We start from the raw sequence: 72089 nt of genomic DNA on the forward strand, positions 1-72089 counted from the left end.
CGGCTATATTTATGTAACATATATATATATATATATATATATATATATATATATATATATATATATATATATATATATATATATATATATATTATATATACCAGTTTCAACATATGTCTGTATATGTACCTCATGATGAAGAATTGATACACGCATATTTCCTAATTTACACATTTTTTTATGTACTCTATAGTTTTTAACATTATTGCCGATTAACAATAGGCAAGATTTTATAATCATGAAAATCAAAATTGAAACGATTAATATTGTACATTTATTCTACATATTTTTGTAAAATATAACATATATGTATACATATACAAATATCGATTACAAATCACGATAGTTTTATGTAAATAAGCTTTTACTTATGTGTAGTAAAAACAAACGGTAATACTGGTTTTGCATTTGAAGATTATCGAAATGTAAACTTACTGAAAGGAAGACTCTAAAATTGTATAGTTACATATATTTAATACGTTTGTTATAATGTAATAATACGTAGTAGAAAATTACAAATATGAATATTTCATTATTGAAAAAATAATTTAAAATCAGTTAACATTATTGTAGAATGAATTGAATATTTGAATCTTGTTTTGATATTAGTAGTACTCTTAAATTTTTTTCATTTCAATGCATTTCATTCACAAACTATTACTGCAATTTTCAGTCTTTCTTCGTGTTTCAGACTTCAGACGGTTTCAACGTTAATGATATAGTATAATAACAAAAGGATTCGAATCCATTTACGAGAAGACTCATATTTATAAGTAGAAATAAAAATTAGATTTCAAAATATTGGACCCGAAATGTCTAAATAGAATCTTTCAATTTATGCCGCAAAGATTAGTAGAAATTAAATTAGAAATATTATATCGACATATTTAAAATGATTATGTTGTGTGCGCAGAAATATTAATAAATTTATTAAATTGGACGTCAACTTATTATTTCGTTAATAAGGCAATTCTTTTATTGTATATTTTTGAATCCATTTGAATATATTGCAATCTTTCCTATTATTTTCCATATCCTTGTACATAAAACCAGTAATTCTATTGAAATTATTCATGGTTTATTTTTTCGTTTTACTGTTTGTGGTTCTTTTGCAATATGTAAAAACAATATTAATGATAAGGTTTATACAAAATTTTTCTCGGTCCACGATTAAATGTAATTTAATAAAAACACGGATAAGATTAGGTAATTTATATGTGTCATCTAGGAAAAATTTATAAGAAATACTTCAGCATAGGAAAAAGGAGAATAAAAAGAAAATTGATATCGTTACTGAATACATACATACATGTTTATATATCACACTGATTAATCCGACAACATACAAACACACTAACTCACTCCCACACGATATTCCATCAGAGTCGCAAACTTCCTATTTACATCAATCATTCCTTATTAGTTTACAAGTTTACGTTATATCAGACGTCACACATGTCGTGAGGTATGCGTAAAGTTTCACTTTCAAAGAACACAAAAACGCCTGGTCGAACTTTTGCGATTCACTCGTTTCGTCCATCAAGCAATTAACCGTAATAAAATTATTAGTATTATATTTATGTTTTGGTTTGATTTAAAATTTTCTCCTTGATATTGAGCTCTTATGATATAATGCAAGAGTTCCTCTTGCCACCGGCGTGCCTCTCCCTGATCTGTTGCAGATGGGCCAGTTGAGCTGCTGATGGAACTGGAGACGGTGGCGGAGGAGCAGCTCCGGCGTGAGCTGGTGGCAAGGATTGTCGACGTCTCCTCCTCAATGCTGGACTCAAGTTGTACTTCACTTTGGCCTGAGTCAAAAGCTCTTTAAAAACTTGTGTCACGTTCAGATTGTCTTTGGCTGAAGCTTCCACAAAGCCGTTCTCCCAGTCGACTGTTACCACCGATTCGGTCGTATCATAATCCATCTAAAGTAAAGACAAACAAATTTAACTCCAAAATTGATTATAAAAATATGTATATACATATGTATGTATGTATATGATTATATGTATCGATAAATTTCAACAGTTTCTTTCCTTTTATTTATTTAAGTGTTTAATTTCAAATAGGAATTCTATATTTAAATTGAAAGGGTATTTTTATATTTCTCTTTGGCATGTTATAATATATGAATGATGTGTGTATAGAAATGTTATCAAAGTATACGGTCTAGCAAATATCGCAATAAAAATGTCTTTTGGATAGGGTTCTTAAAAAAAAATCTTCTTATTGTAGGTATAAACCTTTATGACCTTTATACATTTTTCTCGGAATACACACAAAATGAACATCTTTAGAAAATATTTAAAAAGGTCACAAAGGAGTGCCAGATGGTATTTATCTAATGCCATAATAATTACATGTAAATTATTGGCTTTGAACGTTAAGAGGGCTGGACAGCAGCGCCTTGTCCATACAAACGTACTATACTTCTCCCTTCCTCAATTATGGCACTAGAGAAATTATTTTTTAATATACTCTTGATATCCACCATTGGGGTGCATCTATTGTTTTATTTTTTTGATTAATTATTTTTTATAGGAGCTAGGAGCCGCCAAACATCTATAAAATAGCCTCTTTTTACACCCACGAAACGAGTCCAGCGTGCTTATTTAACGGTCGATTTAAAAAAAAACGCCAATAGATGCACAGAAAGTATCTTTCTCATACCGATGATGAAATTTTTTTTAAAATTGGTCCTGTTTTGGAGGAGAAAATAGGAGAATACGAAACCTCGATTTTGTCAATTTAAAATACGTTTTATCTGGTCGAAGCGCAACTGTCGCATTCACTCAATATATATATTGATATATATTGTCGCATTCACTCAATATATACATACATACACTCAATATATATATATATATATATATATATATATATATATATATATATATCGAAGAAAGGAACGGTAACAAAATTAAGGTTTCGGGTGTACAGCCCTCTTAATAATATTAAATCATAATAAAAAAACAAATTTTCCGTTTTCTATTATGTACATACATATGTACATATGTATGTATGTACCTATGCATACATATTTATACTGATTGGAAAACATATATGTATTTAGTTGTTATAAATAGTTATATTATTATAATATAACTATTTGTAATGTACTAAAGAATGAATATTACACATATTTACATATTTTATTGAATAAATAAACATTCATTCAAGCATTGATACAACCTTTTACATTTTGCGAATAAAAACGTTAAAAAAACCAAAAAATGCGTACGGGGACAATTTCAGAAGTCTTTCAGAGGCTCATTAAATGTCTCCGGATAAAATAAAAACAGGCAAAAAATATTGAAATTTGAAAGCGATGAGATTTTAATTTCAAAGGGAAGTCACGTTTCCTAAAAAATGAACAGAGCTAATAAATATTATATACATACATATACACGAATACGCACCTTTAAATACAGACTAAATTCTTTTTCTCGTTCTTCCTCCGAGATATTTTTATAAAATAAATAAATAAGAGAGAAAAGAGCTGGGATATTTTCCATATTGGAAATCGTTCGTAATATGGTAATATTAAAGGGATCGAAACTTTTTCGTTTCGATGAAAAAAGTTCGGTAGGGGCGAGAATGCGTATTAAAATTAAATTACTTTCTTAGACAGAAAGAGAATACGCGTGGTATGATTTCGTCGAGTAAAGATTCGATCCGAGTCGTATAAATCATACTTTATTTTTTAGATAGAAAAGGTGACCCGATCCATTCTTTTTGGAAATGTAAAATATCTCTCACAAAATCCATTACGAATGGAGTCAATTTAGAAAATTTTAGTTCTGTAAAATTAATGGAAATGTGACATTTCTTTGTCGTCGATTTACGATCTCAATTTTTTATATATACATACATATACACATATATGCAAGGTGGCTTTTATGTGAATATTTTTGTTTCATTTTGCTCAAATGTATCTTTTTACTGCTTCAAATATGCTGGGAATATTTTGTCCAAGTTAACACATTTTTCCTTTATGGTTTGATATAAAAAAAATTTAAAACGCTGTTAACGTTTTTGTGAAAATGCGATTATGTCGTTAACATTTCTTTGGTTTTAGGGTGAAAATGCTGCGTACGGCTTTTTTTGCAAAAATTGCAACCACTCGGTATGTACAAATTTTGTTCACTTTGATGAGAACAATTAAATACATATTATTATCTAATATTGAAAAGCAAACGCGAATGTTTCGATGAAATAATACTGCTCAAATTAAAATAAAGTTAATTAATATGATAAAATAGACAAAACGTTTAGTTTTCTTTTTATTTATAGTGTACTTTAATGCTATTAAATAAATCACAATAATCACAGTACTAAAACGTAAATCTTCTTAGTTGAATATATTACATTTTGCGTCGGCACAAAATCCACTTACAATTCATACTGTCTTAAATACGAGACGACTTTCATAATATTCTCGTACATTTTAACTAGGGATTCCAATCGAATATTCGAATTATCCGTCTGATTTTTCAGTCATCATTCGTTATTCGAATATTATTCGTGTATATATTTTGCAAAAAAGTTATATTTCGCGATCTTACAAAACATGTAAATTTATATCATATTCGTATACACAAGTGTGTACATCATGTGTGTGCAAATACATATGTACATATATTCGTCGATTGAATGCCTTGTACCGATTCTCAGAATTCTTCCCGAAAATAGAAAACAGAACGAATGAAAGACTTAATAAGACGGTAATAACAATACTAATTTACCTAAATAAATTATTCCAAAATCAGAGGATTTTTTTAAATATGCTTCAAAATCTGAAATTATATCATTTGCAATTGAACTGATGGAAAAAATTCTAGTTTCAGATAGCACTAACTCTACTGACTCTACTGACATAGAAGAAATTGAAATTAACACTTATAATTTAGAAACCATTATGATACAAAACAAGAATTGATAAAAACCATTTAAAAAATTACATAAAAAATAGCATAATAAATAAAAGAAGATTTCAAAAAATTCGACAAATTTGACAAAAAAAGCCTGGATATTCTGTACCGTGCCCTATTAACAATAAAGCCGACATCAATAACGTGTGAACGAGTATTTTTGACTGCAGGGTGGATGAAAACAAAAATTAGAAATAGACTCGACAATGAAACATTCAACGCATTATAATTTATTAGCAATATTTTCTGAAATTAAATTAAGATTTTTCCATATTATATTTTGTAAATTTATTTTTAATTGCAATTTTCTCAATTTTACAAACTTATATGTAGTCACCGGAGCCTGAGGGGGTCGTGTATTGTTCAAAAGTTGTAAATGCATTGTTAAAGGTTTGCCGAACAATGGATAGCACTGTGACTATCCTACCTCTACTTATATGTTATGTTTTATGTGTTTTTTTTTTTACTTTTCTGAATAAATTTTCTTAAAATTATTTTTTATTAATTTTAATATATTACATATATAAATATATAAGTAATCGATGCTTGGTACATATGTAAATACTTTTTTTATCTCTTGATTTACTATTCGATATTCGAATAGTTGAAGTCAACGAATACTTTCGATCCCTAATTTTAGCCCATAATACAATTAAATGACACCCACCTCTCTTGTAGAGTCAGCCAGATCGACTTTGTTCCCAACTACAACTATAGGTACAACCGTGCTGGCTTTGGTCTCGTGGATCTGATCCCTGATGGCCCTGATTTCTTCGAAGGTGGCTGCGTCATTCACATCATACACGAGGATGAACGCATCCGCCGAAGACATGGACAGAGCTCGCATGGCTGGAAACTCCAGTGAGCCGGAAGTATCCAGGATATCCAGCGTGAGATGAACGCCTTGCACTGAAAAGTCGCCGTGGTGCATCTCTTCGATTGTGCGCTTGTATTTCGGCGAGAAGGTGTTGTACAAGAACTGGCCGATCAGTGATGATTTGCCCACTCTTGCGGCACCCATTACCACTATTTTGTGGCGGACATTGTTGGAAAGATTGCCGCTGCTGGATACTGTGGCGTCGGATCTGTCTGATCTGTGAACAATATGAAGACATATAAAAAAAATTAAAACCACCCTTATAAATGAAAGTATTGCTAATTTCGATGTAGTTCACCAAAAAATTAATAATAAAATGGCGGCAAAGACGAAATTAATGAATATTTATAAATACAGCAACTCTGGTATTTTCATTTCTGTAAGAAACTTTGAACTATGTGGTACATATGTATGTATGTAGTTTGGAATCCCGACTATTGCGTGACAGTCAAAAGTGCCCCGACATTACCGCGTGGCAAAACTACGAGAGATATAACCGCGCACCGAAAAATTCGCCCCAGCAAAAAGCGCTCGGCGACAAAACCGTGCCAGAATATATGAAAAAATTAAAATATTAATTTTGACTTCGTTTTCTGTCAGACAACTCGTAGGATACAAGAGAATTCGTAAAGACGTCCCCGCATACGCCTCGATGCGTTACTTACGTTAACGTTGACAGTGGGAAATCGTGAATTGATTATCTTTCAGTTATATCAATCAAATCGAAGTTGAAATGAAAGTCGAAATTGAAGTCGTGATCGAATTTTGCACGGAGCAGGAGCGGAGCCGGAGCACGAACATTTGTAGATATTTTGCTTCGATATTTTGTTTTTATGTATTAGAATTTCTTTCAGAATTTAAAAATTAAATGAATGCTTTTTTAAAATTTGTTTTTCAATTTATGATTAATTCAATATTTGATGGATTATTATCCTGGAATCATTTGACATGTGGCACATCATGTAGTTTGGTTATATTATTTTATAAATATTTTGTTTTATATAATTTTTTCACTTATTGTTGTTTTGTACAAATGAATGTTTGCGCGCACTTTCTTTTTTACTTTTCTATCGTGATTAAATTATATTCTTGATTATTTTCTCTATTCTTTTCACTATGGTAGTTTGGGACAACCATGTGCACACCGTGTAGTATAGTTATATCTACATATGTATGTATTTTCATGATATATACATATTAAATATTTTAATAATAAATAAATTATCTATAAATAAAATTTTATAATTTTTATCATATGTATATGAATAAAATTAATTATTAACTATTAAAACTTTCCGAAAAGTTTTAATAGTTAATAATTAATTTGAGAGGAGAAAAATGGATTGCATGGAGAGGAGAAAAATGGATTGCTCCAGATCTCTGAAATTGATATTTTAATTTTTTCATTTATTCTGGCGCTGTTTTATCGCCAAGCTATTTTTTCTGGGGCGATTTTGTCGCCGCGCGGTTATGTTTCTTTACATCTATACATTTTATGAACATGTATGCACATATGTATATGCATGCACATATGTAAGTAGTAAATATCAGATTATCCGTGAGGTGATAATGATCATAATATAAATGTATTATATATGTAGTACATCTGCCTTTAAAATACACATGTATGTATGTACATACGTATTTACAGGTTTTATTACATTCATTTTCTCCAGAAGATATTAGAGAAATAACGTTACTTTATCACTTCATTGTGTGGTAAATTTAAGCAGTTACGCTCGAAATTGGGAAGGTTCAAGGGTATTTTCAGTATTTAACTTAGAGTTTCGTATGTTCAATTTCATAGTGACTAATATTAAACAGTACCTATACTTTTGTAGGGATCTTGGAGCTCATGTATGAAAGCTAAAATTTTGTTAAATATAGTAGATCGCTTGTGAAATGGAATCTTAAGAAATATATGTAATAAATAGCTTACATTGTTTGGATACTTCGAACTACACATGTACACAAAAAGATAAAGACGTTCCCAACTCGCAATATTATTATTAGACGTTAATAATTCCGTTAAATCTACGGATTTATTTAATTAATTTCAGTATGAATAAAAATAGACTGTGTTTAAATATTGATAATTGAATTACGTTCCCTCTTGATTATTTTTAGTGCTTTTCGTGATGGGTACTTTGAAAAGAGATACGAATCCTATGAACACGAAGAAGTAACTATGTTATTTCAAAAGCGAACACGCTATCTATTTAAAAGTATCGTATTGGTATTGAACATATTATATAACTAACGTAATTATAGGATTACATTTTGTGATTAACATTCTCACGAAACTGTCTGCATAGTTTACAAGTGCCGAGAAACATCTTTGACATTTATATACATGTATGTACCTACATACACATTTATCTTCAAAATATATAATTTCGAAAGAGACTTTGTATGATGTATGATGTATGTAACTATTGTTGGTTCGTATAAAAACAAATGAATATTCAAATAAATTTAAATAAAATAAAACTATTCAAATAAATGTTTACTACATATTAGATTGGCCATGTTCAAGCGGTTTATATAATATTACTAATACCGAGCGAAGCCGGGTAAAAACCCTAGTCTAATATACTATATGTAATTTTTATATAAGTGTGTATGTAAGTATTTTTGGTACGGAACAACGAAAACAAGTCAAAGTTTTTATGACGACGATTCGATTGGTTGAATATTATTTTTTTTCGATTAAAATAAATTTAATAAAAAAAAAATGAATATTTACTATTTCCCTTTATACCCACAAGCTATATGCATTTTAATTATAATTGATAGTACATAATTTCTAGTAACAACTCCTGTGAAATGTGCCAAATTTAAATTTGAGCAAATTCTATCTGTGACGGTGGGAAAAGTTGAAAAAATTTTTAATGTTAATTTATATCATGTAAAAATTATGTACTATCTATGAACACACAGTCAGTTCCATTGTATTTTTGTATAAAAGAAATATTAAAAGCCCAAAAAACTATTAATATTGACTTATTGTTTAAATTTAAGGTACATTTTTGCCCATTCTCAAAGACTTCAAAGAGTGTTTGTCTGTCCCCTGTCCAAACAATGTTTCTATTTTAGGTTAAACCAATGAGTGAGAGGTGACTACGAGATTGTTAAAATACAAATTATTATATGGCCCAGGTCACGTAGAGCTGTTTTGATCCTCCGGACAAATGCACTTCCGGACTCCGGAGAAACGTATGCAATTAGATAGAGTGATTTCTTAGTCGCTCACATTTTCATACATTTGGTCTGATCGGTGTAGCCTGGAGCTATGTCCTGGGACATGTGTAATGAAATTAAATATTTGTAATACAATACTAATTCTTCACAAGGTATAAAATTCCGACTGTTAAAATATTGATCAAAATGTAAAAAAATGGCATTAATTTATGTATAAGTCATATGAGATGATCGAAACATATGTATGTAGTTATATTATACATAATAATATGTAAATTAAACATCCTTATTCAGCTGTCACTTTGACACTTGGTTATGATATAACAAGCTGTCCAGTTCACGCATTCGGCAAAGAATTTACCGAATCCGTGAACTGGGCAACGTGCTTGCACTTTGCATGTAATAGACAATTTCATGGATTCGGTGTAACACATACATACACTGTTTACACTTTATATATATGTAGATAGTTTTACAACGTTATCAGATTACGGACTGAAATTGTTGCAGTGTCGGTTCTATAGTCTATTCGGTTGGGGCATAACAAAGTCGGCAAGCATTTGTGTCAGAAGGTAAAAACATTAAGTTCCAGAGTTTATATCTGTCGCTACGTGTATTGTCTGTATAATGCTGTACCATTTTACACGTATGTTGCGAAATTACTCCGGATATAGCCGGCTTGATTAGACCGTATCTAAAGAGGATCGCGTAAAAGAGAGTCTTTGGGCTAATCACTTACTTTTGAACGACGCGCCTGTCATCCTCCGGTTCCTCCTTGAGGAAGGACGGTTGCAAGCTGAACCGCCGCCGGAACTGGTGTCGCCCTTTCATACCGGAAGTGGAGATAGTCGTGTGCACCGGTGACATGCGATGGGAGTTTCCTCCCTACAACCTCCTCACTTTCAACCTCCCTTCCCCTTCACCGGCGCATTCCGCTCAGGTCGGAAAATTCAGAAAATATTACTCGAAACACTTTTTAAAGCCGTAAACAAGTCAAACTGCGAGATAAATTTCACTTTAGCACTTTATTTATGCGAGCTCGTTTTTCCGCGCTGCGTCACTGTGCACTCGACGAGTCATATTATAGTTGAAACGTTGTTGGTGTAAAATTCGTACAACTTGATATTATATTCTGGGGTGTGGAGTATCTGTAACAAAAGATTAAATCTTGGATTAGTTACATGTGTTTTCGTCTTAATAACTACACTTTAGATAAATAGAAAGTAGATAAATGCATGTAGATTCAGATACCTACATACATATGTACATATGTATTCGACGACAATTTTTATTATTTACTAGCTGAACTCTGCATGCGTTGCAATGCCACAATAACGCATGAAATTCCCGTTCCCGTTCTCATTCCCATTCCCTTTACCGTTCTCGTTCCCGTTCCCGTTCCCATTTTTCGAAACAACGCAGATAGCGAACACCCTGGTTGCGACGCGAAAATATTTGAAATTATAGCGAATGACACTCATTTCCGTTTTTCCCGTTTCCGTTCCCGTTTTTTCCCGTTTTTTTTCATAGTAATCTTCCCGGACATGCACACAACAAATCCTGAAAATTCCATCGTAATCGCTTCAGTGGCTTAGGAGCCTATTCGAGACACACACACACACACAGACATTCATTTTTATATATGTACATACATATATAGACTAGCTGAACCCTGGCATGCGTTGCCATAATAACGCATGCAATTCCCTTTCCCGTTCCCGTTCTCGTTCCCGTTCCCATTTGTTGGAAAAACACAGGTAGCGAACACATTTGAAATTATTGCGTTGCAATGACACTCATTCCCGTTTTTCCCGTTTCCGTTCCCGTTTTTTCCCGTTTTTTTTTCACAGTAATCTTTTCGGACATGCACACAACAAATCCTGAAAGTTTCATCGTAATCGGTTCAGTGGCTTAGCAGCCTATTCGAGACATACACACACACACATACACACACATTAGTTTTTATATATATAGATATAGACTAGCTGTTTTTTTTTTCGATTCAAATAAATTTAATAAAAAAAACAAATGAATATTTACTATTAGATTAGCCATGTTTAAGCTGTTTATATTACAAATACTGAGCGAAGCCGGGTAAAACAACTAGTGTACAATAAAATAAATGGGTGTATACTTAAATAAACGGGTGTATACCTGTATTAAAAAAAATGCTTGACAAAATACGCTCGGCTTTTTGTCGAGCGTGTAGATGGCTACTCCGAGACGAGAGTGCCAACGCGTGTCATCTATGTACATAGATGACTAATAATCCGAAAGACTTACGTACATACATATGTATGTACTATTTATGCGATGCATTACATCTTATTTTGCGATCCATTACATTACAAGCTATTTTTCTGATGAATAGTATTGCGTATTGCGTATTGCGTATTTTTCTACTTATTATCTGGTTAAGGGAAATGAAGTGTCATTTTATATGTACACAATTAGTGTATTTGAGAAGCATGTACATATTTGACAAAAATATGTAATAATTAATGCAGTTTTTCTCTTAATAAAAGGTTCTTATTTACCATTGTGTCATTACGGGTTTTGCCCCAAGGCGACACCTATTTTTTTGTTATTTCAATACCTTCATATACGTATATATACATATGTATGTACATACGTACTAATTTAATATGATATAAGATTTTTTTTATATTTTATTAAATCGAACAATTTATATACGTAGAATATTATATAATAAAGTGGATAATTTAAAGAGTTAAACGTGTTACTAAGTCGTGGAAACGTTTACCCTCGTTAAGAAAAAAATTTAATTTCAGCTTCACCGGTTCATAAATCTCATTTCATATAAACGAAGCGACTCGCTGTCGTCAATTAAGGAATTTTATTTTTATTTTAAACGTTAATCAATTTTAGGAAAATTATATGATACCTACATTATAAGAAAAACACTGATAATTCGGCATTCAATTTCATTATTTAAAAAAATATCCCGTTTTGATACGCAAGCGTATCTGTACCTTTTACGTTTTATTCACATAAATAGTTAATATAAACATTTAGATAAAAAATATGAATTTTTATGAACATGAAATGTACTGTTAAACTCTTTTTGAAAAAATGATAACTGATAAAAATCAAATAAACAAAAGGAATATTCGCCTATGGGAGAATTAATTAATTATTCATTTATGCATTAATTTACGTAAGGACTTTGAAAGCTTACGCCTCAAAAGGGTATTATTAAGTTTGCGTCGCGTAATTTTGAATATTCCAAAATTTATTAATGTAAATGTAAATTGTTCATGTCAAAATATATGAATGTGAGCTTTGGGGCATTAGATGAATACTTCTAGAGCCAATATTTAGAGAATATATTCCTAAGTTTACACATTGAATGAACTTCTCGGAGAAATGGATTTCGATGAAATGTTTCTCCAAAATAAACGCAGCTCGAATACAAAGTACAGTTTCATATTGCACTTGAAGATTTATTTACTCGTACTTACCCCAAGGTATGAACGTTGAGTGCTTCGAGCGCGCTTTGTCAATGAGATAATTTAATCGCAGATGAAAAATCTCAATAAATTTTTCTTTCTCGTAAAGTCGCTTCGTCAACATCATACGATGAGAGCTTTAATAAAGAAACTCCGTTTTGCGAGTAGAAAATGAGGTATAAGTCAATTTATTTCTAGTTTGCGATGGTAGACCAGGTCAGGCGCGGCTTGTTTTATTGCATTTCTCGTAAAATAAAATCATAAATGACTTCGATGCACAATTAGGTGCAACGACAGACTTAATACCACGAAACTAATCAAAATGATGAATAAAACGAAGACCTGATAAAGATTTTTAATATTGAAAACGTAATTTTTTATTGAAAATCGTGTTTCAAAGTTTACCGGATTGAAAATCAAATTCTCATAATAAAAAAAAACATTCTTAAATATATAAAAAAGGAAAAAGATTAAAAAGATTCAGTGATTATCAAATTTATCAAAATTTCAGAATTATCAAAATTTCTTTTCACACTAAAACTTTGTATTAGTTAATGAAATGGTAATCGTTATATTTTAACTTTTTTTTTCAATTAATTCACGTCTTCGAAGAATTTACCTTAAATTTATAAATATGTAATTCAATGTCAATTATTCTTAACAATAATCCAATGAATCTTTCATTTGGTAATTATATTTCATTACGTTTAATCAAGATCTTGAGTGCAAAAAGAAAACCTTTTCTTATTTTAATGCAAATAAAATATTTATAGATTGCAATATTGATGTAATTATGGCCGATTTTATAGATACGTTATTTATATATGTACTAACAATTAAATATATAAATAGCTATCGTATTGAAATCGCTTTGTTTTTTCGCATTACATACGTGCGATGAATTTCAGAATCAATTCCAGGAAAATTCCGAAAGTTTTCGTGAAAACTGCGTATTGTTTGGAAGTCGCATAATCACAAATAGAAGCGAACGAGGGCAAACATAAAAGAAAATCTTTGGGGGAACAATTTCCCGGTTTCCGGCACACTTCGGTAGATATTTTGCTATTTCTTTCTCTTGGCTGTCCGGATAAATATCTGCTCTATATTTCAGAAGTAGGTTACTCGCTGACAGTCTGTTTATTTATTACTCAATATGCCGGAAATGCATCTTATCTCACGTTGATTGATCACCATTTATTTGTTTTTCCTAAAGTCGGCTCTAAAGAATGAATATTAATTGTTATTCGTGTATTTTTATTGGACTAGAATTTCTCGTGTAATACAAATATAAAAATAAATTAGAAATATTGTCATAGAGAAGTCGAGAAGCTTAACTAATTTTTACTTTATCTATCTATGTACGTAGTAGCAATAGATGAAGTTTTGTGATCATGCGAAAATTCGAACTCGGGATTTTGACTGATTCGAACTCAGAATCGATCACTGATCACGTTTTCATGATTTAGAAAAAATGTATGTGTGTGTGTCTGTGTGTGTGTGTCTGTGTGTGTGTGTCCGTGTGTGTGTCTGTGTGTATGGCTGTGTGTTTCTGTGTGTGTCTGTTTGTGTCTGTGTGACTGTGTGTGTCTGTGTGTGTCTGTGTGAGTATTTTGTGGATTTTTTGAACACCGTTATTCCTATCAAACTGAAACTTAATTGAAATTCTTATCGACACGACGTAATTTTTTTTCAAATTTTTAAATTGACCGGAAATGGTACCTATATGTACATATGTAGGTGTCCTCTTTTTTAAGTTTTTGAACTAAATTATCTCGCTAACTGAATTGGACTGAATTTTTTTTATATGTAATAAAAATTATAAATGTTATACCCTAATATCTAGAGAATCTAGAGAACCTAATATCTGGAGCTTAAAATACATAAATTTAATTATAAAATTTTTGGGTGGAGATATATTATTGAAACCGAATGTAAAAACAAATTTAGACCGAAAAATTTGTTGTAGGTGTATTACGTAATGAATTTTGTAATATATTCAGATTACTTAGCCATTTTCCATTTACCATTTTATTATTATTATTATAAATCCATCAACTGATAATTTGATCAAAGTGGAACACTTAACTCATGATACATACATATTATATGTACCTACATGCATAAAAATATTTTATTAACAAATTTCAACGAACAAACGACTTGAATGTATCAGATGCAAGCTATGATATCGATCAAACAAATGGTTTAGTGGAAGCCATTATTTTATTTCCGCGTGGAATTGGACTGAAATGAAAAAAAATCACGATTTAAGTTTTAAACGATTGTTCGTATGCAAAGATTTCGAAAATTGGTGACTTTCTTCAATTAATTTCGATATATTATACATATATTCAAATTTGGTTTTATGTCGGCTCGAAAGCTCGGAAGAATTTTTCTCGAAAATGATGTGAAGCACGTGGATGCTTTTCATAATCGACGACGAATCTCGCTCATAAAGAATGCGTGGAAAATTCTCCCACGCATAATAATAACGCAAGTGAATTTTGTTCCGTGGAACCAAAATGATCTGTTTTCATTTTTAAGTGTATTTTACGAGACGATGCTTAAGGTTAAGAACGTGTCTTAATAATTATTTGCCATATTTGAAGGGTGAAGCGATTGTAATTGAAAAATATATGTATGTATATGTCTAATAATCTATAAGCTCAAAAATTTTTTCTAGAAAATGTTGATAATTCGTAACAACTTTAATTTTTTCTCGTTGACTTTCACGTTCATTAAGAATCAAAAGAAAAAAGATTGACTTCAAAAGATATCCTTTTTGAAACCCGTAGCGATTCCCTTGGCGAAAAGCGAAAAGGGAAAAAGAAGTACAAAAAGAAAAGTTAAAACATGACATCTGTTCAATACTAATTGCGTAACAACCTACCCAAACAAAAAATTTTGAAAATGAGTATAATATATTTTAATTAACGTTGAATTAATTTATTATTCGGAATAAAATAGCCACAGACAATGAATTCGCAATTTTGAAATCAACATTAAATAATCGTAAATTTTTATTTTTACTCCGTCGGAATCTTTCCGTTTTTTGCAGAATTAATTGAATTAATTTTTGCTGATTTAAAAAAATATTGAATATATGAAAATCACTAAATATGGATGCATATGTTACAGTGAAACTATAATTTTATAGTTTCACTGTAAAATATGCAGTATTATCAGTGAAATTATAATTTTACTAGTGAGATTATAATTTCACTGACTCAAGCAGTGAGTACGGATATAACAATATAATTAAAAATTCACTTCTCAATGTTAGTGAATTTGTAATTCAAATTACAACATACTACTAACCCTAACAAACTAATCTTAAATAAATAAAGCCAACCCTTACTTAACCTAACCTAACCTAACCTTAAATAAACAGGTGTTGGCTGCTAAGATGTTATGATGTATTTTTTGCTTCAAATAAAGCCAAATCGAAACAGATGCTACTCTCTACAGATGTACCTTTATCGATCATTGATTGTTATATATGAAATACATAATTATTTCGATGATAATATGAGTTTTTAATTCAGTTTGAGGTGAATGTAAAAGCGTCATTCGGGTCGTCGTAATCAGAAAATTTAATTTCATAGTACGTTATATTAATTTATTAATGAATCGTAAAGCATTCTATAAAATAATCTAAAGTTGGTATTTCACTATCAACTGTCAAAAATTATAATTTCACTGATTGGGGCCAGTGAATTTGTAATTTCCATACTGAAAATATAACTATTTATGTAGTTATGATTTCTAGTTATAATTTCAACATAACTAGTTATGATTTCACTGAAACGTCCTTGAAATTATAATTTCACTGAAACATATACATATGTACATATAGTGAAATTCGAAAAAAAAAATGTATATTGAATGTATTTGACATACAATTTCGGGAATACAGTGGTCTTACATCTTGCATCCTACTCACACGCAAGTTCGGCACACAGCTTGCATCCTGCTCACACAAAGTTACAGTCACGTGACATCAAAATGTTGCCATTCTCGAAGATAATTTCCTCGTTTAATAATGTGGGATATATATTTTATTAAATTCCTCTTTATGTACATATAATGATTTAAACAAAACCACGTATTTTATGGTATTTTAGTATTAAATCCTAAAATTATACCTTAATTTACATATGTATATACAGTAGGTAATTCGAAGCACATTGCAATATTACAAACATGGTTGACAAAGTACTGATTAAGACATAATTTGCACCTGTGTTCTTATTACGCCACAGGGACCGATTATTGTGAAAGTTTTTACATTTCGATGTTCTAAATTCGAATAGTCTGCACTTGTAGAATTTTGATAATCTGTGTTTTGATACGCATCCTATGGTGAAATACTGCTTATACGTCACTATTCGTTTCTAACCGAGGGTAGGTCGATAGGCCGAGACGCGTGCGGTAACACTTTTAAGGTTACATTGTTTCGTTTCATAAAATCATGTTGTTAAAAGTTATACCGGTGGTTCTTGAACTAATCTAGCATAATCTCTATCTATATATGTATGTACATGTGAATCGAAATGTACGAGAATCGACTAGGAAGCCTCGATTAAAGCACGTGGTCTACATTTTGGATCAGACACCATTTTCTGAATGTATATGTAATACATATGTATTTACATATGTATTCATGTACATATGTAGGTATGTGTTTTCTTTCGCACTAATGAATAAATCACGATTCATAAATATGTACAAAAAGACAGAGAAATGTAATATTAATAGAAGTGGCTTCAGGTGTTATATTGTTGTCAAGTGACATTCTGTCCATAGACAAACATCAGTCGTATCTGACGCTTGGTGCTCGACGTATGTCCGATAAAAACTTCTCTGTTTGTTTATATTACTCGCAAGATGGGCAAGCATCAGTAAAAATTGCACAATACATTCAAAAACAGACAATAAACAACATGGGATACATTTTTAAAAGTAAAATTGATCCGATTGTATTCCGTGCGATGTAGCGTATTTATAGAGACGTACCGCATAAAATTGACAACAATTATTTATTCGTAAGGGCCCTTCTATTCTTATTACATCTCTTTAAAAAAAATATGTATTTTTTCCTCTTCAAAAAAGTTTCTGGACATACCAAATGCAATATAATATTTTTACGATGATTGGTCACAAATATGTACATTTATTTTTTCTATACACTTAAATATGTATTTGCTTCCTATATATTTAATACGTGGCCAATAGAATGACTAAAATACGCTTTCATATTTATACAATGATGATTTGCCGTGTTGGTTTCTTGGAACGTGATCGGTCCAATTAATAATATAAAGGTAAAGTAATGGTTATTTCTAATTTATCGAATTTCGCTCCGATTGGATTGTGTGGTTAATAATATAATAATTTTCTAAGTTGAACTTTTGGCTTACAATTGGAGGACACATAATTTTAATTATATCTTAACGGAAAACATACAATACCTTCCATTACGATACATTTTCTAATTACTTAATATAAATAAAGAAAATGAGGAAGCTTGAGCTTTGCTAGGTAAAAAAGTGATTAAAGCAGAAAAAATAGCTTAAATATTTTATATGAAAAACTAAAAAAAATTTGATTTATGGCTTTTTGTTTATTTGATATATTTGTAAAAGATTTTTGGTTGAAAAAATTACATGTATCAATTTCGGATAATTCTACAGATTTCAATGGAGTTTTTTCTCATTTAAATGAAAATTTGTTAATTTCCGTCTCTGATAACAGGCCAGGTAGACATATTTAGGGTTTTATTTGATTTAAAAATATATTTCTTTTTTTTTTGATGATTTGTATTAAACTACTAGCTGAACCCGGCATGCTTTGCAATTCCAGAATAAGGCATGCAATTCACGTTCCCGTTTCAAGTGATGGTTGGAGCTCTACTAACGTGTCTTCAAAGCCGAAAGTCTCTTCAAACCATCTGGTATCGTGGTTACCAAAAAACAAATTTCCTTGACTACAAAATGGCGCTTCATACTTTCGCGTCGGTAAAATCGTAATTACGAATATTATTGTAGCATATGCTAAAAGGAGCCGCCGTTATAATTGGTATTCGAGAATTATCTCCAGGCTTAAGTGCTGTCGGCTAACAATGGAGACCCCCGAATGGATTTAGTGGTCTTTAACGGCATTTGGTCGCTTCCCGCTAGAGTTCTCAGAACTGACAGCGAGAAAGCATGGGACTGCATTTCGAGACCGTGGGACTGCATATCTGGTACGTGACTATAACAATAGGTAAACAAACGCGTCGAAGAAGATGCGGTGAGTGACCTGCCCTTTATAAGCAGATACTTACGCCATATGAAGGCATTCTGGACGGAGCACTGGCAGTGCGTGGATCTCCTTAATCACCCAATAAATACTGTGAAGCGACTTTGGTCTTTTATTTGGATCCTCCACCCACCTCATCGCAACATTATTATTACTATGTTTTTTCCCGTTTTTTAACAGTAATCGTCCCGTACATGCATACAACAAATCGTGAAAGTTCCATCGTAATCGGTTTGTTACCGATTCCTGTTTTAATTCCGGATCCCGATATCTGTTTCAGTTCCGGTTTCCTTATATACATACATATATAAAAAAACAACTATTCGTTGTTTGTCCGTAATTCTTTCTGATTGGCTGTCGTTTAATATGAATTTTTTCAGTTCAAACAAATTTAATAAAAAACAAATAAATTTACTATTAGATTAGCAATGTTTAAGCCGTTTTTATTACAAATACTGTGCGAAAATCACTATGTAGTATTACATATTATGATATTTCTAATTGTATAATTACCATACCAATTACAAAAATTTAATATTTAAGTATACATATGTACATACATATACCTCCATATTCCGGTGAAATTTATCACGCCCTTGTACGTGGAAATTTGGAGTACGTTTCGAGGTATCTCTAAAGCACCCCACGAGAGGGGTTGACCTCCAAGTCCTTTACTTATCCTCTCCCACATAATTTGATTTGATTCGAGGGTTCGAAAAAGGGGATTCGCTCGTTAAGACCTATCGCATTTTCAACCTAATTTTCAAGTTGAATCTCGCCGTCCTTATTTGATCGAAAAATCTCAGCATAAATATTGTATAAAAGTTAATATTATATATGGGTGTACAGAGTTCAAAATTTAAGCAAGGCAGAAAATTAATGGTTGTAGAAAATAGCTGCTCGTACCTGATATGCAATATGTATATGAAATAGAAATTTATCGATTTTGAACTTTCCTGTAAAAGGCGGCACGTAATTTAATTAGCAAGGAAAGTAATTCGCCGAATACCTAGGTGAAGCGCAAGTGAGCTATATTTGTTTGGCTGCCTGTGAATTTATAAATCAATTCATTTCTATAAATAGTATAAGCGATCTAAATTTATGAGATGGGACTTTCGCTTCATTGATTACGGTCGCTGAAATGATACCGATAGCATGTTGTTCCGTATGATTCAGTTTCAATTTTAAGCACCCACGTTTTTATTTGATCTGTAATAAATATTTACTATAATTAAATTATTCCGTCTTCTTAAAATAAATGGATCGTCACCAAAGCATATATTTTTAACTTGTCATTAATATTAAACTAGTTTTATGCCCGTTGAAATTTCAACGGGTGCTTTCGGATTTATACACGAGTTAAAAAAAAGTTACAATATGAATAGTAATAATTAATCGGTACTCGGAATCGGAAACAGAAATCGGGAATCGGTTATGCTAATTAAAAAAATTATGATAAATAAAGTCGAAATCCGAATCGGAATCGGATAGTATGAGAAGTACGTATTATTACATCGCGTGATGTAAGAAAAAATGTGTGTTTAATTTATAAAACCCAATAACCAAAATCATGTAGCCAGCAGCATAGCTTGGTCAAGAAGGTGCCGGGTTCACTCCCTGAATGAAAAATGAATTTTTCAGAGTGTGCTGTTGGTCAGACCAGGATTTGTGACTCCAGGTTGATCGTTTCCTATCAGAGTTTGCCAATTTTCTCTGATTTCATTGTTGAAACGGTTCCCGGAAAAAAAAAATTGGCTAAAAATCCTTCCTACCTACTATGTTACCACTATTTGAAGTTTGATTGATGTACAATAAAATTTATGTACAATTCATAGATGTCTCGTTAATTTGCGAGTTTTTCAGTGTCTCGCAATTCAACGATTTGCATTTGCAAATGTATTTGTAATTGTATTTGTAATTGTAATGCACAAAAATGCTGCATTTGTATTTGTATTTGTAATTGTAATTTGTAATTGGCCAGGAAGGCGCATTGGGATTTACCTGTAAGGCATTCCTGGTATATATGTAAATAAATAAATAAATGTATAAACAAACCCCGGTCATTGGCCTTTCAACCTTGAATATTATAAATTACATATACATTAAATTTAGAACACCTCCTGTGTTGGTCATCGTGGTGTATCGCTCTGCGTAACTGCTCTGGCCACGTGGGAAATAGGTTCAATTAATTTCCAAATATCGTTAAAATATATGTAAATTAATTTCAATTAAAAAAAAAAAAAAAAAAAATATATATATATATATATATATATATATATATATATATATATATATATATATATAAATATATTTGGTATATGTTGTTTAATATATTCTTGATTAAATGAAGCTTCTTTAATTACCGTAAAATTTTATTGCGATATTTTATATTTATGGTATCGCTGACGATCGGATTCGAATTTAAATTAAAAAAGTTCTAAGTCGTTTCCAGTCACTCTTCTGAATTTTTTTTTTCTGAAATTAATTTCACTTTTTATAGGAGTATGACTTATATTATCATCTATGTAAGTAAATTAATAAATGCGTATTTTTTTAATATTTCAATTTTATTTTAAATCAAAAATATAAAGCTAACTAGCTTGCACGTATATTTGGAATATATTCATTATTTTGACAAACAAAAAAATGTTAACGTTATGTTACATCACATAAAATACGAATTTTGTTTGCTGGATAAAAGTTTACTCGTTTGTAAAATATGATAAAAAAGCAAACAGTTAATGTACAATTAAAAATAGTATTTTCTTTTAAATACAGTTTAGGTTACTAAGTTTCAGTTCGATAGGACTAACGGTGTTCAAAAAATCTCCAAAATACACAGACACATACACAGAAAGACACACACACACACACACACATTTTTTCTAGATCATGAAAACGTGATCAGTAATCGATTCTGAGTTCGAATCGGTCAAAATCTCGAGTTCGAATTTTCGCACGATCACAAAACTTCATCTATTATTACCACGTACATAGATAAAGTAAAAAGACGTGGAAGCAGATTAGTTTCTTGTATTAAAAAAAATCTTTGAAAATATAGTATGCTTAAAAATTTACTTGTATTCATTTGGTATTCATTTGGTATTCATTTTGTATTTTTTTAAATAAAATTTTTATCGTTAATATTGATTTATAGCTGAGAACATAAATAATACATACTCACTTTTTACGGAAATGTATTATATAAGTCCAAAATGTATTAAAATAATAAATAACACAATATGTACACTCGGCAGGATTAAAAGTTGTATAATTCGAACACATAGAATATGCATAATATATTAACCGAAGTTTTCTTAATGTACATATGTATGTAGGTACAACGCGTAAAAACTCATTTTAAAGTAGCGTTTTCTAAATAAGATTCTGCTAACACATTAATTATGCAAAGCTCAATCTTTTTTTCCGCACATTGTTTTTCGGAGAAAATTACAAAAAATAAATAAATATATATATACATATATATATATATATATATATATATATATATATATATATATATATATATATATATATATATATATATATATATATATATATATATATATATATATATATATATATATTTTGGAGCATTTTCGAACTGTTGCTTTTCGTTTTTCATTATTGTGCACCCAAAGTGTAAACATGTTTCTTCTTTATCAAGGAAAGCTTTTAAATTTAAGTGCTTCGGTGAATTTACACCCCGTTTCACGAATTCGCATTTCATGAGATTGAAAAAAAAGGCAATAGTGACTTCAATATCTTTCGTTTTTCTAGGAAAATTAAATTGTAAACCGGAGTCACCTGAATTTCTTTTAATGCAAAATTAAAAAAAAAGTAAACGTAAAATGTTTCAATATTAGTTTTATTACTGACATTGTAAAATACTATTTTCTATTAAAAAATGAGTAAATTCTATTGCTCTTTCAGAAATAAATAAAATAAACTTTTCAGTACAACTAAATTATTGAATTTTTCCATTATTGTATCTTATTTAATTTACGTAAAATATCTGGGGAGTCACTTTTAGCTTACTTACTCATACATATGTATGTATATGCATTTATGTATCTTAATTTCAATATATGTATTTATTTCCTCATAAATCGACTGCCAAATTATTTCCTTAACATTTTTAAATTTAATTTAATTTTAATTTAATTTTTAATTTATACCAGGAAGGCCTAATAGGTAACCCCAATGCGCCTTCCTGGCCAGAAACATTGTACGTTTGATACAGGTATTATTGTATAATACATATAAATTAACACCCACAGAGACATTTATGTTCAAATTTGTTAATTTGCATCATTTTTTTTTTTTTTTTTTTATTTTATTTCATACCAGGAAGGCATTACAGGTAAACCCCAATGCGCCTTCCTGGCCAAATTACAAACAATACAGCATTTTTTATTATATAAGTCGCTAAATTACGAGACACTGACTTAAACTCGACAATTAACGAGACATCTATGAATTGTACATACATTTTTATTGTAATATTTACATTAATCATACTCAAATAGTGGTGACATAGTGGGTAGGAAGGATTTTTAGCCAATTTTTAATCGGGAATCGTTTCAACAATGAAATCAGAGAAAATTGGCAAACTCTGATAGGAAACGATCAACCAGGAGTCACAAATCCTGGTCTGACCAGCAGCATTACAGATATACTCAGAAAAATTCTTTTCAATCGAGGTCAGCTCAAGGGATCGAACTCGGCGCCTCTCAGTGTTAAGCAGAAGCTTAACGTATAAGTATTTTATACTAATCAGTGAAATTCGAGATTGTTGAAGACTCGAAATTTGCGAGAAAATGGGTAAGGTTGCCAATTTGTTGGAATCTTTTCAATTAAAATCAGATAAATTGACAAACTCTGATGGGAAACGATCGGCCTGGAGTCATAAATCCAAGGTATATCCAACAGAAATCAGTGGAATTTGAACCCGTGACCACTCTGTTCAAACCATTATATGCTAACCACTAGCGTATTCTGTTAATTAAAATCTACAAGTAAAAGTTCGGCACAGCACTGCTTGGAAAAGACTACTTCTATTCATACTATACAGCAACGCCCATTTTTGGTACGTTCATACTTGTTTTGGACGAGTGTGAGACATAATCACCTTACATATACACATATGTATATTACAGAGCTTGACGATACGGTGCAATATTGCTTGTGTCGTTTCATTGAGTCAATATTGTCACAACATGACGTTTCTGAAAATTTTCATATGAGCGTGGCAGCACTTTTGTTAGTACGAGTGCACTCACCATTATGACGTCACGTCATACGCAACTATTTCCACAGTGGCCAAAAAGCCCGGTTCTGCTTGATACGTTTCGGTGACATGTACTGCTGTATTATATGAATGGATCGGGTCGGTTGCTTCTGTTTCCGATACACCATGTACACATTACGGAATATATGAACGTATATGAATATGTAGAATAAAACATATTTTCGTACTGATAGTTAGATAATATTTATGTGTAGTTACCGGCTTGAGTTGTACTGGAATAAACGAACCTTCAATTGTGGGTAATTTATGAAGTGATATACATATTTCTTATGGAATTTGGTTATATAAATTTTAATATATGTATATGTTAACACAAAAAAAATTATAAAACGCCTTAATATTTATTCCGACATTAATAAAATTGCTCAATCGCATTACTAATTTAATTCGTAGAATTAAAATCATTCATATTTGATTTTGATTTATCGATAAATTTATTAAAGCATACATCTGAATTTCATTTACAAAACGTAAAAAATCGCACTCCATGATTAAAAGTAAACCTTAGAATTTGCTGAAATGTAGAAAATGCCCGCTTTTCCGTCGCGGACTAAGCATTCTACTAGAGGATTTTCCGATTCGCATGATCGAATCTGGAATCTCGTCGTTTTGCCTTCATCGTTGTCCGTCTATGTCGGCGCTTTTCACCTGGAAAATCATACGAAAATCCAGATTGTATCATTACGCCACATTGCACCTGACTTTCGCCCAATATCAGCGACATCCCTTTACGAGTTACTTGAAATTTCCATCGACATTAAATATCGGGCTACTTTTTCCAAGCAATTTCGCTTATCTACGCGCAAAATATGTATGTACATATATGTACAACGTGTGTGTAATTTGCTCGATACGAAACGATCGCAATAAAGGTTTTACATGCACAAGGCCTGAAGCGATATGCAGATAAACACTATGGCGTTTAATTGGGACATTAGTATAGCATCCACACGTGACCCATAATATACCAACATTATCTAGGCTTTTAATCCCTAGCACTACGTGTTTTTAGAAATTGTTTCATTAATGTTTGCAAACGCACTAAAACCGCTATAAAACCCCTTAAGATATTTCCATAATGCTACCATTTTTCATGCAAATTTTTGGGAAAATTCAATATCAAATATGTATTCTATTCCTCTTAGATTCAGTTTTACACTTACAATTTCAAAAATTGAATTTGACGTAAAGCATATAACATATTGTTAAAATTTTATATTAAATACTTGAAACACGAACGTTTAAAATGTATTTCGTAAGTTCAAATCGCATAGCGATATTAAAATTCACTCACATGAGTGGTCTACATAGTTTCAACAACTCACGTTTAATTTAAAATTGTATTTATTTTACAAGTAAGTTAAATATGGTTTATATTATATGATCATTTTCAAATGATTAACCGAAGCCGGTTAAAAATTTCAGCCAAATGCTCTTTAAAATCAGAATAGAAAAAGAGAACTGTGAAATTGTAGATTTTTGTCTATTTTTTATTTTATTTTTTATATATTTTTGCCACACTGACATTACAGAATACTATAACGCGTTTCTGTAATCAAACATACATACATACATATAAGTATAATATGTATAAGTATAAATATTATAACGATCAGCCAGACATAAAAATATGTTAGATGAATTGGGATGGTTGAGTATAAGAATTAGTTTAAATCTTAGTACATTGTCTTTTGTTTATAAGTTAGATCATAAGTTATTACCTAAGTATTTTAAGAATTATACAATAAGAAATAGAGATATGCATAGTAATTATACTAGAAATAAGAACAATTTAGTTGTAGGTAGAGTAATAAAAAGGAGGTTTGTAAAAAAAAAGAAGACTGCTGGTGGTGTTTTTCACAGGGGTGTGCTCATGCACAATGCCTTCCCTGAGTGTGTCAGGTCTTCTTAGACTGTGGATGCATTCTTGCGAGGTGCGAGGAAACACCTCTGCAAGGGAGAGTACATATAAACTTATACATACAATTTTAGAGTTAAGTAATTAAGAATGTATTTTTTAAATTAGCTAGATAGCTAAAATTATATAAATATATAAATACTATATATGTATGTATATAAGAATACAGGCATATGTATACGCATAATACAAATACTATATGTATATAAGAATAAGCGAGACATCTTTGTCATAGATAATAAATTTTTGAAATCATTCAATCATTCAAATAGTGGTGACATAGAGCACCGCATCGTAACCTGTGCACCGCGGTAATATGTGTTCCCCGAACAGCACTTCGGCCTAATGCGTGCGAGTGAGATCGCGTGTGAGGGAGAAAACCGATGTTAGTTAGTGTTTTGTCCTTATGCATATACGGAATAACTAGCGACTGCCGATGAAGTACATATGTACATATGTACGTAGCTGACAAACTCTACGAGTCGTAAACAATGTGTGCCGCGAATATCCAGAGGGTACGATGCTCTGACATATGTAGAAGGTAGGATGGATTTTGCCGATTTTATGGAGAAACCGCTTCAACAATGAAATCAGATAAATCGGCAAGCTCTGATAGGAAACGATCGACTTGGAGCACAAATATCCAAATCTGATCAGCAGAATTTAGATTTTACTTCGAATAACTTCTAAAATTAAGGTCAGCTCACGGGATCGAATCATACTGTTGCGTAGGGGTGGGTGGAGGATAAAAGGCCAACAGTCGTTTCACAGCATTTATTGATGATTAAGGAGTTACACACACTGTCACTGCTCCGTCCAGAATGAATTATATCGCCTACGTACCGCCTTATAAAGGGTAGATCTCTCAGGACGCCTAATCTGTTTACCTGTTGTATAGTCACGTATTCGGATATGTATTTCCAAGACATTGGGTCTTCCCGTATCGATTCTGAGAACTAACTAATAACGGTCATTGTTTAGCCTAAATGCACTTAGAGTCCAGATATAATCTTTGGAAGTAAGTGCATGCATTTAGTTAACCGATAACAGATATCCGTTGGTCTAAGTACAACTCGCTCAATCCACGGCGTACGTAACAATACTTTTGTATCAACACAATCACCAAGCCACGCTGCTGGCTCAGTGGCTTGTTATATTGTACGTACATATGTATGTATGTACATCCTATCTTAAATCTGGATATGGATTTCCGTACGTAACGTTTGTATGCATAAGTTGAAATTGAAAAATAAGCCCGAGTCCTTACAAGATTTATTATTCCATAGATAAGATTCCATTTATGCGAGATTTTTCAAAATCTTCAAGTTTCTCGCATATTCCATAGTAAATGTTATAAAAATCTACGAATATAAGCAATTTACATAGTATTCCATAAATAGCACGAGATTGATTTGTGGAGCTTTTATTTTCCTGTAAAAGAAAACCTTTCAGTCACTTCGCTCTCGATGGGTTTATTTATAAATAAATGCGTAAAAATCGTTCGAAGCTATTTAAATATTTACAATATCGACAAATGTCGACTTTAAATTATTTATGTCGTTTTGAATTCGAGTGGAGGTAATACTGGAAATTATGTAGCCGAAGCACTTGTTGACGGAAACCACGCTTATAAAAATATGTACATATAATGCGAAATTTAGTGGAAGCGCATAATTGTCAAAATCCGCGTCGTGGGCGTGACGGAAAATTATTGGAAAATGTCGAAACCGTCACAATTTTCGATATCTTCGGAAAATTTGCATTCAACGTCCGTTTTGTCGCCAATGTAAACTGTTACAAGGACCGGGCTAATTAAAATTAATTGCGGATCGTTTGCGTATCAGCTCAAAGTAAATTAATTCTCAGATATTGCGACGCCGCTCGAATGCACACGGTTTTAATATATGTACATATGTACATACATATGTACACACTGCAAAAATTAATCAAGTACCTCTGAACACAATTTTATGATATTCTAATATTCGGGCGCTTTTATGAAAATATTTTAATTTGACTTAACGGTAATTTCATTATTTGAATTTTACTTTATGCACATATACATATGTAGGTTTGTTATTCATTTTGTGTATAAAATTACATATATTAGAAAAGTAAACTTAACATATGTATGTATGTATGTCAGTACACGTACATATGTATATTACAATTATATTATACTCAATTATAATATTTCAAACAAAAATAGATTGTGTTTAAAATTCACTTTTATGACAATCAAAATAATCTAGAATATATTACATAATAGTGGTTTTACCCGGCTTCGCTCGTTATTTGTAATATAAACCGCTTAAACATCGCTAATCTAATAGTAAACATTTTATTAAATTTATTTGAATATTCATTTGTTCGAGACGTCACGGATTTACGAACAAACAATACTTATTTACAGACTTACAAAGTCTCTTTCGAAATTATATATTAGAAGATATTACATTGTATGAAATATTGCAGATAGCTTTAAATATAACTTACCATATTACATTTTGATGGGCATTAGTTTGGAATGTTCTACAAATTTCAATGGTGAAATATAATATTCAGCGGCAAATCGCCACAATTACATTTTAATTTTTAACAGGTATAGAAACTCGCGAATGAGCATATGTATTTACATACATACATAGATATGCAAATACGTACAAAACATTATTAATGAATTCTTGTGGATTAATAACAAAAATTCTATTGATAACTGGCTTACCTCGATAAAATAAACGAATCCACAAGAATAGTCGAAATATGATTTTTTTAAGTGGAATTTTATTTAATTCTCAAATTAAGACAGTTTAATATATTATCCCTATTAATTCAATTCAGATTTGTGTAAATACGAGTAAATAATAGTACGAGTTTTAAGTTGGAAATTTTACCAATTTAAAATAAAGCACATTTATTATAACGAAAACAAAAAATAGCGTGTACAATAAACAGGTTTCAATAGAAAATACTCAATATAAAATAGTATTAACAGTGAAAATACGTACTTTTGACTTTTGATTTGAACTGGACGACTACTTAGAGAGATTTGAAAGCTGAAAAGTAGATTCCAATATTCATTTTGAACAGAAAATTGACAGATTTTGAGACATCGACCGAAAAACACCAAGATATAGAAAAATCGCGCGATTTAAAAAACACATATATATGTATCTCCGATTCTCGAGCCAATCAACATTTTTTATTACCAGATTCGTGTTCACTGGGCGTAGATCTATAAGAAAAAACATATCTCGTCTCTGAACCAAAAAAAAAGTCGTCATTTGTCGAACAGTGTTATTAAGCATGGCCATGATCAACTAGTACATACATATGTACATACAAATATACGTATGTACCTAAAACTGGCACGTCATATTTTCCTGCATGCGAATTCCTTGCGAAATTATTTTATTTCGTATTTTTAATAATATGTCAGTACATAGAATATTTTTCCAAAAAAAAAACAATTTTTTTAAATTTCTATTCATATCATATTGCGTGATTTCAAATTCTGACTTTGTTTTTTATTTAAAAATTCTAAATAAATAGTCAATTGTTTCAGCTATTCTTTCGTTTCTTCTGCTAAATGGTTTAACATGGCCGATATTTTTTCGAAGTGTGATGAAATCTAACAAATACACGTATTCGAGAGAAATTGTAATCCGCGAAGATTGTAGTAAAGGTACGTAAAATTGAATAATATAATGGACCAAATATATAATATATTAAGGCCTATATAAGGGTAATTTCGATTGATTGGTAGATAAGCGCCGATATATAAGTATATACTACCTTATATTATATTCATCGACATCCATATTAATATGGATTTTTATTGCGTACATTTGAAATTTATTACATTCGAAAAGACATAAATTGGTAGTCGCAAGAGTGAACCCGAATAAAATTAAGCGAAAAACGGATCTAGAATTGAACGGAACGATATTTAAGGATACGTGAGATTTCAATTAATTTTTCCATTTCATTATATTAAGTCGTTCGCTTTTCATTGAATATATAAATCTCACAATTTTTTTGATATGTCTGTTATTACCTCATTTGTAATTATTGTAACAAGCATTTAATTTCACTGGCATAAAAATATTCATAATATCATTCTGTTGATATTATCTTTGAAGAACATATGTATATACATTTGAAATTCCTTCCGTTTCCTCGTAAAATGTTTCATTTTATTAAGTTTTATTTTTTTATTACATACCTCCTTTACATTTCACATGGTTTTCGTGTACATAAGTGGTAATTTTGTATGCGGCGACTTATTCACAAGATAATAAACGAGATCGTTTTATTTGATAAATTTACTAGGTTTTTCTTTGCATTATTGGGCTTCCTTATAATTGGAGTTTAATTTTTATCATTATTTCACATTAAAAAATATATATACGTATATATATATATATATATATATATATATATATATATATATATATATATATATATATATATATATATATATATATATATATACGTATATATATATATATATATATATGTATATACAGTTTTATATTTCATTTCAAATTTTAATAATGATTTGTATATAAAATATAAGCCATCCATAAATATAATTAACTGATTGTATTTATATACAATACATTCGTTCGTTTGACATTTAATCTAATTTTATTTATGTATGTACATACATACAAACATAAGTACATATAAAATTATATACACAAGATATTTCACAATTTCATTAGTATACATATAAATAAACTTCGTATTATGTACTATGAAGTTCTTATTCACATTCATTGTAAAATATTATTTAAAACAATTAGATAGTTCTCACTTTGGTTAAATAATTTAAATTATATTAGAAAGAAGTACGTTCAAATTTGAACTGTCCGTAAAAAATGAACGTATTTTGTAAAAAAAAAATAGGATTATTCTAAATTTGTATTGTTAGAAATTTATTTACTTATTCGATACTTTTTGGTATTATTTAGAGGCTTTTTTTTAAACATTTTATTTTCGCATTAAAAATAAACTTATTCGCTTTACTATGTACTGAAGAAGATGTCGTGGCGTTTTAATAAATGAGAGGAATCTTTCTTTGTGCAAAAAAAAAAAATGAAATGAAGTTCTAGTTGCCTTGTCAAAATCCAGCATGGAAATTGATTCGACAATGGTCGAGATAACATTTGTGATAGACATTAGTTTATTGTATTATTCAAATCGATCAAAAGAAGAATAAAGAGACGGCAAGCAATTTTTTCCTCGTTATAAAAATAACCAAATAAATATATAATAATAGTAAAGGATATAAAAATGTACATATGTGGCATGTAGCAAAAAATATAACATGTACGATGCAATTTATGTAAATTGTTATACCAAATTGAAGGATCGTACAAAAAATATGAACGCGAAAAAAAAATAGAAGACGACACGAGACAAAAACAAGTGTATACAATCAACAGCGTTTCGCGTAAACATAAACATATCAGAGTCGCAAAAATTGTACGTATTTTTATTATTTATTATAGTCGGGCCGAGACAGGCTTTCATCCCCTAACGAGCAAAAAGAAGAATAAGAATAAGTTTGATATCGAGACTTACACCTGTGGGAGCCCGCGTCGTTCGACTTGTCCCGTCTCGTCAGTAGTTGTAAAGTTTTCGCCAGGGGTGCAGAACCCGCGTTCGCCCTTCAAGGCGTTCGTTCGCGTAGTGCGGCTGCGGCCCGGGCAAAGAGCCCCGGGTGTATGAAATAGCGTCTCTGCGCATGCGCCCTCCTGCACACACACACACACACGCTATTTAATTACGAGTCACCCTGTAGCTGGCCCCGGCTTGAGTGCACTGCGTGAACACACAATAACAATGCAATTTCAGGCGGGAGTGCCCTTCTGCCTACGTATGTACCTACGTATATGTACAATCGCATCCTAATGAGGCTATTCAAATATTCGAATATAATCGAAAATGAAAAAAAAGGTAATTACATGTGTACTAAGTAGGTATCCCAATCGAATATTCGAATATTCGAGTATTCGAATTATTCGTCTAATTTTTCAGCCATTCGTTATTCGAATATTATTCGTGTATATGTATATTTTTTTATAAACTAAATACACAAAATCAATATGAAAAGAGTGATGACGAAGAAGCCGACGATTATGAAGAAAATGAAATATATAATGGGGATAATTGTGATGATAATGAAGATAATGAAGAAGATGAAATGTCTACATGTGAAGAAACGGATTTTTATTCATTAAATACGGAAATGTTTGAAGAAAATCACTTTTCGATCGATAATAATCTATACGAAGTTATAGAAAACATCAGAAAAATAATACGAATATTTGAAATAAAAAATTGAAATTATTATTGGCTGTAAAAACGAGGTGGAATTCAATGGCATCTATGATAAGATCATTCATTCAAATTTATGCTTGGTACATATGTATGTAATTAACTTCTTTTTTTTTTAATTTTCGAATAGCTCTTGATTTACTATTCGATATTCGAATAGTTGAAGTCGACAAATATTTGGGATCCCTAGTACTAAGCATAATTTACATTATATTTGTATATGTATGTATAATAATATACTACAATCAATAAAACATAATTTTAAGAAAATTAAAAAAAACATGAAACTAAAATTTATTAACTCTTTCTGTTATTAAAGATGCACTATTTTTGCTTAATTCTTTGATTGCGGTTTCAACGGGAGTAAGAGCATCAATTAAATTTTTCAATAATAAGAATTTGGCTACAATAATCATAGCGGTTGAAAATTTAACACCGTCAATTATTTTATTTTTAGGTGACTTTAAAAAAAAAACTAAAAAGCACTATATATACAAAAAAATATTATTAAAAACACGTGAACAATTGTTATATAAACTAGTAACGAACAAAAAAAATTTTATTAATGAAATAAAAAATTAAAGTTTTATGTGAAATTAAATATGAATTTTTTTTCCGAAACATATTGACACCGCAAAAGTCAAAAAACTGCTAATTGACCGATTTTGCATTCCACTTTGACCCATTTTTTTTCTTTTCGACTTGGGTCACTACCTGAACCCTAAGTAGCATATTCAATCTTAAATTATACAAATTTTTGTTCATATTTGCATTCAGTAGCCTGTTATGCTATTTAATTTTAGTGGTCCATCCCTTGTGTCACACGTCTGTACACATGTATGTATATGCAACTGTATATAAAAATAATAAAATCAACCATTTTATTTTCGAATTTGTATATATGTACACATAAATATGTAGGTATAATTTAGGTATAAATTTTTTATTTAAATTATATACAAATATCAAAAAAAATATTTTTTTTATAAATGTATGTACACATATACATTAAATATATTTGCCAATTTGTTTGAATTGGATTCCAATAAGATTTTTTTTTCATCCGGCCCTCCATATAATTCAATATTCTGAACCGGCCTATTTCCTAAAAAGGTTGGGGACCCCTGATTTAGAGTGACCTCTTATGGCACTTTTACATTTAAATTTTCCAATATATTTTTATTCTATTGAATGAAGATAATTTATATTGTAAACTTTCAAACAGCGGTGGTGCTAATCCCAAGACACTTCTTGTGAGTAGTTTTTGTAGATATTTCATTTCTAAAGAATATATGTATTACTGTGTATTTTGACGCTGAAAAATTTGTAAGACATTGTTTCAAATATATTTTAAACGTACCGAGTTTTGTGTACATATTTCCGTAATTTGTACATTATTATTGCGCGTCCTTTATTTGACGGTGATAAAAGTGTCGCATTCGTTCTTATACTTATTTTGAATAAGTTACTACATTTAAAACTTCTCGTTTCTAAATAGCCATCATTAAAGTTCTCCCACTGGGCTCGTTAAGTCGCGAATTTCGTTTTGAGTTTTTATTTCAGTGGTACTAACTACAAAAACACACAATGAATTAGCTTTAATTAATTTTTCGTCGTCGAGAGTGAATTTTATTTATTACTTAGCAGTAGAAAATCGGCGCGAATATAATTAATATACGTGTTAACTTATTATTTTATTTTTAAAATGAGGCCATAGCGATATTGCAGGTTACCCCGATTTATCACTATGACCAGATAATTTAAACATCTTATCTGATTCTGGACATATCGAATTAAAATAAGTGATAACAATTTGTAAATTAAGTCAAACAGAAATAGTGCTTTTGGAACTGAAAATTGGACTTCCGCCACTTTCAAATATAGGGGCTCATATATGTAGGTACATAAATATGTATATATGTATATAGTACAATACATTAACCAACAATACGCTGAGAAGATCAATAGTTTTAGATAGAGATGAGTTGAAGTGTAAATTAGTTCTGGATCACACAGGAAAGAAAAGTGTTTGCGTATATTATGAATATCCATATGTGAATGTGTATGTATGTTTGTATATGTAGATATATATAACGTTGCAACCATACAAATTTTATATGTACAGATTAATTAATATTAACCTCGTTAAATAAACTAAGTAAGCGATACGCCATAACTTTATTATAAGAAACGATACAAGACGATAATTTTACACCACAACCGCGTGCGTATCCATATTTATTACAATATATTATTATTATTTGAGTGTTGGCAATATGGAACGGGGAAAACTCTTATCTACCAAAGGTTTCATATTGATTTTCCGGTGATAGGATAATGTTCTCGTGGATCTAATCAAGCCGCGAGATCACGCCTATCTGGATATCACTCCCAGGTAGGCATACATTGTACATATTTATATGATTATATTATATATATGTACAAATGTACTTATGTATGAATTCACACCTGTCGCAAATCGAACTATCTATCTGGATATAAACCACGGACGTGTGTATTTCATCTAACAACAACACGCTTATTTACATACGATATCTCATTAGTTCGACGATAATAATTGCAAAAGCAATTCGCACTCAAGTAAACTAAATTCGGTATGTATGTATGTATGTATGTACATACTACATACATATATATGACAAAAAGAGTGTAGTTTGTTTTTGGCTATTGCAATTTGGATGATTGATAGAGCCGCGAACGCTTCGAAGAGATTTTGACAGTTTTGATATTGAATTGTTTATTTTTATTTTTAAAAAGCCTTTTGAAGTACACGCATACGTTTCTGAATGTATGTTTGTACATATAGGTATATTTCATGAATGTAAAATTCTCTGGGTTTGTACGTTGAAAATATTTCTAGCATGATATCTCTTATGCCGTATTCGGCGACGAACCACTCCGTTGCCAAAAACAAAGAGCTGCACGCTGAAATGAACCTTTTGAAAGGACGTGGAAAACAATGGGAAAGCGTCTGAAGATAATGGTAGTAAAATTGATCCAAGAGATCCCAGTATTCACATATCGAGATTTGTGCCACGGCAGACGACAATAATCCGCCATTTCGCGATTAAAAATTTATGTGTATTCAGGCGTGTGCGCGAACAAAATACGAGTATACAGATTAGATAGTCGAAAACAATTCGGCGAAAGGCTCGAGCAAAACAAAAAAAAAGAAAAAAACAAAACATAATATTTACAAAAGTAATGTTTACGGATACATATGTATATGTATGCACATACATATATATATGTACATACGTACACGTATACCCACGTAGATGTGAGCAAAAAATTATGTCTAGAGACCCGTATTTTGGGCATCTATTTTTGTCAATTTTAAGATTTCCATTTTGTATTTTAGCGTTTTAGGGCATTAAAAATGTTCAATTTAGCATCTATTTTTATGAAAAGTTTCCGATAAATTTTAAAAAAAATTCCGATAAATTTTAATAAAATGTACATACATACATATATACAATTTAAAGACAACACAACCATTAAAAAATAATAGAAAAATTTAAAAATGTTTTGAAATTAAAATTACAATGAAAAAAACATGAATATAAAAATACAAAGACAAAAAATATGAATATAAAATATAATACCAATTAAAATTGATTAAAACTTAACATGGAGCATATTTCTACAGATTCTTTTTTGAGATTCGTGCGACGATCGGTAACAATTATATTGTACATATTTACTAAAATACCTTTCAGCATCCACACTATTGACGGGACACCAAATAGATTTTAGAGCTGCACAACCAAACTCTTCATATTTAATTTTTGTTGCCATCAATAATAGCAATATATCCGGCATGGATTCACTTTTTATATTCTCTATTAATTGTCTTAAAAGTGCTGATATCCTTCCAAATATTGAGCCTCTGTTAATTAAAACAAAACTGTTTCTTTAACATTCATTTTAGATTTTGAACCTGCCACAGATGGATTGAATAGTTTACTCAATGTGCGGAGGATTAGATTTGTCTCATTTAGCCTTGAGTGCGAGTCTAATTTTAAGACGCTTTTTTGAGCAGCCTTTTGGATACACAGCTCCAACTGTCTTCTTTTGTTTACAGTAGTAGACAAAAGCAGTTGCTTGGTTTTGACAGGAAAAACACCGTCTATGGTAAACTGCAAGCTCTGTTTTATCCCCTCAATTTCTTCACATAATAATAGGGCAAATGGATAGGAAGACCCTTCTAAATTGTCTATTAATTGTATGCAAATTTCACTTTTGTTTGTTATTTCAGCATCTATTCGCATATTTTATGAATTTAGATCTATTAGCATCTATTCCGAATTTAAGCATCAATTAAGCATTAATAGCAATATGGCCAAAATACGTGTCTATAATGTTGTCTAATTTCTAAAAGTTGTAAAATTATATAATTTTAATGAGATTCGTAATTGAATTAATTTTATACAATATACATACATATATGTATGTACATATATAAATGCACGAGATACATGTTGAGGAATAATTTATAAAATTTGTATGTACATACATACATATTTGAAATAAACTTTTTAAATAGCGTAAATTGGATATATTTTTGTACTAGCCTCTTCTATACTTCGCATCGATTCAGTATATTTTCCTACAGTCTTCCGATCGTTTTGATACTTTGCCATTTTGTGCGGTTTGGTCAACGATGGAACTTTAAATCGTTTCTGATAGTTCGATGGTGAAAAATAATCGTAATAACCACGTCCAAATTACCGAAAAATTTGATCACTGTGAAGTTTAATAGGTAGTCGCCACCCACTCGCCTTGTAGGAATTGATTAAACGCCTATAACTTTTTCATTTTCACACTAAATCTAAATTTAATTACATTAGTTTATGCCGGGATTATAATTTTGATTGAAATTCTAATCATTGAAATCTTTTTGATTGAAATCGTAATCATGAAATCCCACACATTTTATATATTTATGGTTTATATTGTCGTACATTTGTTATTCAAATAATGTTTAAATTTTTCGATTGTGTTTACTTGGAAATAATTATTGGGGAATATAATTTGCAGTGTGCTTACTCTATAGCATTCGCCAATAGAAAATGTGACAAATATATGAAAAATGTTCAATGTTGTATTTGATTTTAAATACATGTATTTAACGAAAGTGAAAGCAAAATGCTCACATTTTTATCGTAATTTCTCAGTTAGTAATCAAATAGGCTGACTTGTGTGTATATATTTAAGGAGCTGGGTTCTACCCGCTGCGCTAAGTAAATAGATTATACCATTAGCGTCTGATTGAAACTCACCTTACTCCTAAGAAGGAATTAAGTCCAATTTTATTTTCTGAAGCATATTTCGAAACGCATAAAAATTCGTTTCATTAATTTTTATTTTATTAAAAATATTGTATTTCAAAAAGGTGTTCATGAAATAAAATATGTTTAATAAAGAAAAATCATGGTGTTATTTATTCATTTTTTTAATGCTTTTTATTATTACGAAATTATGTTCACAATACATCTTAAATATATTTTAATAGCTACTGTTATACTGATTATTTTCTATTTTACAATTTTATATAATTTGGTCAGTAATTTATTTATTTTATTTTATATACATATGAACAGCCGCAAGGACCATTGAACAATAATAATATAGAACATACATAACTAGTGTTGGACCCGTTGATTTCAACGGGTGGTTTCGTAAAGGAATTGAAACTCGAATAAAAATAAAGTTCAGCGCCCCTGATGCCTTCGGCACCACGGGGGCTTCGCCCCCAGCGCCCCCAATGCTTTCGGCACCACGGGGGCTTCGCCCCCGGCGCCTCCAGCACCCCCAATGCCTTCGGCACCCCGGGGGCTTCCCCCCAGCGCCCCCGATGCCTCCGGCACCCCGGGGGCTTCGCCCCCAGCGCCGCCGACGCCTCCAGCGCCCCCATCGCCCCCGATGACTTCGGCACCCCAGGGCCTGAAAAAACTGGGAAACTGAAAAACTGAAAAAATGAAAAAAATGAAAAAACTAAAAAAATGAAAAAAATGAAAAAACTGAAAAACTGAAAAAAATGAAAAAACTAAAAAAATGAAAAAAAAATGAAAAAACTGAAAAATATGAAAAAAAAAAATTTGTTCCCCATACTGGTTGATTCATTATGTTCGGCGAGAGTAAGGACACACACAGTGGTGGGGTAAGAACGTTTTGTGGATATTTTGGCAATGTCGAATTTCATTGATTTCGGTGATGGTTAGATTAAGTTGGGTTAGGTTTGGTGAGGTTAGCACGTTTTGTGTATATTTTTGCAATGTCCAATTCTTTGATTTCGGTGATGGTTAGGTTAGGTTGGGTTAGGTTTGGTGGGGTAAGAACGTTTTGTGGATATTTTGGCAATGTCGAATTATTTGATTTCGGTGATGGTTAGCTTAGGTTGGGTTAGGTATGGAGAGGTAAGCACGTTTAGTGGATATTTTGGCAATGTCGAATTTCATTGATTTCGGTGATGGTTAGATTAAGTTGGGTTAGGTTTGGTGAGGTAAGCACGTTTTGTGTATATTTTTGCAATGTCCAATTCTTTGATTTCGGTGATGGTTAGGTTAGGTTGGGTTAGGTTTGGTGGGGTAAGAACGTTTTGTGGATATTTTGGCAATGTCGAATTATTTGATTTCGGTGATGGTTAGCTTAGGTTGGGTTAGGTATGGAGAGGTAAGCACGTTTAGTGGATATTTTTGCAATGTCGAATTCTTTGATTTCGGTGATGGTTAGGTAAGGTTGGGTTAGATTTCGTGAAGTAAGCACGTTTTGTGTATATTTTTGCAATGTCCAATTATTTGATTTCGGTGATTGTTAGGTTAGGTTGGGTTAGGTTTTGTGAAGTAAGCACGTTTTGTGTATATTTTTGCAATGTCGAATTCATTGATTTCGGTTATGGTAAGGTTAGGTTGGGTTAGGTTTCGTGAAGTAGGCAGGTTTTGTGAATATTTTTGCAATGTCGAATTAATTGATTTCGGTGATGGTTAGGTTAGGTTGGGTTAGGTATGGTGAGGTAAGCACGTTTTGTGGATATTTTGGCAATGTCGAATTCTTTGATTTCGATGATGGTTAGGTAAGGTTGGGTTAGGTTTGGTGGGGTAAGAACGTTTTGTGGATATTTTGGCAATGTCGAATTCTTTGATTTCGGTGATGGTTAGGTTAGGTTGGGTTAGGTATGGTGAGGTAAGCACGTTTTGTGGATATTTCGGCAATGCCGAATTCTTTGATTTCGGTGATGGTTAGGTAAGGTTGGGTTAGATTTCGTGAAGTAAGCACGTTTTGTGTATATTTTTACAATGTCCAATTATTTGATTTCGGTTATTGTTAGGTTAGGTTGGGTTAGGTTTTGTGAAGTAAGCACGTTTTGTGTATATTTTTGCAATGTCGAATTCATGGATTTCGGTGATGGTTAGGTTAGGTTGGGTTAGGTATGGAAAGGTGAGCACGTTTTGTGTATATTTTTGCAATGTCGAATACATTGATTTTCGTGATGGTTAGGTTAAATTGGGTTAAGAATGGAGAGGTAAGCACGTTTTGTGGATATTTTGGCATTGCCGAATTCTTTGATTTCGATGATGGTTGGGTTAGGTTGGGTTAGGTTTGGTGGGGTAAAATCGTTTTGTGGATATTTTGGCCATGTCGAATTCTTTGATTTCGGTGATGGTTAGGTTAGGTTGGGCCAGGTTTGGTGAGGTTAGCACGTTTTGTGTATATTTTTGCAATGTCGAATTCATTGATTTCGGTGAAGGTTAGTTAAGGTTGGGTTAGGTTTGGTGAGGTTAGTACGTTTTGTGTATATTTTTGCAATGTCGAATTCATGGATTTCGGTGATGGTTAGGTTAGGTTGGGTTAGGTTTGGTGGGGTAAGAACGTTTTGTGGATATTTTGGCAATGTCAACATCTTTGAATTCGGTGTTGTTTAGGTTAGGTTGGGTTAGGTTTGGTGGGGTAAGAACGTTTTGTGGATTATTTGGCCATGTCGAATTCTTTGATTTCGGTGATGGTTAGGTTAGGTTGGGTTAGGTTTGGTGAGGTTAGCACGTTTTGTGTATATTTTTGCAATGTCGAATTCATTGATTTCGGTGATGGTTAGGTTAGGTTGGGTTAGGTATGGTGAGGTAACCCCTTTTTTTGGATATTTTTGCAATGTCGAATTTATTGATTTTGGTGATGGTAAGGTTAGATTGGGTTAGGTATGGATAGGTAGGCACGTTTTGTGGATATTTTGGCATTGTCGAATTCTTTGATTTCGATGATGGTTAGGTTAGGTTGGGCTAGGTTTGGTGAGGTTAGCACGTTTTGTGTATATTTTTGCAATGTCGAATTCATTGATTTCGATGATGGTTAGGTTAGGTTGGGTAAGTTTGGTTGGGATAAATCGTTTTTTGGATATTTTGGCAATGTCGAAATCTTTGATTTCGGTGTTTTTTAGGTTAGGTTGGGTTATGTATGGTGAGGTAAGCACGTTTTGTGGATATTTTGGCAATGTCGATTTTTTTGACTTCGGTGATGGTTAGGTTAGGTTGGGTTAGATTTCGTGAAGTAAGCACGTTTTGTGTATATTTTTGCAAAGTCCCATTATTTGATTTCGGTGATTGTTAGGTTAGGTTGGGTTAGGTTTGGTGGGGTAAGAACGTTTTGTGGATATTTTGGCAATGTCTAATTCTTTGATTTCGGTGTTGGTTAGGTTAGGTTGGGTTAGATTTCGTGAAGTAAGCACGTTTTGTGTATATTTTTGCAATGTCCAATTATTTGATTTCGGTGATTGTTAGGTTAGGTTGGGTTAGGTTTTTTGAAGTGCGCACGTTTTGTGTATATTTTTGCAATGTCGAATTCATTGATTTCGGTTATGGTAAGGTAAGGTTGGGTTAGGTTTCGTGAAGTAAGCAGGATTTGTGAATATTTTGGCAATGTCGAATTCTTTGAATTCGGTGATGGTTAGGTTAGGTTGGGTTAGGTTTGGTGGGGTAAGAACGTTTTGTGGATATTTTGGCAATGTCAAAATCTTTGATTTCGGTGTTGTTTAGTTTAGGTTGGGTTAGGTTTGGTGGGGTAAGAACGTTTTGTGGATATTTTGGCCATGTCGAATTCTTTGATTTCGGTGATGGTTAGGTTAGGTTGGGTTAGGTTTGGTGGGGTAAGAACGTTTTGTGGATATTTTGGCAATGTCAAAATCTTTGATTTCGGTGTTTTTTAGGTTAGGTTGGGTTATGTATGGTGAGGTAAGCACGTTTTGTGGATATTTTGGCAATGTCGAATTCATTGATTTCGGTTATGGTAAGGTAAGGTTGGGTTAGGTTTCGTGAAGTAAGCAGGATTTGTGAATATTTTGGCAATGTCGAATTCTTTGAATTCGGTGATGGTTAGGTTAGGTTGGGTTAGGTTTGGTGAGGTTAGCACGTTTTGTGTATATTTTTGCAATGTCGAATTCATGGATTTCGGTGATGGTTAGGTTAGGTTGGGTTAGGTATGGAAAGGTAAGCACGTTTTGTGTATATTTTTGCAATGTCGAATACATTGATTTTCGTGATGGTTAGGTTAAATGGGGTTAAGAATGGAGAGGTAAGCACGTTTTGTGGATATTTTGGCATTGTCGAATTCTTTGATTTCGATGATGGTTAGGTTAGGTTGGGTTAGGTTTGGTGGGGTAAAATCGTTTTGTGGATATTTTGGCCATGTCGAATTCTTTGATTTCGGTGATGGTTAGGTTAGGTTGGGTTAGATTTCGTGAAGTAAGCACGTTTTGTGTATATTTTTGCAATGTCCAATTATTTGATTTCGGTGATTGTTAGGTTAGGTTGGGTTAGGTTTTTTGAAGTGCGCACGTTTTGTGTATATTTTTGCAATGTCGAATTCATTGATTTCGGTTATGGTAAGGTAAGGTTGGGTTAGGTTTCGTGAAGTAAGCAGGATTTGTGAATATTTTGGCAATGTCGAATTCTTTGAATTCGGTGATGGTAAGGTTAGGTTGGGTTAGGTTTGGTGGGGTAAGAACGTTTTGTGGATATTTTGGCAATGTCAAAATCTTTGATTTCGGTGTTGTTTAGTTTAGGTTGGGTTAGGTTTGGTGGGGTAAGAACGTTTTGTGGATATTTTGGCCATGTCGAATTCTTTGATTTCGGTGATGGTTAGGTTAGGTTGGGTTAGGTTTGGTGGGGTAAGAACGTTTTGTGGATATTTTGGCAATGTCAAAATCTTTGAATTCGGTGTTGTTTAGGTTAGGTTGAGTTAGGGTTGGTGGGGTAGGAACGTTTTGTGGATTATTTGGCCATGTCGAATTCTTTGATTTCGGTGATGGTTAGGTTAGGTTGGGTTAGGTTTGGTGAGGTTAGCACGTTTTGTGTATATTTTTGCAATGTCGAATTCATTGATTTCGGTGATGGTTAGGTTAGGTTGGGTTAGGTATGGTGAGGTAACCCCTTTTTTTGGATATTTTTGCAATGTCGAATTTATTGATTTTGGTGATGGTTAGGTTAGATTGGGTTAGGTATGGATAGGTAAGCACGTTTTGTGGATATTTTGGCATTGTCGAAATCTTTGATTTCGGTGTTGTTTAGGTTAGGTTGGGTTAGGTTTGGTAGGGTAAAAACGTTTTGTGGATATTTTGGCCATGTCGAATTCTTTGATTTCGGTTATGGTTAGGTTAGGTTGGGTTATGTTTGGTGAGGTAAGCACGTTTTGTGTATATTTTCGCAATGTCGATATCTTTGATTTCGGTGATAGTAAGGTTAGTTTGGGTTAGGTTTGGTGGGATAAGAACGTTTTGTGGATATTTTGGCCATGTCGAATTCTTTGATTTCGGTGATGGTTAGGTTAGGTTGGGTTAAGTATGGAGAGGTAAGCACTTTTTTTGGATATTTTAACAATGTCGAATTCCTTCATTTCTATTATGGTTAGGTTAGGTTGGGTTAGGTTTGGTGGGTAAGAACGTTTAGTGTATATTTTTTCATTGTCGAATTCTTTGATTTCGATGATGGTTAGGTTAGGTTGGGTTAGGTTTGGTGGGGTAAAATCGTTTTGTGGATATTTTGGCCATGTCGAATTCTTTGATTTCGGTGATGGTTAGGTTAGGTTGGGCCAGGTTTGGTGAGGTTAGCACGTTTTGTGTATATTTTTGCAATGTCGAATTCATTGATTTCGGTGAAGGTTTGTTAAGGTTGGGTTAGGTTTGGTGAGGTTAGTACGTTTTGTGTATATTTTTGCAATGTCGAATTCATGGATTTCGGTGATGGTTAGGTTAGGTTGGGTTAGGTATAGGAAGGTAAGCACGTTTTGTGGATATTTCTGCAATGTCGATTTCATTGATTTCGGTGATGGTTAGGTTAGGTTTGGTTAGGTATGGAGAGGTAAGCACGTTTTGTGGATATTTTTGCAATGTCGATTTCATTGATTTCGGTGATGGTTAGGTTAGGTTGGGTTAAATATGGAGAGGTCAGCACGTTTTGTGGATATTTTGGCAATGTCGAATTCTTTGATTTCGGTGATGGTTAGGTTAGGTTGGGTTAGATTTCGTGAGGTAAACACGTTTTGTGTATATTTTTGCAATGTCCCATTATTTGATTTCGGTGATTGTTAGGTTAGGTTGGGTTAGGTTTGGTGGGGTAAGAACGTTTTGTGAATATTTTGGCAATGTCGAATTCTTTGATTTCGGTGATGGTTAGGTTAGGTTGGGTTAGATTTCGTGAAGTAAGCACGTTTTGTGTATATTTTTGTAATGTCCAATTATTTGATTTCGGTGATTGTTAGGTTAGGTTGGGTTAGGTTTTTTGAAGTGCGCACGTTTTGTGTATATTTTTGCAATGTCGAATTCATGGATTTCGGTGATGGTTAGGTTAGGTTGGGTTAGGTATGGAAAGGTGAGCACGTTTTGTGTATATTTTTGCAATGTCGAATACATTGATTTTCGTGATGGTTAGGTTAAATTGGGTTAAGAATGGAGAGGTAAGCACGTTTTGTGGATATTTTGGCATTGCCGAATTCTTTGATTTCGATGATGGTTAGGTTAGGTTGGGTTAGGTTTGGTGGGGTAAAATCGTTTTGTGGATATTTTGGCCATGTCGAATTCTTTGATTTCCGTGATGGTTAGGTTAGGTTGGGCCAGGTTTGGTGAGGTTAGCACGTTTTGTGTATATTTTTGCAATGTTGAATTCATTGATTTCGGTGAAGGTTAGTTAAGGTTGGGTTAGGTTTGGTGAGGTTAGTACGTTTTGTGTATATTTTTGCAATGTCGAATTCATGGATTTCGGTGATGGTTAGGTTAGGTTAGGTTAGGTATGGAATAGTAAGCACGTTTTGTGGATATTTCTGCAATGTCGATTTCATTGATTTCGGTGATGGTTAGGTTAGGTTTGGTTAGGTATGGAGAGGTAAGCACGTTTTGTGGATATTTTTGCAATGTCGATTTCAGTGATTTCGGTGATGGTTAGGTTAGGTTGGGTTAAATATGGAGAGGTCAGCACGTTTTGTGGATATTTTGGCAATGTCGAATTCTTTGATTTCGATGATGGTTAGGTTAGGTTGGGTGAAGTATGGAGAGGTAAGCACGTTTTGTGGATATTTTGGCAATGTTGAATTCTTTGATTTCGATGATGGTTAGGTAAGGTTAGGTTAGGTTTGGTGGGGTAAGAACGTTTTGTGGATATTTTGGCAATGTCAAAATCTTTGAATTCGGTGTTGTTTAGGTTAGGTTGAGTTAGGGTTGGTGGGGTAGGAACGTTTTGTGGATTATTTGGCCATGTCGAATTCTTTGATTTCGGTGATGGTTAGGTTAGGTTGGGATAGGTTTGGTGGGGTAAGAACGTTTTGTGGATATTTTGGCAATGTCAAAATCTTTGAATTCGGTGTTGTTTAGGTTAGGTTGAGTTAGGGTTGGTGGGGTAGGAACGTTTTGTGGATTATTTGGCCATGTCGAATTCTTTGATTTCGGTGATGGTTAGGTTAGGTTGGGTTAGGTTTGGTGAGGTTAGCACGTTTTGTGTATATTTTTGCAATGTCGAATTCATTGATTTCGGTGATGGTTAGGTTAGGTTGGGTTAGGTATGGTGAGGTAACCCCTTTTTTTGGATATTTTTGCAATGTCGAATTTATTGATTTTGGTGATGGTTAGGTTAGATTGGGTTAGGTATGGATAGGTAAGCACGTTTTGTGGATATTTTGGCATTGTCGAAATCTTTGATTTCGGTGTTGTTTAGGTTAGGTTGGGTTAGGTTTGGTAGGGTAAAAACGTTTTGTGGATATTTTGGCCATGTCGAATTCTTTGATTTCGGTTATGGTTAGGTTAGGTTGGGTTATGTTTGGTGAGGTAAGCACGTTTTGTGTATATTTTCGCAATGTCGATATCTTTGATTTCGGTGATAGTAAGGTTAGTTTGGGTTAGGTTTGGTGGGATAAGAACGTTTTGTGGATATTTTGGCCATGTCGAATTCTTTGATTTCGGTGATGGTTAGGTTAGGTTGGGTTAAGTATGGAGAGGTAAGCACTTTTTTTGGATATTTTAACAATGTCGAATTCCTTCATTTCTATTATGGTTAGGTTAGGTTGGGTTAGGTTTGGTGGGTAAGAACGTTTAGTGTATATTTTTTCATTGTCGAATTCTTTGATTTCGATGATGGTTAGGTTAGGTTGGGTTAGGTTTGGTGGGGTAAAATCGTTTTGTGGATATTTTGGCCATGTCGAATTCTTTGATTTCGGTGATGGTTAGGTTAGGTTGGGCCAGGTTTGGTGAGGTTAGCACGTTTTGTGTATATTTTTGCAATGTCGAATTCATTGATTTCGGTGAAGGTTTGTTAAGGTTGGGTTAGGTTTGGTGAGGTTAGTACGTTTTGTGTATATTTTTGCAATGTCGAATTCATGGATTTCGGTGATGGTTAGGTTAGGTTGGGTTAGGTATAGGAAGGTAAGCACGTTTTGTGGATATTTCTGCAATGTCGATTTCATTGATTTCGGTGATGGTTAGGTTAGGTTTGGTTAGGTATGGAGAGGTAAGCACGTTTTGTGGATATTTTTGCAATGTCGATTTCATTGATTTCGGTGATGGTTAGGTTAGGTTGGGTTAAATATGGAGAGGTCAGCACGTTTTGTGGATATTTTGGCAATGTCGAATTCTTTGATTTCGGTGATGGTTAGGTTAGGTTGGGTTAGATTTCGTGAGGTAAACACGTTTTGTGTATATTTTTGCAATGTCCCATTATTTGATTTCGGTGATTGTTAGGTTAGGTTGGGTTAGGTTTGGTGGGGTAAGAACGTTTTGTGGATATTTTGGCAATGTCGAATTCTTTGATTTCGGTGATGGTTAGGTTAGGTTGGGTTAGATTTCGTGAAGTAAGCACGTTTTGTGTATATTTTTGTAATGTCCAATTATTTGATTTCGGTGATTGTTAGGTTAGGTTGGGTTAGGTTTTTTGAAGTGCGCACGTTTTGTGTATATTTTTGCAATGTCGAATTCATGGATTTCGGTGATGGTTAGGTTAGGTTGGGTTAGGTATGGAAAGGTGAGCACGTTTTGTGTATATTTTTGCAATGTCGAATACATTGATTTTCGTGATGGTTAGGTTAAATTGGGTTAAGAATGGAGAGGTAAGCACGTTTTGTGGATATTTTGGCATTGCCGAATTCTTTGATTTCGATGATGGTTAGGTTAGGTTGGGTGAAGTATGGAGAGGTAAGCACGTTTTGTGGATATTTTGGCAATGTTGAATTCTTTGATTTCGATGATGGTTAGGTAAGGTTGGGTTAGGTTTGGTGGGGTAAGAACGTTTTGTGGATATTTTGGCAATGTCAAAATCTTTGAATTCGGTGTTGTTTAGGTTAGGTTGAGTTAGGGTTGGTGGGGTAGGAACGTTTTGTGGATTATTTGGCCATGTCGAATTCTTTGATTTCGGTGATGGTTAGGTTAGGTTGGGATAGGTTTGGTGGGGTAAGAACGTTTTGTGGATATTTTGGCAATGTCAAAATCTTTGAATTCGGTGTTGTTTAGGTTAGGTTGAGTTAGGGGTGGTGGGGTAGGAACGTTTTGTGGATTATTTGGCCATGTCGAATTCTTTGATTTCGGTGATGGTTAGGTTAGGTTGGGTTAGGTTTGGTGAGGTTAGCACGTTTTGTGTATATTTTTGCAATGTCGAATTCATTGATTTCGGTGATGGTTAGGTTAGGTTGGGTTAGGTATGGTGAGGTAACCCCTTTTTTTGGATATTTTTGCAATGTCGAATTTATTGATTTTGGTGATGGTTAGGTTAGATTGGGTTAGGTATGGATAGGTAAGCACGTTTTGTGGATATTTTGGCATTGTCGAAATCTTTGATTTCGGTGTTGTTTAGGTTAGGTTGGGTTAGGTTTGGTAGGGTAAAAACGTTTTGTGGATATTTTGGCCATGTCGAATTCTTTGATTTCGGTTATGGTTAGGTTAGGTTGGGTTATGTTTGGTGAGGTAAGCACGTTTTGTGTATATTTTCGCAATGTCGATATCTTTGATTTCGGTGATAGTAAGGTTAGTTTGGGTTAGGTTTGGTGGGATAAGAACGTTTTGTGGATATTTTGGCCATGTCGAATTCTTTGATTTCGGTGATGGTTAGGTTAGGTTGGGTTAAGTATGGAGAGGTAAGCACTTTTTTTGGATATTTTAACAATGTCGAATTCCTTCATTTCTATTATGGTTAGGTTAGGTTGGGTTAGGTTTGGTGGGTAAGAACGTTTAGTGTATATTATTTCATTGTCGAATTCTTTGATTTCGATGATGGTTAGGTTAGGTTGGGTTAGGTTTGGTGGGGTAAAATCGTTTTGTGGATATTTTGGCCATGTCGAATTCTTTGATTTCGGTGATGGTTAGGTTAGGTTGGGCCAGGTTTGGTGAGGTTAGCACGTTTTGTGTATATTTTTGCAATGTCGAATTCATTGATTTCGGTGAAGGTTTGTTAAGGTTGGGTTAGGTTTGGTGAGGTTAGTACGTTTTGTGTATATTTTTGCAATGTCGAATTCATGGATTTCGGTGATGGTTAGGTTAGGTTGGGTTAGGTATAGGAAGGTAAGCACGTTTTGTGGATATTTCTGCAATGTCGATTTCATTGATTTCGGTGATGGTTAGGTTAGGTTTGGTTAGGTATGGAGAGGTAAGCACGTTTTGTGGATATTTTTGCAATGTCGATTTCATTGATTTCGGTGATGGTTAGGTTAGGTTGGGTTAAATATGGAGAGGTCAGCACGTTTTGTGGATATTTTGGCAATGTCGAATTCTTTGATTTCGGTGATGGTTAGGTTAGGTTGGGTTAGATTTCGTGAGGTAAACACGTTTTGTGTATATTTTTGCAATGTCCCATTATTTGATTTCGGTGATTGTTAGGTTAGGTTGGGTTAGGTTTGGTGGGGTAAGAACGTTTTGTGGATATTTTGGCAATGTCGAATTCTTTGATTTCGGTGATGGTTAGGTTAGGTTGGGTTAGATTTCGTGAAGTAAGCACGTTTTGTGTATATTTTTGTAATGTCCAATTATTTGATTTCGGTGATTGTTAGGTTAGGTTGGGTTAGGTTTTTTGAAGTGCGCACGTTTTGTGTATATTTTTGCAATGTCGAATTCATGGATTTCGGTGATGGTTAGGTTAGGTTGGGTTAGGTATGGAAAGGTGAGCACGTTTTGTGTATATTTTTGCAATGTCGAATACATTGATTTTCGTGATGGTTAGGTTAAATTGGGTTAAGAATGGAGAGGTAAGCACGTTTTGTGGATATTTTGGCATTGCCGAATTCTTTGATTTCGATGATGGTTAGGTTAGGTTGGGTTAGGTTTGGTGGGGTAAAATCGTTTTGTGGATATTTTGGCCATGTCGAATTCTTTGATTTCCGTGATGGTTAGGTTAGGTTGGGCCAGGTTTGGTGAGGTTAGCACGTTTTGTGTATATTTTTGCAATGTCGAATTCATTGATTTCGGTGAAGGTTAGTTAAGGTTGGGTTAGGTTTGGTGAGGTTAGTACGTTTTGTGTATATTTTTGCAATGTCGAATTCATGGATTTCGGTGATGGTTAGGTTAGGTTAGGTTAGGTATGGAATAGTAAGCACGTTTTGTGGATATTTCTGCAATGTCGATTTCATTGATTTCGGTGATGGTTAGGTTAGGTTTGGTTAGGTATGGAGAGGTAAGCACGTTTTGTGGATATTTTTGCAATGTCGATTTCAGTGATTTCGGTGATGGTTAGGTTAGGTTGGGTTAAATATGGAGAGGTCAGCACGTTTTGTGGATATTTTGGCAATGTCGAATTCTTTGATTTCGATGATGGTTAGGTTAGGTTGGGTGAAGTATAGAGAGGTAAGCACGTTTTGTGGATATTTTGGCAATGTTGAATTCTTTGATTTCGATGATGGTTAGGTTAGGTTGGGTTAGGTTTGGTGGGGTAAGAACGTTTTGTGGATATTTTGGCAATGTCAAAATCTTTGATTTCGGTGTTTTTTAGGTTAGGTTGGGTTATGTATGGTGAGGTAAGCACGTTTTGTGGATATTTTGGCAATGTCGAATTCATTGATTTCGGTTATGGTAAGGTAAGGTTGGGTTAGGTTTCGTGAAGTAAGCAGGATTTGTGAATATTTTGGCAATGTCCAATTCATTGATTTCGGTGATGGTAAGGTTAGGTTGGGTTAGGTTTGGTGAGGTTAGCACGTTTTGTGGATATTTAGGCAATGTCGAATTCTTTGATTTCGGTGATGGTTAGGTTAGGTTGGGTTAGGTTTGGTGGGGTAAGAACGTTTTGTGGATATTTTGGCAATGTCAACATCTTTGAATTCGGTGTTGTTTAGGTTAGGTTGGGTTAGGTTTGGTGGGGTAAGAACGTTTTGTGGATTATTTGGCCATGTCGAATTCTTTGATTTCGGTGATGGTTAGGTTAGGTTGGGTTAGGTTTGGTGAGGTTAGCACGTTTTGTGTATATTTTTGCAATGTCGAATTCATTGATTTCGGTGATGGTTAGGTTAGGTTGGGTTAGGTATGGTGAGGTAACCCCTTTTTTTGGATATTTTTGCAATGTCGAATTTATTGATTTTGGTGATGGTAAGGTTAGATTGGGTTAGGTATGGATAGGTAGGCACGTTTTGTGGATATTTTGGCATTGTCGAATTCTTTGATTTCGATGATGGTTAGGTTAGGTTGGGCTAGGTTTGGTGAGGTTAGCACGTTTTGTGTATATTTTTGCAATGTCGAATTCATTGATTTCGATGATGGTGAGGTTAGGTTGGGTAAGTTTGGTTGGGATAAATCGTTTTTTGGATATTTTGGCAATGTCGAAATCTTTGATTTCGGTGTTTTTTAGGTTAGGTTGGGTTATGTATGGTGAGGTAAGCACGTTTTGTGGATATTTTGGCAATGTCGATTTTTTTGACTTCGGTGATGGTTAGGTTAGGTTGGGTTAGATTTCGTGAAGTAAGCACGTTTTGTGTATATTTTTGCAATGTCCCATTATTTGATTTCGGTGATTGTTAGGTTAGGTTGGGTTTGGTTTGGTGGGGTAAGAACGTTTTGTGGATATTTTGGCAATGTCGAATTCTTTGATTTCGGTGATGGTTAGGTTAGGTTGGGTTAGATTTCGTGAAGTAAGCACGTTTTGTGTATATTTTTGCAATGTCGAATTCATTGATTTCGGTTATGGTAAGGTAAGGTTGGGTTAGGTTTCGTGAAGTAAGCAGGATTTGTGAATATTTTGGCAATGTCGAATTCTTTGAATTCGGTGATGGTTAGTTTAGGTTGGGTTAGGTTTGGTGGGGTAAGAACGTTTTGTGGATATTTTGGCAATGTCAAAATCTTTGATTTCGGTGTTGTTTAGTTTAGGTTGGGTTAGGTTTGGTGGGGTAAGAACGTTTTGTGGATATTTTGTCCATGTCGAATTCTTTGATTTCGGTGATGGTTAGGTTAGGTTGGGTTAGGTTTGGTGAGGTTAGCACGTTTTGTGTATATTTTTGCAATGTCGAATTCATGGATTTCGGTGATGGTTAGGTTAGGTTGGGTTAGGTATGGAAAGGTAAGCACGTTTTGTGTATATTTTTGCAATGTCGAATACATTGATTTTCGTGATGGTTAGGTTAAATTGGGTTAAGAATGGAGAGGTAAGCACGTTTTGTGGATATTTTGGCAATGTCGAATTCTTTGATTTCGATGATGGTTAGGTTAGGTTGGGTGAAGTATGGAGAGGTAAGCACGTTTTGTGGATATTTTGGCAATGTTGAATTCTTTGATTTCGATGATGTGTAGGTTAGGTTGGGTTAGGTTTGGTGGGGTAAGAACGTTTTGTGGATATTTTGCCAATGTCAAAATCTTTGATTTCGGTGTTTTTTAGGTTAGGTTGGGTTATGTATGGTGAGGTAAGCACGTTTTGTGGATATTTTGGCTATGTCGAATTCTTTGATTTCGGTGATGGTTAGGTTAGGTTGGGTTAGATTTCGTGAAGTAAGCACGTTTTGTGTATATTTTTGCAAAGTCCCATTATTTGATTTCGGTGATTGTTAGGTTAGGTTGGGTTAGGTTTGGTGGGGTAAGAACGTTTTGTGGATATTTTGGCAATGTCTAATTCTTTGATTTCGGTGATGGTTAGGTTAGGTTGGGTTAGATTTCGTGAAGTAAGCACGTTTTGTGTATATTTTTGCAATGTCCAATTATTTGATTTCGGTGATTGTTAGGTTAGGTTGGGTTAGGTTTTTTGAAGTGCGCACGTTTTGTGTATATTTTTGCAATGTCGAATTCATTGATTTCGGTTATGGTAAGGTAAGGTTGGGTTAGGTTTCGTGAAGTAAGCAGGATTTGTGAATATTTTGGCAATGTCGAATTCTTTGAATTCGGTGATGGTTAGGTTAGGTTGGGTTAGGTTTGGTGGGGTAAGAACGTTTTGTGGATATTTTGGCAATGTCAAAATCTTTGATTTCGGTGTTGTTTAGTTTAGGTTGGGTTAGGTTTGGTGGGGTAAGAACGTTTTGTGGATATTTTGGCCATGTCGAATTCTTTGATTTCGGTGATGGTTAGGTTAGGTAGGGTTAGGTTTGGTGGGGTAAGAACGTTTTGTGGATATTTTGGCAATGTCAAAATCTTTGAATTCGGTGTTGTTTAGGTTAGGTTGAGTTAGGGTTGGTGGGGTAAGAACGTTTTGTGGATTATTTGGCCATGTCGAATTCTTTAATTTCGGTGATGGTTAGGTTAGGTTGGGTTAGGTTTAGTGAGGTTAGCACGTTTTGTGTATATTTTTGCAATGTCGAATTCATTGATTTCGGTGATGGTTAGGTTAGGTTGGGTTAGGTATGGTGAGGTAACCCCTTTTTTTGGATATTTTTGCAATGTCGAATTTATTGATTTTGGTGATGGTTAGGTTAGATTGGGTTAGGTATGGATAGGTAAGCACGTTTTGTGGATATTTTGGCATTGTCGAAATCTTTGATTTCGGTGTTGTTTAGGTTAGGTTGGGTTAGGTTTGGTAGGGTAAAAACGTTTTGTGGATATTTTGGCCATGTCGAATTCTTTGATTTCGGTTATGGTTAGGTTAGGTTGGGTTATGTTTGGTGAGGTAAGCACGTTTTGTGTATATTTTCGCAATGTCGATATCTTTGATTTCGGTGATAGTAAGGTTAGTTTGGGTTAGGTTTGGTGGGATAAGAACGTTTTGTGGATATTTTGGCCATGTCGAATTCTTTGATTTCGGTGATGGTTAGGTTAGGTTGGGTTAAGTATGGAGAGGTAAGCACTTTTTTTGGATATTTTAACAATGTCGAATTCCTTCATTTCTATTATGGTTAGGTTAGGTTGGGTTAGGTTTGGTGGGTAACAACGTTTAGTGTATATTTTTTCATTGTCGAATTCTTTGATTTCGATGATGGTTAGGTTAGGTTGGGTTAGGTTTGGTGGGGTAAAATCGTTTTGTGGATATTTTGGCCATGTCGAATTCTTTGATTTCGGTGATGGTTAGGTTAGGTTGGGCCAGGTTTGGTGAGGTTAGCACGTTTTGTGTATATTTTTGCAATGTCGAATTCATTGATTTCGGTGAAGGTTTGTTAAGGTTGGGTTAGGTTTGGTGAGGTTAGTACGTTTTGTGTATATTTTTGCAATGTCGAATTCATGGATTTCGGTGATGGTTAGGTTAGGTTGGGTTAGGTATAGGAAGGTAAGCACGTTTTGTGGATATTTCTGCAATGTCGATTTCATTGATTTCGGTGATGGTTAGGTTTGGTTTGGTTAGGTATGGAGAGGTAAGCACGTTTTGTGGATATTTTTGCAATGTCGATTTCATTGATTTCGGTGATGGTTAGGTTAGGTTGGGTTAAATATGGAGAGGTCAGCACGTTTTGTGGATATTTTGGCAATGTCGAATTCTTTGATTTCGGTGATGGTTAGGTTAGGTTGGGTTAGATTTCGTGAGGTAAACACGTTTTGTGTATATTTTTGCAATGTCCCATTATTTGATTTCGGTGATTGTTAGGTTAGGTTGGGTTAGGTTTGGTGGGGTAAGAACGTTTTGTGGATATTTTGGCAATGTCGAATTCTTTGATTTCGGTGATGGTTAGGTTAGGTTGGGTTAGATTTCGTGAAGTAAGCACGTTTTGTGTATATTTTTGCAATGTCCAATTATTTGATTTCGGTGATTGTTAGGTTAGGTTGGGTTAGGTTTTTTGAAGTGCGCACGTTTTGTGTATATTTTTGCAATGTCGAATTCATGGATTTCGGTGATGGTTAGGTTAGGTTGGGTTAGGTATGGAAAGGTGAGCACGTTTTGTGTATATTTTTGCAATGTCGAATACATTGATTTTTGTGATGGTTAGGTTAAATTGGGTTAAGAATGGAGAGGTAAGCACGTTTTGTGGATATTTTGGCAATGTCGAATTCTTTGATTTCGGTGATGGTTAGGTTAGGTTGGGTTAGATTTCGTGAGGTAAACACGTTTTGTGTATATTTTTGCAATGTCCCATTATTTGATTTCGGTGATTGTTAGGTTAGGTTGGGTTAGGTTTGGTGGGGTAAGAACGTTTTGTGGATATTTTGGCAATGTCGAATTCTTTGATTTCGGTGATGGTTAGGTTAGGTTGGGTTAGATTTCGTGAAGTAAGCACGTTTTGTGTATATTTTTGCAATGTCCAATTATTTGATTTCGGTGATTGTTAGGTTAGGTTGGGTTAGGTTTTTTGAAGTGCGCACGTTTTGTGTATATTTTTGCAATGTCGAATTCATGGATTTCGGTGATGGTTAGGTTAGGTTGGGTTAGGTATGGAATAGTAAGCACGTTTTGTGGATATTTCTGCAATGTCGATTTCATTGATTTCGGTGATGGTTAGGTTAGGTTTGGTTAGGTATGGAGAGGTAAGCACGTTTTGTGGATATTTTTGCAATGTCGATTTCAGTGATTTCGGTGATGGTTAGGTTAGGTTGGGTTAAATATGGAGAGGTCAGAACGTTTTGTGGATATTTTGGCAATGTCGAATTCTTTGATTTCGATGATGGTTAGGTTAGGTTGGGTGAAGTATGGAGAGGTAAGCACGTTTTGTGGATATTTTGGCAATGTTGAATTCTTTGATTTCGATGATGGTTAGGTTAGGTTGGGTTAGGTTTTGTGGGGTAAGAACGTTTTGTGGATATTTTGGCAATGTCAAAATCTTTGATTTCGGTGTTTTTTAGGTTAGGTTGGGTTATGTATGGTGAGGTAAGCACGTTTTGTGGATATTTTGTTAGGTTTCGTGAAGTAAGCAGGATTTGTGAATATTTTGGCAATGTCGAATTCTTTGAATTCGGTGATGGTTAGGTTAGGTTGGGTTAGGTTTGGTGAGGTTAGCACGTTTTGTGTATATTTTTGCAATGTCGAATTCATGGATTTCGGTGATGGTTAGGTTAGGTTGGGTTAGGTATGGAAAGGTAAGCACGTTTTGTGTATATTTTTGCAATGTCGAATACATTGATTTTCGTGATGGTTAGGTTAAATGGGGTTAAGAATGGAGAGGTAAGCACGTTTTGTGGATATTTTGGCATTGTCGAATTCTTTGATTTCGATGATGGTTAGGTTAGGTTGGGTTAGGTTTGGTGGGGTAAAATCGTTTTGTGGATATTTTGGCCATGTCGAATTCTTTGATTTCGGTGATGGTTAGGTTAGGTTGGGTTAGATTTCGTGAAGTAAGCACGTTTTGTGTATATTTTTGCAATGTCCAATTATTTGATTTCGGTGATTGTTAGGTTAGGTTGGGTTAGGTTTGGTGAGGTTAGCACGTTTTGTGTATATTTTTGCAATGTCGAATTCATTGATTTCGGTGATGGTTAGGTTAGGTTGGGTTAGGTATGGTGAGGTAACCCCTTTTTTTGGATATTTTTGCAATGTCGAATTTATTGATTTTGGTGATGGTAAGGTTAGATTGGGTTAGGTATGGATAGGTAAGCACGTTTTGTGGATATTTTGGCAATGTCGAATTCTTTGATTTCGGTGATGGTTAGGTTAGGTTGGGTTAGATTTCGTGAGTTAAACACGTTTTGTGTATATTTTTGCAATGTCCCATTATTTGATTTCGGTGATTGTTAGGTTAGGTTGGGTTAGGTTTGGTGGGGTAAGAACGTTTTGTGGATATTTTGGCAATGTCGAATTCTTTGATTTCGGTGATGGTTAGGTTAGGTTGGGTTAGATTTCGTGAAGTAAGCACGTTTTGTGTATATTTTTGCAATGTCCAATTATTTGATTTCGGTGATTGTTAGGTTAGGTTGGGTTAGGTTTTTTGAAGTGCGCACGTTTTGTGTATATTTTTGCAATGTCGAATTCATTGTTTTCGGTTATGGTAAGGTAAGGTTGGGTTAGGTTTCGTGAAGTAAGCAGGATTTGTGAATATTTTGGCAATGTCGAATTCTTTAAATTCGGTGATGGTTAGGTTAGGTTGGGTTAGGTTTGGTGGGGTAAGAACGTTTTGTGGATATTTTGGCCATGTCGAATTCTTTGATACCGGTGATGGTTAGGTTAGGTTGGGTTAGGTTTGGTGAGGTTAGCACGTTTTGTGTATATTTTTGCAATGTCGAATTCATGGATTTCGGTGATGGTTAGGTTAGGTTGGGTTAGGTATGGAAAGGTAAGCACGTTTTGTGTATATTTTTGCAATGTCGAATACATTGATTTTCGTGATGGTTAGGTTAAATGGGGTTAAGAATGGAGAGGTAAGCACGTTTTGTGGATATTTTGGCATTGTCGAATTCTTTGATTTCGATGATGGTGAGGTTAGGTTGGGTTAGGTTTGGTGGGGTAAGAACGTTTTGTGGATATTTTGGCCATGTCGAATTCTTTGATTTCGGTGATGGTTAGGTTAGGTTGGGTTAGGTTTGGTGGGGTAAGAACGTTTTGTGGATATTTTGGCAATGTCAAAATCTTTGAATTCGGTGTTGTTTAGGTTAGGTTGAGTTAGGGTTGGTGGGGCAAGAACGTTTTGTGGATTATTTGGCCATGTCGAATTCTTTGATTTCGGTGATGGTTAGGTTAGGTTGGGTTAGGTTTGGTGAGGTTAGCACGTTTTGTGTATATTTTTGCAATGTCGAATTCATTGATTTCGGTGATGGTTAGGTTAGGTTGGGTTAGGTATGGTGAGGTAACCCCTTTTTTTGGATATTTTTGCAATGTCGAATTTATTGATTTTGGTGATGGTTAGGTTAGATTGGGTTAGGTATGGATAGGTAAGCACGTTTTGTGGATATTTTGGCATTGTCGAATTCTTTGATTTCGGTGTTGTTTAGGTTAGGTTGGGTTAGGTTTGGTAGGGTAAAAACGTTTTGTGGATATTTTGGCCATGTCGAATTCTTTGATTTCGGTTATGGTTAGGTTAGGTTGGGTTATGTTTGGTGAGGTAAGCACGTTTTGTGTATATTTTCGCAATGTCGATATCTTTGATTTCGGTGATAGTAAGGTTAGTTTGGGTTAGGTTTGGTGGGATAAGAACGTTTTGTGGATATTTTGGCCATGTCGAATTCTTTGATTTCGGTGATGGTTAGGTTAGGTTGGGTTAAGTATGGAGAGGTAAGCACTTTTTTTGGATATTTTAACAATGTCGAATTCCTTCATTTTTATTATGGTTAGGTTAGGTTGGGTTAGGTTTGGTGGGAAAGAACGTTTAGTGTATATTTTTTCATTGTCGAATTCTTTGATTTCGATGATGGTTAGGTTAGGTTGGGTTAGGTTTGGTGGGGTAAAATCGTTTTGTGGATATTTTGGCCATGTCGAATTCTTTGATTTCGGTGATGGTTAGGTTAGGTTGGGCCAGGTTTGGTGAGGTTAGCACGTTTTGTGTATATTTTTGCAATGTCGAATTCATTGATTTCGGTGAAGGTTTGTTAAGGTTGGGTTAGGTTTGGTGAAATTAGTACGTTTTGTGTATATTTTTGCAATGTCGAATTCATGGATTTCGGTGATGGTTAGGTTAGGTTGGGTTAGGTATAGGAAGGTAAGCACGTTTTGTGGATATTTCTGCAATGTCGATTTCATTGATTTCGGTGATGGTTAGGTTAGGTTTGGTTAGGTATGGAGAGGTAAGCACGTTTTGTGGATATTTTTGCAATGTCGATTTCATTGATTTCGGTGGTGGTTAGGTTAGGTTGGGTTAAATATGGAGAGGTCAGCACGTTTTGTGGATATTTTGGCAATGTCGAATTCTTTGATTTCGGTGATGGTTAGGTTAAGTTGGGTTAGATTTCGTGAGGTAAACACGTTTTGTGTATATTTTTGCAATGTCCCATTTTTTGATTTCGGTGATTGTTAGGTTAGGTTGGGTTAGGTTTGGTGGGGTAAGAACGTTTTGTGGATATTTTGGCAATGTCGAATTCTTTGATTTCGGTGATGGTTAGGTTAGGTTGGGTTAGATTTCGTGAAGTAAGCACGTTTTGTGTATATTTTTGCAATGTCCAATTATTTGATTTCGGTGATAGTAAGGTTAGGTTGGGTTAGGTTTTTTGAAGTGCGCACGTTTTGTGTATATTTTTGCAATGTCGAATTCATTGTTTTCGGTTATGGTAAGGTAAGGTTGGGTTAGGTTTCGTGAAGTAAGCAGGATTTGTGAATATTTTGGCAATGTCGAATTCTTTAAATTCGGTGATGGTTAGGTTAGGTTGGGTTAGGTTTGGTGGGGTAAGAACGTTTTGTGGATATTTTGGCAATGTCAAAATCTTTGATTTCGGTGTTGTTTAGTTTAGGTTGGGTTAGGTTTGGTGGGGTAAGAACGTTTTGTGGATATTTTGGCCATGTCGAATTCTTTGATTTCGGTGATGGTTAGGTTAGGTTGGGTTAGGTTTGGTGGGGTAAGAACGTTTTGTGGATATTTTGGCAATGTCAAAATCTTTGAATTCGGTGTTGTTTAGGTTAGGTTGAGTTAGGGTTGGTGGGGTAAGAACGTTTTGTGGATTATTTGGCCATGTCGAATTCTTTGATTTCGGTGATGGTTAGGTTAGGTTGGGTTAGGTTTGGTGAGGTTAGCACGTTTTGTGTATATTTTTGCAATGTCGAATTTATTGATTTTGGTGATGGTTAGGTTAGATTGGGTTAGGTATGGATAGGTAAGCACGTTTTGTGGATATTTTGGCATTGTCGAAATCTTTGATTTCGGTGTTGTTTAGGTTAGGTTGGGTTAGGTTTGGTAGGGTAAAAACGTTTTGTGGATATTTTGGCCATGTCGAATTCTTTGATTTCGGTTATGGTTAGGTTAGGTTGGGTTATGTTTGGTGAGGTAAGCACGTTTTGTGTATATTTTCGCAATGTCGATATCTTTGATTTCGGTGATAGTAAGGTTAGTTTGGGTTAGGTTTTGTGGGATAAGAACGTTTTGTGGATATTTTGGCCATGTCGACTTCTTTGATTTCGGTGATGGTTAGGTTAGGTTGGGTTAAGTATGGAGAGGTAAGCACTTTTTTTGGATATTTTAACAATGTCGAATTCCTTCATTTCTATTATGGTTAGGTTAGGTTGGGTTAGGTTTTGTGGGTAAGAACGTTTAGTGTATATTTTTTCATTGTCGAATTCTTTGATTTCGATGATGGTTAGGTTAGGTTGGGTTAGGTTTGGTGGGGTAAAATCGTTTTGTGGATATTTTGGCCATGTCGAATTCTTTGATTTCGGTGATGGTTAGGTTAGGTTGGGCCAGGTTTGGTGAGGTTAGCACGTTTTGTGTATATTTTTGCAATGTCGAATTCATTGATTTCGGTGAAGGTTTGTTAAGGTTGGGTTAGGTTTGGTGAGGTGAGTACGTTTTGTGTATATTTTTGCAATGTCGAATTCATGGATTTCGGTGATGGTTAGGTTAGGTTGGGTTAGGTATAGGAAGGAAAGCACGTTTTGTGGATATTTCTGCAATGTCGATTTCATTGATTTCGGTGATGGTTAGGTTAGGTTTGGTTAGGTATGGAGAGGTAAGCACGTTTTGTGGATATTTTTGCAATGTCGATTTCATTGATTTCGGTGATGGTTAGGTTAGGTTGGGTTAAATATGGAGAGGTCAGCACGTTTTGTGGATATTTTGGCAATGTCGAATTCTTTGATTTCGATGATGGTTAGGTTAGGTTGGGTGAAGTATGGAGAGGTAAGCACGTTTTGTGGATATTTTGGCAATGTTGAATTCTTTGATTTCGATGATGGTAAGGTTAGGTTGGGTTAGGTTTGGTGGGGTAAGAACGTTTTGTGGATATTTTGGCAATGTCAAAATCTTTGATTTCGGTGTTTTTTAGGTTAGGTTGGGTTATGTATGGTGAGGTAAGCACGTTTTGTGGATATTTTGGCAATGTCGAATTCTTTGATTTCGGTGATGGTTAGGTTAGGTTGGGTTAGATTTCGTGAGTTAAACACGTTTTGTGTATATTTTTGCAATGTCCCATTATTTGATTTCGGTGATTGTTAGGTTAGGTTGGGTTAGGTTTGGTGGGGTAAGAACGTTTTGTGGATATTTTGGCAATGTCGAATTCTTTGATTTCGGTGATGGTTAGGTTAGGTTGGGTTAGATTTCGTGAAGTAAGCACGTTTTGTGTATATTTTTGCAATGTCCAATTATTTGATTTCGGTGATTGTTAGGTAAGGTTGGGTTAGGTTTTTTGAAGTGCGCACGTTTTGTGTATATTTTTGCAATGTCGAATTCATTGTTTTCGGTTATGGTAAGGTAAGGTTGGGTTAGGTTTCGTGAAGTAAGCAGGATTTGTGAATATTTTGGCAATGTCGAATTCTTTAAATTCGGTGATGGTTAGGTTAGGTTGGGTTATGTTTGGTGGGGTAAGAACGTTTTGTGGATATTTTGGCCATGTCGAATTCTTTGATACCGGTGATGGTTAGGTTAGGTTGGGTTAGGTTTGGTGAGGTTAGCACGTTTTGTGTATATTTTTGCAATGTCGAATTCATGGATTTCGGTGATGGTTAGGTTAGGTTGGGTTAGGTATGGAAAGGTAAGCACGTTTTGTGTATATTTTTGCAATGTCGAATACATTGATTTTCGTGATGGTTAGGTTAAATGGGGTTAAGAATGGAGAGGTAAGCATCTTTTGTGGATATTTTGGCATTGTCGAATTCTTTGATTTCGATGATGGTGAGGTTAGGTTGGGTTAGGTTTGGTGGGGTAAAATCGTTTTGTGGATATTTTGGCCATGTCGAATTCTTTGATTTCGGTGATGGTTAGGTTAGGTTGGGTTAGATTTCGTGAAGTAAGCACGTTTTGTGTATATTTTTGCAATGTCCAATTATTTGATTTCGGTGATTGTTAGGTTAGGTTGGGTTAGGTTTTTTGAAGTAAGCACGTTTTGTGTATATTTTTGCAATGTCGAATTCATTGATTTCGGTTATGGTAAGGTAAGGTTGGGTTAGGTTTCGTGAAGTAAGCAGGTTTTGTGAATATTTTTGCAATGTCCAATTCATTGATTTCGGTGATGGTAAGGTTAGGTTGGGTTAGGTTTGGTGAGGTTAGCACGTTTTGTGGATATTTTGGCAATGTCGAATTCTTTGATTTCGGTGATGGTTAGGTTAGGTTGGGTTAGGTTTGGTGGGGTAAGAACGTTTTGTGGATATTTTGGCAATGTCAAAATCTTTGAATTCGGTGTTGTTTAGGTTAGGTTGGGTTAGGTTTGGTGGGGTAAGAACGTTTTGTGGATTATTTGGCCATGTCGAATTCTTTGATTTCGGTGATGGTTAGGTTAGGTTGGGCCAGGTTTGGTGAGGTTAGCACGTTTTGTGTATATTTTTGCAATGTCGAATTCATTGATTTCGGTGAAGGTTTGTTAAGGTTGGGTTAGGTTTGGTGAGGTTAGTACGTTTTGTGTATATTTTTGCAATGTCGAATTCATGGATTTCGGTGATGGTTAGGTTAGGTTGGGTTAGGTATAGGAAGGTAAGCACGTTTTGTGGATATTTCTGCAATGTCGATTTCATTGATTTCGGTGATGGTTAGGTTAGGTTTGGTTAGGTATGGAGAGGTAAGCACGTTTTGTGGATATTTTTGCAATGTCGATTTCATTGATTTCGGTGATGGTTAGGTTAGGTTGGGTTAAATATGGAGAGGTCAGCACGTTTTGTGGATATTTTGGCAATGTCGAATTCTTTGATTTCGATGATGGTTAGGTTAGGTTGGGTGAAGTATGGAGAGGTAAGCACGTTTTGTGAATATTTTGGCAATGTTGAATTCTTTGATTTCGATGATGGTAAGGTTAGGTTGGGTTAGGTTTGGTGGGGTAAGAACGTTTTGTGGATATTTTGGCAATGTCAAAATCTTTGATTTCGGTGTTTTTTAGGTTAGGTTGGGTTATGTATGGTGAAGTAAGCACGTTTTGTGGATATTTTGGCAATGTCGAATTCTTTGATTTCAGTGATGGTTAGGTTAGGTTGGGTTAGATTTCGTGAGTTAAACACGTTTTGTGTATATTTTTGCAATGTCCCATTATTTGATTTCGGTGATTGTTAGGTTAGGTTGGGTTAGGTTTGGTGGGGTAAGAACGTTTTGTGGATATTTTGGCAATGTCGAATTCTTTGATTTCGGTGATGGTTAGGTTAGGTTGGGTTAGATTTCGTGAAGTAAGCACGTTTTGTGTATATTTTTGCAATGTCCAATTATTTGATTTCGGTGATTGTTAGGTTAGGTTGGGTTAGGTTTTTTGAAGTGCGCACGTTTTGTGTATATTTTTGCAATGTCGAATTCATTGTTTTCGGTTATGGTAAGGTAAGGTTGGGTTAGGTTTCGTGAAGTAAGCAGGATTTGTGAATATTTTGGCAATGTCGAATTCTTTAAATTCGGTGATGGTTAGGTTAGGTTGGGTTAGGTTTGGTGGGGTAAGAACGTTTTGTGGATATTTTGGCCATGTCGAATTCTTTGATACCGGTGATGGTTAGGTTAGGTTGGGTTAGGTTTGGTGAGGTTAGCACGTTTTGTGTATATTTTTGCAATGTCGAATTCATGGATTTCGGTGATGGTTAGGTTAGGTTGGGTTAGGTATGGAAAGGTAAGCACGTTTTGTGTATATTTTTGCAATGTCGAATACATTGATTTTTGTGATGGTTAGGTTAAATGGGGTTAAGAATGGAGAGGTAAGCACGTTTTGTGGATATTTTGGCATTGTCGAATTCTTTGATTTCGATGATGGTGAGGTTAGGTTGGGTTAGGTTTGGTGGGGTAAAATCGTTTTGTGGATATTTTGGCCATGTCGAATTCTTTGATTTCGGTGATGGTTAGGTTAGGTTGGGTTAGATTTCGTGAAGTAAGCACGTTTTGTGTATATTTTTGCAATGTCCAATTATTTGATTTCGGTGATTGTTAGGTTAGGTTGGGTTAGGTTTTTTGAAGTAAGCACGTTTTGTGTATATTTTTGCAATGTCGAATTCATTGATTTCGGTTATGGTAAGGTAAGGTTGGGTTAGGTTTCGTGAAGTAAGCAGGTTTTGTGAATATTTTTGCAATGTCCAATTCATTGATTTCGGTGATGGTAAGGTTAGGTTGGGTTAGGTTTGGTGAGGTTAGCACGTTTTGTGGATATTTTGGCAATGTCGAATTCTTTGATTTCGGTGATGGTTAGGTTAGGTTGGGTTAGGTTTGGTGGGGTAAGAACGTTTTGTGGATATTTTAGCAATGTCAAAATCTTTGAATTCGGTGTTGTTTAGGTTAGGTTGGGTTAGGTTTGGTGGGGTAAGAACGTTTTGTGGATTATTTGGCCATGTCGAATTCTTTGATTTCGGTGATGGTTAGGTTAGGTTGGGCCAGGTTTGGTGAGGTACGCACGTTTTGTGTATATTTTTGCAATGTCGAATTCATTGATTTCGGTGAAGGTTTGTTAAGGTTGGGTTAGGTTTGGTGAGGTTAGTACGTTTTGTGTATATTTTTGCAATGTCGAATTCATGGATTTCGGTGATGGTTAGGTTAGGTTGGGTTAGGTATAGGAAGGTAAGCACGTTTTGTGGATATTTCTGCAATGTCGATTTCATTGATTTCGGTGATGGTTAGGTTAGGTTTGGTTAGGTATGGAGAGGTAAGCACGTTTTGTGGATATTTTTGCAATGTCGATTTCATTGATTTCGGTGATGGTTAGGTAAGGTTGGGTTAAATATGGAGAGGTCAGCACGTTTTGTGGATATTTTGGCAATGTCGAATTCTTTGATTTCGATGATGGTTAGGTTAGGTTGGGTGAAGTATGGAGAGGTAAGCACGTTTTGTGGATATTTTGGCAATGTTGAATTCTTTGATTTCGATGATGGTAAGGTTAGGTTGGGTTAGGTTTGGGGGGGTAAGAACGTTTTGTGGATATTTTGGCAATGTCAAAATCTTTGATTTCGGTGTTTTTTAGGTTAGGTTGGGTTATGTATGGTGAGGTAAGCACGTTTTGTGGATATTTTGGCAATGTCGAATTCTTTGATTTCGGTGATGGTTAGGTTAGGTTGGGTTAGATTTCGTGAGTTAAACACGTTTTGTGTATATTTTTGCAATGTCCCATTATTTGATTTCGGTGATTGTTAGGTTAGGTTGGGTTAGGTTTGGTGGGGTAAGAACGTTTTGTGGATATTTTGGCAATGTCGAATTCTTTGATTTCGGTGATGGTTAGGTTAGGTTGGGTTAGATTTCGTGAAGTAAGCACGTTTTGTGTATATTTTTGCAATGTCGAATTCATTGTTTTCGGTTATGGTAAGGTAAGGTTGGGTTAGGTTTCGTGAAGTAAGCAGGATTTGTGAATATTTTGGCAATGTCGAATTCTTTAAATTCGGTGATGGTTAGGTTAGGTTGGGTTAGGTTTGGTGGGGTAAGAACGTTTTGTGGATATTTTGGCCATGTCGAATTCTTTGATACCGGTGATGGTTAGGTTAGGTTGGGTTAGGTTTGGTGAGGTTAGCACGTTTTGTGTATATTTTTGCAATGTCGAATTCATGGATTTCGGTGATGGTTAGGTTAGGTTGGGTTAGGTATGGAAAGGTAAGCACGTTTTGTGTATATTTTTGCAATGTCGAATACATTGATTTTCGTGATGGTTAGGTTAAATGGGGTTAAGAATGGAGAGGTAAGCACGTTTTGTGGATATTTTGGCATTGTCGAATTCTTTGATTTCGATGATGGTGAGGTTAGGTTGGGTTAGGTTTGGTGGGGTAAAATCGTTTTGTGGATATTTTGGCCATGTCGAATTCTTTGATTTCGGTGATGGTTAGGTTAGGTTGGGTTAGATTTCGTGAAGTAAGCACGTTTTGTGTATATTTTTGCAATGTCGAATTCATTGTTTTCGGTTATGGTAAGGTAAGGTTGGGTTAGGTTTCGTGAAGTAAGCAGGATTTGTGAATATTTTGGCAATGTCGAATTCTTTAAATTCGGTGATGGTTAGGTTAGGTTGGGTTAGGTTTGGTGGGGTAAGAACGTTTTGTGGATATTTTGGCCATGTCGAATTCTTTGATACCGGTGATGGTTAGGTTAGGTTGGGTTAGGTTTGGTGGGGTAAGAGCGTTTTGTGGATATTTTGGCAATGTCGAAATCTTAGATTTCGGTGATGGTTAGGTTAGTTTGGGTTAGGTTTGGTGGGGTAAGAACGTTTTGTGGATATTTTGGATATGTCGAATTCTTTGATTTCGGTGATGGTTAGGTTAGGTTGGGTTAGGTTTGGTGAGGTTAGCACGTTTTGTGTATATTTTTGCAATGTCGAATTCATTGATTTCGGTGATGGTTAGGTTAGGTTGGGTTAGGTATGGTGAGGTAACCCCTTTTTTGGATATTTTGGCAATGTCGAATTCTTTGATTTCGGTGATGGTTAGGTTAGGTTGGGCCAGGTTTGGTGAGGTTAGCACGTTTTGTGTATATTTTTGCAATGTCGAATTCATTGATTTCGGTGAAGGTTAGTTAAGGTTGGGTTAGGTTTGCTGAGGTTAGTACGTTTTGTGTATATTTTTGCAATGTCGAATTCATGGATTTCGGTGATGGTTAGGTTAGGTTGGGTTAGGTATGGAAAAGTAAGCACGTTTTGTGGATATTTCTGCAATGTCGATTTCATTGATTTCGGTGATGGTTAGGTTAGGTTTGGTTAGGTATGAAGAGGTAAGCACGTTTTGTGGATATTTTTGCAATGTCGATTTCATTGATTTCGGTTATGGTTAGGTTAGGTTGGGTTAAATATGGAGAGGTCAGCACGTTTTGTGGATATTTTGGCAATGTCGAATTCTTTGAATTCGATGATGCTAAGGTTAGGTTGGGTGAAGTATGGAGAGGTAAGCACGTTTTGTGGATATTTTGGCAATGTTGAATTCTTTGATTTCGATGATGTGTAGGTTAAGTTGGGTTAGGTTTGGTGGGGTAAGAACGTTTTGTGGATATTTTGGCAATGTCAAAATCTTTGATTTCGGTGTTTTTTAGGTTAGGTTGGGTTATGTATGGTGAGGAAAGCACGTTTTGTGGATATTTTGGCAATGTCGAATTCTTTGATTTCGGTGATGGTTAGGTTAGGTTGGGTTAGATTTCGTGAAGTAAGCACGTTTTGTGTATATTTTTGCAATGTCCAATTATTTGATTTCGGTGATTGTTAGGTTAGGTTGGGTTAGGTTTTTTGAAGTGCGCACGTTTTGTGTATATTTTTGCAATGTCGAATTCATTGAATTCGGTTATGGTAAGGTAAGGTTGGGTTAGGTCTCGTGAAGTAAGCAGGATTTGTGAATATTTTGGCAATGTCGAATTCTTTGAATTCGGTGATGGTTAGGTTAGGTTGGGTTAGGTTTGGTGGGGTAAGAACGTTTTGTGGATATTTTGGCAATGTCGAATTCTTTGATTTCGGTGATGGTTAGGTTAGGTTGGGTTAGATTTCGTGAAGTAAGCACGTTTTGTGTATATTTTTGCAATGTCCAATTATTTGATTTCGGTGATTGTTAGGTTAGGTTGGGTTAGGTTTTTTGAAGTGCGCACGTTTTGTGTATATTTTTGCAATGTCGAATTCATTGAATTCGGTTATGGTAAGGTAAGGTTGGGTTAGGTCTCGTGAAGTAAGCAGGATTTGTAAATATTTTGGCAATGTCGAATTCTTTGAATTCGGTGATGGTTAGGTTAGGTTGGGTTAGGTTTGGTGGGGTAAGAACGTTTTGTGGATATTTTGGCAATGTCGAATTCATTGATTTCGGTGATGGTTAGGTTAGGTTGGGTTAGGTATGGTGAGGTAACCCCTTTTTTTTTGGATATTTTGGCAATGTCGAATTCTTTGATTTCGGTGATGGTTATGTTAGGTTGGGTTAGGTTGGGTTAGGTTTGGTGAGGTAAGCACGTTTTGTGTATATGTTTGCAATGTCCAATTCTTTATTTACGGTGATGGTTAGGTTAGGTTGGGTTAGGTTTGGTGGGGTATGAACGTTTTGTAGATATTTTGGCTATGTCGAATTCTTTGATTTCGGTGATGGTTAGGTTAGGTTGGGTTAGGTTTGGTGAGGTGAGCACGTTTTGTGTATATTTCTGCAATATACAATTCTTTAATTTCGGTTAGGTAAGGTTGGGCTAGGTTTCGTGAAGTTTGCAGGTTTTGTGAATATTTTTGCAATGTCGAATTCATTGATTTCGGTGATGGTTAGTTTAGGTTGGGTTAGGTTTGGTGAAGTAAGCACGTTTTGTGTATATTTTTGCAATGTCGAATTCATTGATTTCGGTTATGGTAAGGTTAGGTTGGGTTAGGTTTCGTTTCATTTTTGCAATGTCGAATTTATTGATTTTGGTGATGGTTAGGTTAGATTGGGTTAGGTATGGATAGGTAAGCACGTTTTGTGGATATTTTGGCATTGTCGAAATCTTTGATTTCAGTGTTGTTTAGGTTAGGTTGGGTTAGGTTTGGTAGGGTAAAAACGTTTTGTGGATATTTTGGCCATGTCAAATTCTTTGATTTCGTTTATGGTTAGGTTAGGTTGGGTTATGTTTGGTGAGGTAAGCACGTTTTGTGTATATTTTCGCAATGTCGATATCTTTGATTTCGGTGATAGTAAGGTTAGTTTGGGTTAGGTTTGGTGGGGTAAGAACGTTTTGTGGATATTTTGGCGATGTCGAATTCTTTGATTTCGGTGATGGTTAGGTTAGGTTGGGTTAAGTATGGAGAGGTAAGCACTTTTTTTGGATATTTTAACAATGTCGAATTCCTTCATTTATATGATGGTTAGGTTAGGTTGGGTTAGGTTTGGTGGGTAAGAACGTTTAGTGTATATTTTGGCAATGTCGATATCTTTGATTTCGGTGATAGTCAGGTTAGTTTGGGTTAAGTTTGGTGGGGTAAGAACGTTTTGTGGATAATTTCACAATGTCGAAATCTTTGATTTCGGTGTTGTTTAGGTTAGGTTGGGTGAGGTTTGGTGGGGTAAGAACGTTTTGTGGATATTTTGACCATTTCGATTTCTTTGATTTCGGTGATGGTCAGTTTAGGTTGGGTTGGGTTTGGTGAAGTAAGCACGTTTTGTGTATATTTTTGCAATGTCGAATTCATTGATTTCGGTGATGGTTAGGTTAGGTTGGGTTAGGTATGGAGAGAAAAGCACGTTTTGTGGATATTTTGGCAATGTCGAATTCTTTGATTTCGGTGATGGTTAGGTTAGGTTGGGCCAGGTTTGGTGAGGTTAGCACGTTTTGTGTATATTTTTGCAATGTCGAATTCATTGATTTCGGTGAAGGTTAGTTAAGGTTGGGTTAGGTTTGCTGAGGTTAGTACGTTTTGTGTATATTTTTGCAATGTCGAATTCATGGATTTCGGTGATGGTTAGGTTAGGTTGGGTTAGATTTCGTGAAGAAAGCACGTTTTGTGTATATTTTTGCAATGTCCAATTATTTGATTTCGGTGATGTTTAGGTAAGTTTGGGTTAGGTTTGGTGGGGTAAGAACGTTTTGTGGATATTTTGGTTATGTCGAATTCTTTGATTTCGGTGATGGTTAGGTTAGGTTGGGTTAAGTATGGAGAGGTAAGCACTTTTTTTGGATATTTTAACAATGTCGAATTCCTTCATTTCTATAATGGTTAGGTTAGGTTGGGTTAGGTTTGGTGGGGTAAGAACGTTTTTTGGATAATTTCGCAATGTCGAAATCTTTGATTTCAGTGTTGTTTAGGTTAGGTTCGGTGAGGTTTGGTGGGGTAAGAACGTTTTGTGGATATTTTGACCATTTCGAATTCTTTGATTTCGGTGATGGTTAGTTTAGGTTGGGTTAGGTTTGGTGAAGTAAGCACGTTTTGTGTATATTTTTGCAATGTCGAATTCATTGATTTCGGTGATGGTAAGGTTAGGTTGGGTTAGGTATGGAGAGAAAAGCACGTTTTGTGGATATTTTGGCCATGTCGAATTCTTTGATTTCGATGATGGTTAGGTTAGTTTGGGTTAGGTTTAGTGGGGTAAGAACGTTTTGTGGATATTTTGGATATGTCGAATTCTTTGATTTCGGTGATGGTTAGGTTAGGTTGGGTTAGGTTTGGTGGGGTAAGAACGTTTTGTGGATATTTTGGCCATGTCGAATTCTTTGATTTCGGTGATGGTTAGGTTAGGTTGGGCCAGGTTTGGTGAGGTTAGCACGTTTTGTGTATATTTTTGCAATGGCGAATTCATTGATTTCGGTGAAGGTTAGTTAAGGTTGGGTTAGGTTTGCTGTGGTAAGTACGTTTTGTGTATATTTTTGCAATGTCGAATTCATGGATTTCGTCGATGGTTAGGTTAGGTTGGGTTAGGTATGGAAAGGTAAGCACGTTTTTTAGATATTTCTGCAATGTCGATTTCATTGATTTCGGTGATGGTTAGGTTAGGTTTGGTTAGGTATGAAGAGGTAAGCACGTTTTGTGGATATTTTTGCAATGTCGATTTCATTGATTTCGGTTATGGTTAGGTTAGGTTGGGTTAAATATGGAGAGGTCAGCACGTTTTGTGGATATTTTGGCAATGTCGAATTCTTTGATTTCGATGATGGTTAGGTTAGGTTGGGTGAAGTATGGAGAGGTAAGCACGTTTTGTGGATATTTTGGCAATGTTGAATTCTTTGATTTCGATGATGTGTAGGTTAAGTTGGGTTAGGTTTGGTGGGGTAAGAACGTTTTGTGGATATTTTGGCCATGTCGAATTCTTTGATTTCGGTGATGGTTAGGTTAGGTTGGGTTAGGTTTGGTGAGGTTAGCACGTTTTGTGTATATTTTTGCAATGTCGAATACATTGATTTTCGTGATGGTTAGGTTAAATTGGGTTAAGAATCGAGGGGTAAGCACGTTTTGTGGATATTTTGGCATTGCCGAATTCTTTGATTTCGATGATGGTTAGGTTAGGTTGGGTTAGGTTTGGTGGGGTAAAATCGTTTTGTGGATATTTTGGCCATGTCGAATTCTTTGATTTCGATGATGGTTAGGTTAGGTTGGGTTAGGTTTGGTGGGGTAAGAACGTTTTGTGGATATTTTGGCAATGTCAAAATCTTTGATTTTGGTGTTTTTTAGGTTAGGTTGGGTTATGTATGGTGAGGTAAGCACGTTTTGTGGATATTTTGGCAATGTCGAATTCTTTGATTTCGGTGATGGTTAGGTTAGGTTGGGTTAGATTTCGTGAAGTAACCACGTTTTGTGTATATTTTTGCAATGTCCCATTATTTGATTTCGGTGATTGTTAGGTTAGGTTGGGTTAGGTTTGGTGGGGTAAGAACGTTTTGTGTATATTTTTGCAATGTCGAATTCATTGATTTCGGTTATGGTAAGGTAAAGTTGGGTTAGGTTTCGTGAAGTAAGCAGGATTTGTGAATATTTTGGCAATGTCGAATTCTTTGAATTCGGTGATGGTTAGGTTAGGTTGGGTTAGGTTTGGTGGGGTAAGAACGTTTTGTGGATATTTTGGCAATGTCAAAATCTTTGATTTCGGTGTTGTTTAGTTTAGGTTGGGTTAGGTTTGGTGGGGTAAGAACGTTTTGTGGATATTTTGGCCATGTCGAATTCTTTGATTTCGGTGATGGTTAGGTTAGGTTGGGTTAGGTATGGTGAGGTAACCCTTTTTTTGGATATTTTGGCAATGTCGAATTCTTTGATTTCGGTGATGGTTAGGTTAGGTTGGGCCAGGTTTGGTGAGGTTAGCACGTTTTGTGTATATTTTTGCAATGTCGAATTCATTGATTTCGGTGAAGGTTAGTTAAGGTTGGGTTAGGTTTGCTGAGGTTAGTACGTTTTGTGTATATTTTTGCAATGTCGAATTCATGGATTTCGTTGATGGTTAGGTTAGGTTGGGTTAGGTATGGAAAGGTAAGCACGTTTTGTGGATATTTCTGCAATGTCGATTTCATTGATTTCGGTGATGGTTAGGTTAGGTTTGGTTAGGTATGGAGAGGTAAGCACGTTTTGTGGATTTTTTTGCATAGTCGATTTCATTGATTTCGGTGATGGTTAGGTTAGGTTGGGATAAATATGGAGAGGTCAGCACGTTTTGTGGATATTTTGGCAATGTCGAATTCTTTGATTTCGATGATGGTTAGGTTAGGTTGGGTGAAGTATGGAGAGGTAAGCACGTTTTGTAGATATTTTGGCAATGTTGAATTGTTTGATTTCGATGATGTGTAGGTTAAGTTGGGTTAGGTTTGGTGGGGTAAGAACGTTTTGTGGATATTTTGGCAATGTCAAAATCTTTGATTTCGGTGTTTTTTAGGTTAGGTTGGGTTATGTATGGTGAGGTAAGCACGTTTTGTGGATATTTTGGCAATGTCGAATTCTTTGATTTCGGTGATGGTTAGGTTAGGTTAGGTTAGGTTAGGTTAGGTTGGGTTAGATTTCGTGAAGTAAGCACGTTTTGTGTATATTTTTGCAAAGTCCCATTATTTGATTTCGGTGATTGTTAGGATAGGTTGGGTTAGGTTTGGTGGGGTAAGAACGTTTTTTGCATAATTTCGCAATGTCGAAATCTTTGATTTCGGTGTTGTTTAGGTTAGGTTGGGTGAGGTTTGGTGGGGTAAGAACGTTTTGTGGATATTTTGACCATTTCGAATTCTTTGATTTCGGTGATGGTTAGTTTAGGTTGGGTTAGGTTTGGTGAAGTAAGCACGTTTTGTGTATATTTTTGCAATGTCGAAATCTTAGATTTCGGTGATGGTTAGGTTAGGTTGGGTTAGGTTTGGTGGGGTAAGAACGTTTTGTGGATATTTTGGCCATGTCGAATTCTTTGATTTCGGTGATGGTTAGGTTAGGTTGGGTTAGGTTTGGTGAGGTTAGCACGTTTTGTGTATATTTTTGAAATGTCGAATTCATTGATTTCGGTGATGGTTAGGTTAGGTTGGGTTAGGTATGGTGAGGTAACCCCTTTTTTTGGATATTTTG

General features: G+C 34.3%; 1 protein-coding gene across 3 annotated transcripts; it reads right to left on the minus strand.

Moving 5' to 3' along the window:
* Positions 1-589: 589 nt before the first annotated feature.
* On the minus strand, positions 590-31742 carry LOC143909067 (ras-related protein Rap-1). Of its 3 annotated transcripts, none has more exons than XM_077426958.1 (4): positions 31598-31742; positions 9749-10157; positions 5599-6025; positions 590-1925 (listed from the first exon to the last, which is right to left on the minus strand). In XM_077426958.1, the coding sequence occupies exons 2-4, from the start codon at positions 9874-9876 to the stop codon at positions 1623-1625; spliced, it is 858 nt and encodes a 285-aa protein (XP_077283084.1). In that variant the 5' UTR covers positions 9877-10157; positions 31598-31742; the 3' UTR covers positions 590-1622. The 3 variants fall into 3 exon arrangements, with proteins under 3 accessions (XP_077283084.1, XP_077283085.1, XP_077283086.1); XM_077426959.1 differs by lacking the exon at positions 31598-31742 and adding an exon at positions 8216-8240 and having other exon boundaries at positions 602-1925; positions 5599-6020; positions 9760-9840; XM_077426960.1 differs by lacking the exon at positions 31598-31742 and having other exon boundaries at positions 602-1925; positions 5599-6034; positions 9761-9840.
* Between the last annotated feature and the right edge of the window lie 40347 nt (positions 31743-72089).

The sequence above is a fragment of the Arctopsyche grandis genome, chromosome 3, assembly GCF_051622035.1.
Source record: "Arctopsyche grandis isolate Sample6627 chromosome 3, ASM5162203v2, whole genome shotgun sequence".
NCBI classification, from domain to species: domain Eukaryota; kingdom Metazoa; phylum Arthropoda; class Insecta; order Trichoptera; family Hydropsychidae; genus Arctopsyche; species Arctopsyche grandis.

Excerpts from the sequence above, each read along its gene's own strand:
- LOC143909067 (XM_077426958.1), bottom strand. The coding sequence starts at position 9,876 with ATGTCACCGGTGCACACGACTATCTCCACTTCCGGTATGAAAGGGCGA. Across the intron at positions 6,026-9,748 it reads GACAGGCGCGTCGTTCAAAA|ATCAGACAGATCCGACGCCA; the intron begins GTAAGTGATTAG and ends TATTGTTCACAG. Across the intron at positions 1,926-5,598 it reads TGGCTGACTCTACAAGAGAG|ATGGATTATGATACGACCGA; the intron begins GTGGGTGTCATT and ends TCTTTACTTTAG.